Below are 72,089 nucleotides of genomic sequence, written 5' to 3'. Positions count from 1 at the left end.
TGTTACTTAGCCCATAACAGAGCTCACATACTGTCCCTTTCTTCCTCAGTCCCTTTGGGGAGTGGTGCAGCAATACATCTGTTTTCCCAAGCCTGTGAAGCATTCCCTGCTCTCTAATTTTTATTTTCTTTCTGACATTTCACTTAGACCTTTTGTCCCTTAGTTGCTCTGTGGGTAACTTGATTCTACTCACTTTGATACCCAGGTGGATGAAGCAATAAGGAAGGTTTTGAAAGAGCTTTGGGACTAATACCCAGACACCCTGAATTTTATGGGTGGTGTTGAACTCAAAGCATTTTGGAGATTTTTTTTTTTCTGATGTAGCACCTAGCTGAGACTAGGTAACTAGTAGCATATTATTATCCTACATTTCCCTAATGTCTTGTATAGGTCAAGCTTATTTAGAGTATATTTAGGATTGCAAGAGGTCTTTTAAAGTATTTAAGTACAGGATACTTATCTGATAACTGGATTATGAATAGAAGCTCCCCTCCAGGCCATTGGCAGTAGAACTTCACTTTGAAGAAGTTTTCATTCCAAACAAAACCCTGCTGGCTAAAGATATTTTTCAAATGTCCTTAGAATGAAGTTTTAGACCAGGGGTAGCAAGGCACTGTAGGAGAGGGGTTGCAAGAGGGAAAATCCATTAAGTGTAAAGTTTCTTTGACTTCCTAGTGCTGCAAGGCCCTGTTCCAGCAGTTCACACCCTGAATCAAGTATCCTGAAAACCTGGCCAGTATTTACTTCCACAGAGGGAATCTGGGTAGGGCTTGAATATTTTAAAACAGACATGTTTTTATCTTACTTCATCTTAGGGCTAGAGGTGAAAGGAGGTGGCATTCACTCATGTTTTCAGACAATGCTCATTACCCTTCAAATAGGAACAAATGGCATTTTGAAGGTATGAAGTCACTTAATGACTGTGTGGTAAAGAAAGAGAGGTATTCTTTTTTCTCCCACTCTGAAATTCAGACTTTCAGACTCTTCTTCCGAGAGACTTCCCTTAAGGCAAAGGCACCTTTTCCATCTCTCTTCTCAGTTGGAGTTTTTATAAGAAAGAAACTGACTCTTAGGGCACTTTTTTTATTAATTTTTAGGTCAACAAACATTTTAGAATAATACCTTGAGATTCAGAAGGAAATCAAGAATTGTTTGTTTTCACTTGGATAGTTGAAATGAATCCCTAAATCAGACTTCTAAATTCCTGGAATAAAGGATTAAGTTCATATAGCTGTTTAACCACTCAAATACCCTGATGTCAGTGAAAAAACAAAATAAAGCATAAAAATGTGAATGAGAATCTGTAGCAATTTCTAATAAGTGTGCAAAAAATATGTGAATTGATTGATCTTTTAAATAACTTTCTGAGATTGCATGGGAATATTATGCAAATAGTAAATAGTAGGATTCAAATAAATTAACAACAAATTTTCTGCTCTAATAATGGGTTTAAGTATACAAGGGCAGCTAGACAGCACAGTACATTGAGCACTGGCTTTGGAGTCAGGAGGATGGGAGTTTGAATCTGACCTCAGACGCTTGACTTACTAGCCATGTGACCTTGGGCAAGTCACTTAACCCCGACTGCCTCTTATCCAGGTCATCACTGGACCCAGATGGCTCTGGAAGAGAAAGTGAGGCTGGTCGCTGACTTAGCACAGCCCCCCTCACTCAAATCCAGTTCATGTACTTGTCATGGCATCACCTCCCTGATGTCACAGTCTTCTTTAAAAATGAAGAACAAAACATTGCTATTTAAGTGTACAAAATGATATATCAAAAAGTAGCTTAATATTTCATGCATTTAATACTCAAATAATATCAATAAAAGAAGTGCTTAACACTTGATTATGTTATATTACTCACAGTGAGCAAACACATTCTTATGGAATGAAAATAGCCATGTGACCACAGTAGTCAATGTTGGAACAGATGCATTCTACCTATTCTAACTCTTTTTCTTCTACTTCCATGGCTTCTGAAATGGACCATAAGAAAATCTTGAAATTATATTTCTATTGGTTCATTGTGTCCCAGCTTCCTATTGGTTTTGCCTTCAGAGAAGACCAGAGCATTAATAATATCTCCAGGGAATTTTAGGCATAGCACAAAATGGAAACAAATGACAGATTGTCATATCCTTGTTGTTGGACACTTTTTCTCTTTATGTTATAGATTTGTTTACCTAAGTAACAAAAGCAAGGAAAGTAAAATGTAGAATTTCATCAAAGGTATAATGAATTTTAAGAAATGAATGAATAAATACTATGATCATAATTCTGTCAATTTTTTTCATCTATAAATAGAATAAACATTACTACAGGTGCTTAGGAAACACTGTTGTGCACATAAATATTTTTAAAAGTAAGGAATGGGGGCGGTTAGGTGGCGTAGTAGATAAAGCACCAGCCCTGGAGTCAGGAGTACCTGGGTTCAAATCAGGTCTCAGACACTTAATAATTACCTAGCTGTGAGGCCTTGGGCAAGCCACTTAACCCCATTTGCCTTGCAAAAAACTAAAAAAAAAAGTAAGGAATGTAAATTTGTGATTTCCACATTGGGTGACTGCCCTGGTGTCCACCTTAGAGAGAATTCTGATTACAGGTTTGCTGCAATAACCAGTTTGCTGAACCCCACATAAAATTAGATATTGGTTCTGCTGAACTAGTATGAACCAGCTGAATTCCATCACTACAAATGGTCTAGAAAGGTAGATATTCCTTTATTATTCAAATTAGGATTCTTAAATGTGATTATGATATATTTAGACTAAATTTTTCTGGAGAATATATCTCTGTAATTATAATGGAAATTGGTGAGAAATATGGTTTGATATGCAAATATAAGCTTTTACAGAGCTTTGAAAGAATATATTTACTTATTGTTTTTAATTTTTACCTTTTTGTTACTCAGTATTTGACAGATTCTAACATTCATGAACACTGCAAGGAAGAACAGAAAGAGGATTGTTGATCAAACTATGAATTTCTTTTATATACAGCTTTTTTTTAATGTGCAATAAATTCAAGCAATTAATTCTAAACCTATTTTGCTTATTTATATTTCCTTTTTACCTTCCTTATGTTTTTCTCAATACATTAAAAAATTGCAATTGACTCTATTTCTTTCTATCTTTCTTTCTATGAATAAAAATAACTTTCTTCTTTTCCCTTCCCTATTCTTGCCTCTTCTCCTACTCCTTCCTCTGTTTCTCATTATTAAGACTAGTTATGAAAGTGTTTAGTGATGCAAATTTTATCATAAGAATTTGCAAAAGTTTTAAATGTACTTATTGTAATTTTTATATTTTTTTGTTTTTATCATTTATTTTTTCAACCCACAAAATCTTTATAACTAAATTTATTCTCCATTTAAATCTTGGTTCCTTTCTTCAAATATCCCTTATTGATTAGAAATTTACTCTATCAGAACCAGTAAAGGACATAATCTGCTTTTCTTCATTTATTAATGAGATTTTTATTTCCTAGCATATGATCAATTTTTGTAGAAGTGCCATAGATAGCTGAAAAATATTGTATACTCCTTTTCATTCCTCTATGGCCAATCAACAAGCATTCATTAAAGACTTACAATGTATCAAGCACTCTGTTAAGAACTGGGTAGAATATATTTTAAAGAAGATATTCTGCCTCAAAGAACCTTAGGGGGAGAGAAAAACACATCAAAGGGAGATGAAAAATGAAAGAGGGAGAATAGAAAAAGTATAAAGAGTCAGAAGTAGAGTTGGGAGAGGAGTAGAGAAGTCAACATGTCTAGGTAATTTTCTCAAAATAAAGCTTCTAGCAGGTACTCACCAGTTGAAGTAAGGGGCTTCAGGAATAGGCAACTCTGATATGCTATAAAAGTCTGAAATCAGGAATTAAGTAAGGAATGAATGTTTGATCTGGATTTTTATTCAAAATAGAGGTTCCAGATGAAATTTATAAAACAAAGAAGGAAACTACAATATGGAGGAATCTAATTTTTTCTAAAATTATCTTCTAAACTGGTTCCCTGTTTAACATTTTGCTAGATTTTTCTAGATTTGAAAGGGGCACATTTATATCCCCAACTACTATAATTTTACTATTATTTCTATCTTCAATTAACATTTTAAGTGTTTTGATCTCATGCCAATTGGCACATATATAATATGTCTCAAAACCTTTGATGTAGCTTTAAGCTTTAATAGCTTTTACTATGCTAAGTGCTACTCTTACTTCATTATCTATGATGTGTAGAAGGACAGTAAAGTTTCCCTTTTCTCTTTTTATTATGTAATTATTTTTATCGTTACCTTATCTGAGATCCTGATTGTTACCTCTGCTTTCTAGAATTTACATGCAGCATTAAAAATTCTCTTTTAATTCATTTTAAAAACTTTGGGTGATATGTCTCAAATGTGTTTCTTCTGAACAACAATTATGACATTCTACTTTCTAATCAGTTCTTACTTTATGTGAATTAATTTCATTCATATTCCTAAATATAATTGCTAATTGTATTTTTCCTTTCATCATAATTTTTTGCCATTCTCTCTTCCCCTTTTGTTGACTGTGCCCCCTTTACAAAGTAAAAGGTGGTCAAAGAGAATTAATAAGAGCGACTTCATTGATCCAGAATTGAATTGATCTTTTTTTTTATTCTACTTCCCCAGACCCTGATCAATGGTTTTTAAATTTTTATTTTTCCCAGTTTTAACACTTCCTTCATAAGATTTATACTTCAAAATCTGTTTTGCTTGTGATTGTTTCTCTCTTACTCTCACCTTCCTCTTAAAACTTCTATTTCTTAAATCTTTTTTATTTTTTCTATTGTTTCTAGTCCAATAGAGTAAGTTACATTTGATTCATTCTTCTTTTCTGGACATCTGTTTTTTGGGATAAAGTTTATCACTTGGTATTCTAAGCTATTTATTATGCTTCTAGTTCTTTCCTTCAGTTCTTTTGATTTAGAAATAATTTCATTTTTGCCTCTTATTTCATTTCCTTCAGATACTTTTGTAATCTTTCTGGTTAAACATCACCTCCCTATGTTTTCAAGTTCATAGTTGTGGAGTTATTTTGGGGTGTGCATCTCGGTTATTTATTGACCAATAACATTTTTATATCATATTTGGTGTTCTCTTCTTTTTACTGTGGGCTCTAATTTTGATTCATGCTTTGGGACTTGTACCTAAAGCCAATTTTTGGTCCTTTTGCTTCTTGGATCAGGTGTATAGGCCCTGTTTGTCTGACCTTTGATTTCTTGGACTGCTATTGTTCTCTTCCACTTTCTATAGTGTGTTTGAACACAGAACAATGACATGCTTCAGGTCTCTGTTACATCTGTGTTCAGAGTACAAGTCTCTTCAGGATCACCAGGAATATCTCTAATTAGAACAATGTGGATTTCCATGCCCCTGCTTCCTAACCTAGGACCTCCTGGTCAGAATTCACTGGGTCTCTGATCTCCCTAGAATTTTCTGTTTAGGCATTCTGAGCTTCCAGTCTCTAGGAAGAAAGGGTCATAGTCACCAGGTGTCCCTAAAACTTTGCTGCTCAGATCTATGGTTTATTTTACCTAAGTCTAGGTTGATTTCCTTGATTGCACCCCCTTCTAGTTTTCCATAGATTTCTGTTGCCTTTTTGTGTAACTCTAAATTGGATGGATGTTCCTGTTACTTATCTCTGAATTCTTTATCATTTTTTATATAATACCATTTAAAATATTTAGTGAAGTTTAAATGAGAGAGAAGGATGTCCTATATCAATTGTCACAAGGTTATCTTAACTGGAGTTTCTAAATATGTTCACTTTAAAAATAAAGTCAGTCTATAATAACAAAGCTATACAAATTCTAAAAACAAACTATCATACAAAAAACTTTAATATCAGTTGGCAGTTTAAGCCACTATGCTGGTCCCATTAAAACTGGAATGGAGTCAGTCTCATACTTACCCTAATGATAAAGATGTTCTGTCCTATTGGGAAAGTGAGTGAATAAACTTCATTTCCTAGCTTTGATTCTCTTGATTGGTCCTATGAACTGCCTTATTAGAAAAATATGGATCACTTTGAATTTATCCAATTATGATTAGTTGTTGAGGAAAACTACCTCTGGTAAACTTTCAATTTTCAGAACTTGCCTATTTCTCATCAACCTTAGGTATAATTGTATTCAGTTCTACAAATAATAGACAGGAACATAAAAACACAATAGATATATATATATATATATAATATTATAATATGCACATATTTGTATATATATGTAAAACACATATATGTGTATATATATGTGTGTGTGTGTGTGTGTGTATGTGTGTGTGTGTTGACAGAGATGAATTCATATCCCTTGTGGCTTCACACATGCAAATTAACTTTAAATTATAGAAAATGCATAATTCAGTTTTCATGGAACTCCTATTGCTTTTGTGAGCAAGAAATGGAGTGTAGCCAATATAAAATATTTCACAATTGATGTTCCACTCATGTATCCAGTAGGACCAGTCTTTTAAGAAAAAGTCTTATGTTCTCTAAGCTCAGGATCTCAGATACTTTTCAATATCATAGAGCATAGGTTAGGGATTCTTTGCTTTTCCAATTATTGTCTCATCATTGATGGGATCTCTGGTTATTTTTCTTATTAACTCATCAAACATGATTCAGAGAGAGAATAGACTTAGCAGCAGAGCCTGACAAGGTAAAATCTTCTGCATTTTTCTTACCTTTAGACTTACAGTTTTTGTAACCACTTCTGTTATTCCATCTCATCATTTTCTATTGCATGCTTCCTCTCCCATTTTCCCATAGGACCAAAGCCCTGCTGCTTTGTACAATAAGGAGATAGTATAGACAGAGTGAGAAGATTGCTACAATATACTTTTAAAACATTCTTTAAAAGTTTAAATTTTATTATCAGGAGAGCAGACTACAATGCATTTCAAACGAGGAATAATGTAGAAGTTGATCTCTTAAAAAAGCAAACAATTAAACAAATAATCCCCTCTTATGTGGCTTACAATTAAGTTTACTCTACATTATTAATATTTTTGCCATCATTTTCTTAAATCTAAAAATAAAAATAAATTATAAATTAAGTACTAATTTTGTACATTTCCAAGTTTTTAATACTTATGCTGAAAACGTATTATTTGATCTTACAAGTGACTACAGCTCACTCCTGTATGAAGTATATTGAATTTGGATATAGAAGAGAGTAGCACAAGAAAAGGAGGTACATGTGAGCTGTAATGTGTATATTAGAGAAAAATGCTATGATGAACTTATGGATATGTAGGAATTTTGATAGGAATATTGACCTTATTATTATTTATAGAGATTCCAAAAATAAAGATGCATAAATCCCAAACTTCCAGTTTCACAGACTGTATAACAGAGATATTAAAGGAATTTTCCCAGACCTCCCTGGTAACTCTGTCAGAGTGGAATGAGAATATGATCTTAATCCAAGTAAATGTCTGTTTATCTTAGTCCTTCCATTTTAAAACTATCAAGCAGTGGCACTCACTAATGTGTCAAATTAATGAATAAATGAATTAGTCTTATCTGCTCTGAGGTTGGTATATGGATATGGTAAATTATAACCTAGAAATGTTAGAACAATCTCCAAATAACCTTACTTTTGTCACTAAAAACAATGGGAACATCAAGGAAATTTCAACATTTTGACAAAGAATCTTGGAATAATTTGAAGCATTAAGTATGACAATAAAAATATGCATGTATTGCCAGTGACTAAGAAGTGCAAAAATGAAAAGTCACAAACTACAACAATGTTACAAAAATTGCACAAATTTATATTTTCTATCACATATCAATATTTATGTAGTGTTTTGTCGATAGTAGAGAAGTGCTGTGGTTGCCATGACTGACTTTAAGGTTTCTAGTTGTAGAACACATAAATACTGAGGGACTTTCACATGAATAAATTCACAAATCAGGAAAAATATATATATCTTTCTAAGACCATGTGTTCCAAACATGTGGTTGCTATATGTCTGAATTATAAAGCCCATTCAAAATCTGACTGGTAGAATGTGTTTATGCCCTGCATATTCAAATAATAGTATTTTTAAAAAGTATAAATTCATATATGCTTTTCACAGGCTATGGCATGCTATATGTGGGAAAAATAAAAATATGTCATAAAAAAATTATGTTGTTAGTAATATTGTTAGCTAAAGTCATGCACCATCTCCTATCAAGACTTTATTGCTCCCCTATCATTTTCTAGTATCATTACATTTTTTCCTCTTTCAAATCCCTGTATATTGTTTTTTAAAATGCATTATTGCTTTATGCCTACCCTTTAAAAATAATTAAAATTTTTTTTCTAATTTGTATTGCATGAAGGAACCCTTTCTGAGCTAATCTGATGAAAATATTGATGTCTCCAGTCAGCTGCTATTGCTTCATTGTATGTGGCAAGTGATAGATTGGTAAAAACTCTAGAGGAGAAACATTTGGCTGACTCTCTTCTCCAAACCATAGGCAGTAGACTAGATGGGAGTATTGCATATCAACAAGGGCTCCTGTTCAGTAAGTTCAATTAACTGAGAGGGGTAGGGCAAATGGCAGTCAAGAAACTCTGTCTTCTCCTTTAACTTTAGCGTCCCCTTCTGACATAATGGAAATGAAACTGCTGAACAGTAACCAGTATCAGAAAGCCAGAACATTTGAGCTTGGTATTCTGGAGAAAAGGTCAGGGATCAACCTTAGAAGTATATTTGAGTCTTCTGAGTCCTGTGAGGTTGAGGCTTATAATACTTTTGAATGCCTCCCCCCTTTAAAGCATGTTTTATAAGTTCTTTTCTTCATATGGATTTTTAGGAAAACCATCATAGAGTAATGGACGCAGATGTGTCCTTCAGTTTCTTCAACTATTAAAATGAAACCATTGGAATAGGCTCTTAGATCACTCCCAGCTCTAAATCTAAGATCTTGTAGTCACTTCTCTATTACTTCTTCCTCATTGCAATTCCCTCCCCTGCTCCAAGTAGTCTACCAGTTCTTAGAGGATGAATGGTGTGGCATGTCTTCCACTTCTAGGTACAGAGATGATAGGCTATAAAGACAAAAGAGTCCTAATACTTTCAGATATGATTAGTCTACTATTTTGCAGGAAGAAGAAAGAAGAACAAGAAGAAGAAGAACAAGAAGAGGAAGGAGGAGGAGGAGGAGGAAGAGGAGGGGAGGAAGAAGAAGAGCAGGGAGGAGGAGGGGAAGAGGGGAAGGAGGAGAAGGAAGAGGAGGGGAGAGGAGGAGGGGAGGGAGGGAGGAGAAGAAGGGGAGGAGGAGGAGGAGGAGGAAGGGGGAGGGAAAGGAGGAGGAGGGGAGGATGAGAAAGCTCTAAAGCTTGAAAATGAAAGAAAATAGAAATAAAATTAAGGGAATATGATTTTTAAAAATAAAAAGACCTAAATATTATGTGAGTTTTGGGGAAATGGTTCCTTGTTGACTTATTCTTCCCTTCTTTTCAGTTATATATGTGAGATCCTGGTTAGAAACCCAGGCTATAAGTTTTAGGAGGTGGTAGAATGAAATGTCTTCCTCTTGGACTGGTTGATACCACAGAATTTTTAGACCCAGGTACTTAACAACTTTTCAAGTTGTACTGTTAAGGAAAAAACAGGACAACCAAGAACTCATTGAGTTCCTGAATTCATTCCAACCCATTCCAACATCTGATGTAAATGGAACAGCACTGGCTTAGTCTTCTGTTACCTCTCTATGTGATCAAATAGGAGGAGGAAATAAATTTCAGGAGCTTTGAGGAGAAAAAGAAGGGAATGAGCATTTATGTGCTAGACCCTGTGATAAACACTACATAAATATTATTTGTTTTTGAATCATCACTACCATCCTGCAAAGTTAGACTCTTTTATTATCCTCAATTTACTGTTGAGGAAACTGATGCAAACAGATGTCTTACCCAGGGTCATTTTGCTAGTAAGTGTCTGAGGCTGCATTTGAACTCAGGTTTTCCTGATTGTAGGCTCGGCATTCTATCGACTAAATCATATAGCTGCCTAGGCCTGAGTATTCATGAGATGCCTGCATGAGGTCAATGATGTATTTTATTTCTGCATCTGTACTGATGATTTCATTTGTGTATACAACTGAGAATGAGGAAAAATCCATCAATCAATGCAGATATGAAGGTATTTTATAATTTAGAATCCTAGAAAGTTGTCTAGAGGCACTGAGAGAGATGCTAGAAAAAGAAGACTGATGACACATGAAAAATGAAAACAGGAACACAAAGGAGTTCAGTCAATAAGGCAGGACATGAGTTTCTTTTTCTTCATTGCTCTAAGAGAAAAATAATTTCTAATTCTGTACTCACCAACCCCACCCAATAAAAAGCCCAACTCATGCTCCAAATTCTTAATGATGAGTACATCTGTAAATGCAAATGAACACAACTTAAGTGTCCTTTCCCTCCCTTTCTAATGTCACTCCTGAAACTCATTGACACTGCTATGTGAATTCTGATGAAATCTATAGTTTTTTTTAAATCTGTGGACCGAGAAATAGTGGGATTGAGGAACCTTTGAAAAGCATTAATAACATAGATGCTATGGGCAGCACCTGGTCCCACTTCTCCAGGTCATCTATGTAATTGGAGTCTAAAAAGCTCTGGTCTTTGGAAGACTCAATACAGTGGTCAAGTTGACCAAGAACTTAGCTTCTCTGCTGTTCAAATAATGGTTATCTTGCCTCAGTTGATAAACCAAAGGCTATTTGTATCCAAAAGTCCCAGACAGAGGCTACAAACTGCCAGAGTTGATCCTTATGTAAGAGGTATAATATACAAATTCACTTAGAATGAAGATCTAGAGCAAGGCATCAAACAACCACAAGAAATTTATTAGACTTGCTTTTACAGAAAAACACACCAGAAGTGATCTAATATTAACTCATTATGCTGAGCCTGGGAAAACCTAAAACTTAGGGAGAAACATATTATAGAAGATTAGCCAGTGATGAGGAACTCTTAGTAGTTATGGCAATCAAAGGTGAGCATAAGTCATCTGTAGGACTTTCAAGTAAGTATTGTACTCCTGTAGGACCTGTGCTGCTAGATGCTATTTGGATATGGACAGTAAGGAGTCATTTTCCAATCAGACTTAACCACCTCTCAAGCAAAAATCAGATTTGCTTCATGCTGTCTGAATTTTCACTTGACATGACCTGAACTTCCAACAATTACAATTTCATTTTGATTAAGGCTAAATTTCTTTTAAAATGTGAATACTTCTGAGAAAATTAAGAAAAGACTTTTCACAATTTAAAAAAAATTTTCACCAATAAATTATTCCTTAACAGTGGGGGAAGGGAAAATTGGTTAGAAATAGGAGTTAGCAAAACAAATGCAAAAAACCCCCAAAAGCTTGAGAAACAGAAGAATTCACTGAGACCAGGATGGATTTTGGAGAACTTTCAAAAAGCTTTATTTGCTCAGAGGGTGCCTTATTCTGTCTGTCCCCTAAAGAGAATGAACTGGTACTTTCATTTCTTGCATTACATGAAGCCCTGCCCTTAATATCCAGAATTTAGGATTGTATCTATAATATAATACTTTGTCTACTGCATATTATTGAATAAATAGATTTCTTTGGATTGGCCTGATATTCTAAAACCAAGTATAACAGTTTTGGTTTGGTTTTTGGTTTTTGTTCTGTTTTTTGATTGATTCTTTTTTACCCAATTAAAAAATGTATTCTGAGTTCCAAACAGATGACTTGCCAATAACCTTTTGGAACATAGCCCTTTCATGGTTTGCTTTCATTCATCAGTCTAATTTGGAAGAAAATCATATTAGTGTTCCATTTGCAAGAGAATATTAAGCCTAAGTGAATACACCAAGAAAGATGTAAGTCAAAATGCTCTGATTTTAAGAAACTGAGCCATATTCATAAATATGGAGAGTCCTAAAATACCTGGACTATAAAGCACATTTTGTCAGAGACCAGCATGATCAAATGGAATTATTTTCATGGTGCTAAAATAGAAGAGTTCAGTGAAGAGTTGTCTCTTGTGTTAGAATTCTCTAGATATGTACAAAGGAAATCTTTGTTGTAGAAATGGAGAGTCATTGCTTATGCATAGTATTGAAAAAATAACCAGCTTGTTATGAAGACTTGAGAAGAATGCTCTACTCATCTTCCTCAAACTTGACTCTTTATCGCCAAGGGGCACATTATGACCAATGAGTCATATTAGGAGAAATACTTTTCAATTTACTCATTCCCTGGCATAACTCTGTGAGAACAATGTGGTTCAAATTGATATATAATTTCTAATCTTATCAAATCTTTGTTCTGTGCCTCTAGAGAAATCACTTTTCCTAATTTGTTCCCGCTTCCCCATCTGCAAAGTGATCATGATTTGAAAAGTAAGAAAATGTAAATAGTTTTGTTGTGTTCTATGAAGAATAAATTTTCTAAATAGTATAAGATTATTTTTCTGATGATAACCATTTATTCTGGGTTAAAAAAGGCCCCAATTATTTTCATTTCAAAATCTGAGAATGTCATAAACATATTTTAAATGTTTAGATGGTTTTTCTTTAGGGATGCAGTTCATTATCTTTGTCCATTTTTAGATATTCATTTCTGGAATTTGAAAAACTAAAGAAATCTATTCTACTTTAGTTCCAATTAAAAACCTCTTCTACATGAAACCTTTTCCAATTCCTCTGAATACTAGTGTCTTCCCTCTGTGAATGAACTACAATTTGTCCTGTATATCTTCTTTGTACATAGTTGTTTTTATGTAGTGTCCTGATTAGAATATAAGCTACTTGAGAACAGGGACTAATTTTTGCTTTATTTTATATCCCCAGGGCTTATTACAGTTCTCTATACAATAGGTACTTATTATCTATATACAATAAGTACTTATTAATGCTTATTGACTTGACAACTTGATGAAAGGAAATTCTTGATGTATTTATGAGAAAGGGAAAGATCTGCTCCCCAAACTCCCTTCCATCTGATTTGTAACTAGAAGATATGATTTCTTCCTCTGGCTCTGAAAGAAAAAGTAAAACAATAAAAAAACTCCTTTCTCTGGATCTCAATTCCTTTATTTAAAATAAGGGGGTTGGACTAGATGATATGGGAGATCCCTTCTAACTCCAACATACTATGATTCTATGATATATTTCAGGTTAAACCTATAACACCATTTGAGTTAATGATCTTAGGAGAAAGACTGGAGTAGATAAGGAGTTTTGGAACTCCAATGATATTATTCTGTATTTTACCCTAATAAGCTTCTGTTCTGATTTCTGAGCAGTTTAGGATAGCTTTGAATAGTTTTGCTGTTTGCCTTGAAGGTCACTGATATTTCTGCTGAGAATATTACCATCCTTCAGTAATCCAGGATCGTAACTGAAAAGTCAGTTTTGTCTTCTCTCCCTCCCTCCCCCACTATAGCCAATCAGTTGCCAGGTCTTATTACAGCATGTCTCTACAGCGTGTCTCACATGAGTCTGTTTTCTTTCTACAATCACAGTCCAGTATTTTAGTTCACATTTTAGTCATCTCTTTCCTGCATTATTTCAATAAATCTCCTGCTTCATTTTCTTTACTTTTCAATCCATTCTCCACATAGCCCCCATCAATATTTTTAAAAACCCAAACTGATCATGCCACTTCCCTGTTCAAGAAATTTCAGTAGCTGAAGTTGGAATCTATATGAAAATACAAACTTCTTGGTTTAGTATGTAATGTCACTTATAGTTTATATCTAACCTACATTCTCATATTTATTTCACATTACTATTCCTCATTCCATCCAAATTAATCGACCAGCTATACATCATATTTTTTCTCTTGCCTCTGTACCTTTACTCAGTCTATCCCCCCCCCATGCCTGAAATGCCTCCCCCTTAGGATCCCTAGATTCCTCCAAGCCTCAAAGTTTCAGGAATTTGCATCTATGACAGATCTTTCTTAGTCTCCTTAGGTGTTGGTTTCATTCCCTGCTCTTAAGTCTCCAAAGTGTTCCTTTTGTAAACAGTTTGAATTTGCTTATCTGTGTACAGATTATCTTCAGTAGTTTTTTTACAGATGGGAGCTATTTTGTACAATTTGTCTTTGTTTCTGGAATACCTAGCACAGTGCTTGAAACCAATTAGATACTTAATAAATGATGTTCTGAATGAACGAATAAAAGAACATTAAAGAACATTCACCCTAGACTTAAAAATTGCTTAACGTTTGTTTAATACATATATATCTGTATATATATATATATATATATATATATATGTATGTATGTATATATGTATTGTTTATTTAGAGTGCAGAAAGAACTATTTTAGGTACAGTTACAGGAATATAAGAAGATTACTGTCCTTATTCCAACCTTGCCATTCTTGCTAAGTGATACTTCAGGATATTATCTAAGGTCATAGAAATAGCAACCAAAGGATATGATGTGAATTGAAATGAATTTACTCATACAAGCCTATATATTGGTTTAAAATAAGGGAGTTGCTCCTGAAGGAACGAAAGAAAATTCACAAAGGTTGACTTGATCTGGGCAGGGGATGTGTGTGGAATTTTTGTTCTCTGTATTGACTATTTTTAGCTTTGGATGGGACTCATAAAAATACTGAGGGGAGAAACCCTCAGTTAAGATTTAAACATAAAAATAATTTTATGCACTCCCTCTTTGTGTTTGTGTGTATGTGTGTGTGTATGTGTATGGGTGGGTGGGGGAACTTTCTAGAAGTTGACTCAGTAAAGAACCCAATACAATGAAAAAGGAAGCCTATTTGATTATATCAAATCAAAGGACAAGCCCAGAAGATGAAATTATTTCAGGGATCAAATTAAAACTTTTTTTTGGGCCTTTAAACACTATAGTCTGGTCCCAACTTACTTTTCCAGTCTTATTGCATATTTCTTCTTTCCACACATACTATATCCCAGACAAATTAAGCTTCTTACTCTTCCTCATACAAAGCATTCTTTTGCCTGTTTTTGTGCTTTTGTTATGACTTTTCTTCACACCAGGTATGAACTTTTTCTATAGCACTCTAGGAATCCTTAGTTTCTTTTAATATTCAGCCCATCTCACTTTCTGCAATTCTTTCCATATTCTCCCAGTTACTAGTGACTTCTACCCCAAATTAACTTGTTTTTATTTTGCATATATTTTCTATATGCTCATATGTGTACATGTTGGTCTTATTTCACTTCTGTCTTTGTGTCCCCAATGCTTAACTAAATATCAGACAAATAGTAGGTACTTAATTGATGTCTTTTAAAAAAAATATTTTTAATTTGTAGAATAAACACATGAAACTGAAAATTACCGTGTACAACTTGTTATTTCTTTTAAATATGCAACAAAGTTAACAAAGTTATCATGTAAATTTCTTTTGGTTTTCCTTTTTTTCTTCTTCTCCTGCCCCAGAAGTTTTTTGATTGGTTGCTTGATGACACCAAATCTGTGGGGCAGCATATAGTTAATCTAGAAGGATAACATTCTTAAGTACATGAGTAGAAGACTGAGTTAAACATGAGCTCTCTCCTATAAGACAGTATGATCACAATGTATGGGGAGAAAATTTTCATTATTATTGGTTTAACGTTTTTGTAAAAATTTATCTAGCACCTTATGAACCTCTTTATATGTGAGGAGGTACAAGAAAATCTCTCCTGGGTTCAAGACACTCTTTAAACTAGGGAAGAAAAAAGTAATTTACTAGTTCCCACAGATGTGTTTTATTTTTACCAGAGCATAAATTCAAAATAAAAGGCACTTAATCAAATAGCATAGCAAATAAATGACAAAAAATTCCTACTCTCATACATGCATGAGGGACAATCTCTCAAATGCTACCATGCTACTAAATAAAAAGGCGTAGACAACAAAAATGCCTATCCAGAGACAAAACATGGGAGGCATTCATAGAATTGACTTATGTTGTCAGGGTATGTGGATAGAGAACACAAATATAGTTCACACCTAGTTTAAGGAAAATCAATTTGGGAATAGTATGGAATGCCTCTATGTCTGCCTTGTTATCTGCTGATTTTGTGGTTGCTAAGTTGCTCTCTGTTACTATATACTGATCTTCAGCTCATCTGAATCATAAGGGTTTTTCTGTGTCAGTGGCCAAAATTTCTCACCTTGACAAAAAAAAAAATGTTCTTATAATACATATCTAAGGTTGTGAACTTCTACCTTGCTAACAAAATTCACCAGAAATGGATCCTGGGGCCCTTGGAATATGTGTTCTGATTTCAAAGGTTATATAATAGTACAGTATGAGAAGATAAGTTGTATTCTACCATTTCTGAAATATTCTAGCCAGAACTACTACAATTGGTTAATTGACTCAATTTGTCCCTCTCCAATTCATCATCCACTCAGCTGTCAAACTGATTTTCTTAAAGGGTAGATCTGACAATATCACTCCTTTCTTCAAGGCTTTTCTCTCTTGATTCTCTCTTGACCTTGGAATTAAATATAACTTAAATTTAAAGTTAATCAATCAGTGAAAACTTATTAAATGTCCACAATGGATCAGACACTGTGTTAAGCACTGTGGATACAAAAAAAAGGCAAAAGATAGTCTTGGCTCTCAAGGAATTTATAATCTAATGGGGTAGACTATATTCAAACAATATATACAAAGTAAGCTTTCTATAGCTTGCAAATAATATATGTAATTTATAGTATTTATAAATAGCCAAATATATATATGAGATATGTTTGCTTAGTTTATTGATGTGGATTAAAAAAAGTTTGTTGATCATTGTCTAAGCATCTATATGTCAAGGTAAGAAAATTCATTTTAGCTCCCATTTAATCCCTGATTGTGAGATTGTTCTTAAAAATAAAATTGGGGCAAAAAATCTCCCCCATCAAAAAGAAATCAATAAAAACTATATGGGAGCTAGGGAGTCAAGATAAATCACAGAAAAAGATTTGATGACATTCTTTTCCATTGGATGATAGAATCCTCATTAATTGATTACTGAAACATGTATTTGGAATTAAATGGGCATTAGAAACCATTTATTTATTTTAGTCTCCTTATTTTACAGATATGGAAACTAAGGTCTAGAGAAGAAGGTAAATGATTTTCCCAGGGACAAACAACTAATAAGTATCTGAGTTAGGATTTGAATTTTACAGTTTCTGATGCCCAAGTGCTATACCCTATCCACTATGCCATAAAGCATGAAGATAATAGAAGCAAGTGGGATCTACTTTTATGTATTTATTTTGTCTAAACCTATCACTAACAGAACCTCTGGCTTTTGAGTTCTATTTTAGCCAGTAAAAATTCTCCCTAATTTCCCTACAATTAGATTTTGTTTCATTTATGCTAATGTGTCCTCTGGCTTGTTCTGGCATAAAAACCAAAACAAACAAAAACCATAATGGAAATTTGTAAACTCTGGATTTAAATGGCTGGTGACCCAAGGTTTGCCTGGAACCTATGTTTAGATTTATTGATGATATGGACAGTATGAAGTGAAGCTGATACATGATATTGAATTGAAATCTCTCCAACCTTTGACTGAAACCTGAAGATAGGACAAGTCAACCTTCTGAACCATGATGATGTCAATGGATATTATTTTAGATAAAACATCTATCACTATGGCATTTGCTAAAACAAACCTTACTCTGAACTGATACTACTATTAAAAACAACATTAAACATTTGAAAATTTCATTACAAATATTACCTTATTTGATCCTCACAACTCTGAGAGATAAGGTGCTCTAATTTTTTCCCATTTTGTAGATGATGAGACTGAATCAGACAGAATTTTCAAGTTCACAGTAAGTTTTTAATGATGGGTTTGAATTTGAGTCTTTCTTCATCCAAATCCAGTACTATAATCACTTCATCACCTAGACAATGCCTGTTCTGCCCACCTTAACCTCAGTGACTCAGGGAGAAGATTCAAGTTGAGAGAGAGAGAGAGGGAGAGAGGGGGAGAGAGAGAGAGAGAGAGAGAGAGAGAGTGAGAGAGAGAGCTGAGAATTAGCTAATTATTCACTCAATAAGTAATTATAGGACTTCCAGCCAAGGTATTTCACAAACCTTAAAGAATTTTTATCAATGCTAGCTATTATTTTTATTAAGGTATGTAATTTTTAAAAAATTGTCCATGCTTATGAAAAATAGGGAAAATATAAGAAATAAAATAATGAAAGAATTTGAGAGAGAGAGAAAGAGAAAAAAAGTTGTGGTATTTTCTGGATTTAGTGACTACCATAGCATTGAGTGGATACAAAAACCAAAACATATGTGTAATAAAGATTCTTATTGGGTACAAATTTTGCTTCATGGAACTTCCGCCTCATTATTCATTTTTGGAGCTGTCATAGTCTCCTCTTCCTTCCAGAAATAAGTTTGGTTCTATTTCTTTGGTTGATTTGAGGATTTTAGTAAATTGAAAATTTTCCCAGATGGAGCCAAGCATCCCTGCCCTTCAACATGTAGGCTTATTCCTTGTTTGAGTGCATTTCCAAATTCAGGCCAGTTTCATTTTTTAAAAAAAAAACTAATGGAGAATCTGAAACAGGTGATAAGAATTCAGAGTAAGAAGATGAACAAGCCAAAACCCTCATCATCCATGTTTCAGAAAAAATAATTACTGGACCATTGAGGATGCTTTATATTCTACATCATTTGAAATTTTCTAACTTCAAACCCAAACAATGCTTCTTGGTTTGTGATCCTGCAAGATTCAGGTTTCATGTAACAAGCATTGCTTATATCTTTGCCTATGAATCTTTTTTTAAAGAAGGAATAGGATTATAGAGATGAAGTTGAAAGGGACCTTAATGTCTAATACCTTGGTTTTCAGAAGTGGAAAGTAAGACCTAGAGAGATTGTGACTTGTGAGGTTGGGTATCAACCAAAGTTTTCTTGTCTCTTCTAAGTTTTTTATGTTATCTTTTATGAGATAATGTCTCTTACCTGGAGTGTTATATCAAAGAATAATTCGAGATAATAGTTCTTTTTCTTATTTCTTCATGATCTAACTAGTTATGTAATCTGGGAAGCTACTTAATGCCTTTGACATTATTTCTTCTCTGAAAAATGAGAAGCCTAGAGAAGGTTTTTTTAAGAGTTCCAAAGTTCTATGGGTCCTGGTATGTTGCTTATACTTCTCTGTTTGTGAAAAATATACTTAGATTCTCATTTTTTTCCCCTGGATTTTTTTCATTTCTTAAGGAAAGTCTGACCAAAATTGCCTGTTCATGTGATTGTTGAAGAAATTTTTTTTGACTCTTTTAGATATTAAGTAGTTAAATCCAGAAAGCTCTTGATAAAAGCAGTGTACCTGACTCTTCAAGTCCTCCAGATACTTAACAATTACCTAGCCGTGTGACCTTGGACAAGTCACTTAACCTCATGGCCTTACAAAAAAACAAAAAACAAACAAAAAAGAGCAATGTATCAGAAATATCTGAGCACTTGAGCAAAGAGAATGTATGCCAGCAAGACTAGCACTGTTGTTAGAAATGATTGTTTATAGTATTAATTCTTCAAGTCTATTGATAGTACAGTCTTTTGTCAGTAGGAATAAGACTTTGGGGGGGAGGGAAATTGCATAATTGATATACCTGTTTGGTGACAGGTGACAAACATGTATGTGTGTATGTAAATATATTTAATGACATATGTGTGTGCACACAGAGCAATTTAATCCACATTTAAACAATGCTTACTATTGGCAAAATGCAGTGCCAAACACTAGGGATACAAACAAAAAAAGAAAAAGTCATTGTCCTCAGAGATCTTACAGTCTATTAGGTGAAGATAACACAAAGGGAAGTTGAAAAGTAAGAGATGAGAAGATACTTGGTGAAAGTGAAAGAGAAAGAAGTTCAAAGGTGTGCAGACTGGTGACAAATACAAACACACGCAGATTTACACACACACACACAGACATAGACTTATACACATACACACATATATGAAAGTGTATATGATGTATAAATGTGGATGTGTATAAGGCATGAATTTGGTTATACTGTGCATGCATCTATATGTGTGTGCATATGTATATGAATGGATGCATTGCCCACATTAGTTATGCATGTATATATTGTTTGCAAGCACATGAGCACACATACATGTACATTTTCATCAACATTTTTACTCCATAATAGATATTGATAGGACTCTAAGAGGTGATGGGCCTGATGCATTCTCTTAAATTCAGGTTAATTTTGTGACAAAATTAGTTACTTATAAGTCATCAACCTGTTAGCATAAAGGAGGTTGACTTTACCCTAATGCACAAAGGGTACTGAAGTAGGACTAAGTGGCACTTACATTCATGGCAAATAGATTTGCTCTCCTTTTCTTTCAAATGGAAATGCATTTGGTCATCAGGTCATCTGGTGGAGGGTTTAGTGGTATACAGTACTCAGGAAACTGCCAGGTCTGAGGTATTTAGCCAAAATTGAGTTGGTCTTTTTAATTCCCACAGGTGACCAAGAGACTGCCAATAAAGTAAGAGTCTCAAACACTACTTTTTCACTTTAGAGAAAAATAATTCCTGTTTCAGGCGATGAATAGAAGGTATGAACCTAACCCATGTTGCTAGGGACAGGGGAGTTACAGATCTAACATATTGTGGGGAAAATATTGGTAGTCCTATTACAAAGTTACTCTTCATCAAAGACATGTCAAACATGCACATAACATTTAGAAGTGAATATTCCATTTATTAGTATTGGGAAACAATTTCCAGCCCCCTTTTAGAAAAAATAAAAATGTGTCTCCATATGCTAAAAAGTCCTCATCTTATTTTACTAACCAGAAGTTAAATACAGGTTAGTGGAAAATGGGAATATTAAAAACTAATAAAAATGTTGTTTGTTTAATGGCTTTAGAATTTGTAATACATCTAGGAAGCACATTACATAGTGCTGCAGTCAGAACTGTGTTTTTGACTACTTTTTATGCCTAATTTAGACCAGTTCACTATAAGCTCATAATAAATTCATCTTCCTGAGTTCAAATCTAATCTCAGACACTTGGGCAAGTCATTTAACCCTGTTTGCCTCAGTCTCCCTATCTGTAAAATGAACTGAAGAAGGAATTGGCAAACTGATCCAATAGCTTTACCAAGAAAATTCCAAATGTAGTCATGGAGAATGAGACATAACTAAAAAAAAATAACTGAACAGCAACAAAATTAGAGTTTGTATATTGCTTTACCTTTATTATCTCATTTGAGTCTACCTTGTTTAAGCTTCTTCAGTTTGAGTTATTACAGATGCAATTAGCTCCATTTTACAGAAGAGACGACTAAGGCAAAGTGGGGCTAAATGACCTGCCCATTGACTCCTAGATAATAAGGGTCAGAGGTAAAACTGAAATATAGTATATCATGGCCTTAGGTCTAGTACTAAATCTATTATGCTGATTTAGGAATTAGATGTTTAAATTTGGTTTTGGTGACCCCTCAGCATCAAATAAATTTCCATCTCTGTAGGCTTCAACTCACTTCTAAAGTAAAATAGGTGATTATGTCCAAATAGTTTTGGAATACTAGGAATTCTAGTATGATTTGAATAGATTATGAAAATATGCAAATGACAATACAATTTAAAATTTTGAATTCAGATCCATTTAAATGTCATCTTTCAATGAAAGAATTATTTCAACTTCCTTATGGAATTTCAAGATGAAAGACCTAGAAAAAGCTGTGTTATCTCTTTTGTCAACTCCCAGATTTTAGATTTGTACTTATTTGTCCTTATCCTAAGTCTTTTAAAGACAGCTAGCTCCTTGGTATAGTAGATGTAACACTAAGTGTGGAATTAGTAAGATTTGAATTCGATTCTCTTTTCATGTAATTAATACTGTGCAATTCTGGGCAAGTCAGTTGACATCTGCTTCCCTTAGTTTCCTCCTCCCCCTCTTCCTCTTCACCCTCCACTCTCTTCCTCTCCCTCTCCCTTCTTATGCTGTCTTCAGAATCTGAACAAAGATTCTCCCAATTCCAAATCCAGTTCTGTCATTGGTCATCTATCAAAACCATGAATCAAATCTACAGTAACCCTAAACCGTGAAGACAAGAATTTTTTGAACTTACAGTGAACTGGTCTAAAAGGAAACATAAGCATAAAAAGGAAACAAAAACACCCTCCTACTCAGTAACACACTTTCCATAAAATATCTGTCATTTGAATTTTGGCATTAAGTGGCCACCTTAACACCAACTCAGCCTGGATTTCCCTCAGAACTCCTGAACCAGCTTCTTTGCCCCATTTTGGAATTGTCTTTTCTTTTACCTATGCTTTTGTCAAGGTTAATTTTGGCTATTCAACCTTCATTTAATTGCAGAACACTAAAAACAGGGAATGGTGGACTTGAATTAAAAGGGCAGGGTGGGTAGCTAGGTGGAGCAATAGATAGAGCGCCAGCCCTGTCAGGAGGATCTGAGTTCAAATCCAGCCTTGGGTACTTAATAATTGCCTAGCTGTGTGACCTTGGACAAGTCACTTAACCCCATTGCCTTAAATAAATAAAAAAAAATTTTAAAGGTCAGCATTCAAATGTCATTTGTTTCTCCTACTTGGACATATTGCTTCAAATCTCTTGATCTCAGTTTCTCTAATCTGTAAAAAAGGGGAAGGTTGGGTTTGATGGCCTCTGAACTTCCTTCTACCCCTAATCTATGGTCTATTTTCCTATGACCTATAATCTTGACTCCTCTGAGGATATAGTCAGATAATATCAGAACTGCAATTTTTAAACTATAATATTCAACTTAATAAATACTTGAAAACAGATTATATATTACTGAAGTTTCATGCTTAATCTTTTTCTTTTTATATTGACTATATATTACTGAAGTTTCAAACTCAGTCTTTTTCTTTTTATATTGAAGTGTTTATGCTTGCATTAAAAATAAAAAATAAAAATATTATCTTTGATATCTTTGAAGCTATCTCAAGGCCTTAATCATGCAGATGGTTAAGAAAAGCTAGTGACAGTGCAGCTAGGTGGTACAGTGGATAAAGCACTGATCCTGGAGTCAGGAGGACCTGAGTTTAAATCTGGCCTCAGACTTAATAATTACCTAATAGTGTGACCTTGGGCAAGTCACTTAACCACAATATCTTACCAAAAAAAAGGATATTGACTTTCTAGGTCACAAAGCTGATTTTTGACTGAATTGGAAGTTGAGTCTAGCTCAAAGAGAGTTTTCCATTATATCAATAATCCTACAATTTTTGTCCAGTTATAATTTGTATTTCTTTTTATTTTCTGTACTGATTCCTACATATAAATCTATAACACTTTATTATTAAAACATAAATTAGCTTCATTTCTTATACTTATGAGTGTATCAATTTATTAATGTGGGTGTCTTTATCAACATGTTAATATAGTATAAATTAAACTCCATTGCTTATGGTGAAATTGGCTTTTGTAATTTGGTGAAGTGGAAAAAGTGTTGGATCTGGAGTCACAAGACTTGTGCTACTAATTATCATCTGACCTTGGGAAAGTCATTGAATCTTTCTGACCCTCATTTTTCTCTTTTCTAAAACGAGAGGTTTGGGTTGGATGACTCCCATAGTCCCTTCCATGTCTATGATTCTAAGATCGGCCTGTCTATAAACTGTTATCAAGATTATTATTGACAGGAGGAGAAATAGAAGAAAGAAGAAGAGGAAGAAAAAGAAAACTGTTATGTGCTCTTTAGTTTTTTTATAGAAGGCAGGGATCCTTCTGATTGTAAAATTTCAGATTTATACTGGATATTGGGGGAAATGGGCAAATTCTCTTCATGCTCAGGGAAACATGTTGCTTTCTGAAAACAGAAGGGAGGACTGTATCCCATGCTTCTATTATTATTTTACTTTTTCAATGAGTGTGTAACTTTGTCAAAAGAAAAACTGACACCAGAAATTAAGAGATATAATATTTTGAGGGTAATTTGTTTTGCTTTTCCAAAAAAGGATGAAAGTTAAATGCTGGGTCTCTGTAAACATTTTATAAGGAAGTAAATAAACAATTTGTGGCTTTAACTTGTAACTATTTTTTAAGCTGAAAGCTGTTTTGGAAGGAAAATGTCCCAATTACAGCAGACCAGTACAAAAATAAAAATTCTCTGTTGGACTTGTTCATAAAACTGTATGGTTAATAAGCTCTTGAGCTTTTAAGTACTGTCTAGTTTTAAAAAAATGTTTCATTTTGATTACAGGGTGTCTGTTGAGCTAATGAAAAAGTCAAATCAAATTTTGCCAAACTGTTGCATTTTCAAATATTTTATTGGACTACTCATAATGGGGGGGGCAGGAAAGAGAGAGACAGAGTCACAGAGAGAGAGAGAGAGAGAGAGAGAGAGAGAGAGAGAGAGAGACAGAGAGAGAGAGAGACAGAGAGAGAGAGAGACAGAGACAGAGACAGAGACAGAGACAAAGACAGAAACACACACAAAAATACACAGATACAGAAACAAAGATACAGACAGACAGACAGAGATAGACAGAGACAGAGAAAGTAAGAGAAAATGGTGAGAAGCATCTATCTTCAGTTCAACAAACAGTCATGGTTTACAAAGAAAATTACATTTCAAAGCTTTTATTTGTAATAAACAAGATTTGATATAATCTTAGAAGGCAAGGAACAAATCATCACAGACACACAGACACAGATACACACACACACACACACATACAACTTATTTAGGTCAAATATCATGTTTCCCCACTTACTAGAAATACATATTGTATGAAATTAGAAACTAACTTCAAATTGTCATGCTATTACTATAAGCCAAAAGGATGAAATAAAAAGTACTTATGTTGGGGTTATGAAGCTCTATTTGGAATATTTTTTGAAAATGAATTCCTTGCTGAGGTGAAAAGTAGGATAGTAATTAGAGTGAGAGCGACCCAAGGACCCTGCCTATGTATTGTATCATATCCCATTTGATGTTTTCTCAGAGAGGAAAATCTTTTCTCTTCTTCCCAACTGTAGTTGCTTTTCAAATGAATATTTGACTCATGAAGTAAATTTCGATGAGGTGAGTTGTCACTATAACTTTAGTGCCACTGGATTAGCTCTGTTCTGGATTAGCAACCAGCTGCTGCTGATTTTTAGCTTGAGAATTTGATGTTAAATTTCTAATTTGATGACTTAAGGAATTTTTAACATGTTTATCCACTACTTCCTCCTCTATTGTACATCATGTTTTATCAATGCTGCACAAGGTGACATGTAGGCTTCCAACAGAACTCAGACCCATCCTGCTCCTCCAAGCATTGCTATAGAAAACCAAAATGTAGAGGCTCCCTCTGGGACTGCATCCTTGTGTGCTATAATTATGCTCATTTAGAGAACTGAAGAACAGAAGGAAGCCAGAGTGCATATGGATCCACCAAGTCTGCCTAAAGCAGTGGACATCTTGGACTAGTTCTTTCCATTTAGGAGACATTTGGGGTAGAGATTGAGGCAGGTGAAAATGTGAGAAGTCACTGAGATAGTTTTGATATCCAACCTTCAGGGAAACTATAATCAATGGAGTAAGAAAGGAAGAAATGGGGGTCAGCAAAGGGAAAAATTGTGAAAATACCAAAAGTCTGAAGACTTTGAGCATAACCATGTAAACCAATAGGAAAGGTAATAGCAGAAGAGAATATGACTTTTATATCAATGTCCAGGAATCCATGTGTAAATGTAGCATAGAGGAAAATGAATCAATACTATATAAGGCAGAGGACCCAGTAGGTTCCTAAATGAGAAGGTAACCCCACTGGAATATTCTTAATTGGTCTAAAAGGGAAATAAGAATTGTGAAAGCAGATTTTTTTTTGGTCTGTAAAGTAGAAATAATTGGTAAAATAGAAAAAACATGAATCCATGGAGGCAAATCTCACTAAAGAAACAGAAGAAAGAAAAACTGATTGGAAATGCAAATATATAGAAAATAAAGACAATTTGCTTTATGAGTAAAGCATTGATCCCAAAGCAAGGTTGCATGAGAAAACTTAAAGAGGTCTCCCAGAAAAGTATAAGTTAAATAACTCAAAAAACATGATGCAAAAAATACCAAAAGACTACTTACTGCACAGAATTTTTGAACATAGAAAATAAAAAGTGCCAATCAAAAGAATCTATAGATGGCTTCTAGAGGAGAAGGAAATAATAACAAGAAAAGCAACAAAGCAATAAGAATAAAAACAAATTTATGCCACAAATTTTAAGACACATAGTGATTACTTTTTAACAATTCTGATGATAGCTGATGGATAATATAATGATTTTAGACAAGGTTAGTATGGTTTCTGTTGTAGAATCTGATTCATTCTAGTTAGCATTTATTAAGTGATTATTATATACAAGGTACATTATCCTACATGGTGTGGAAACAAGATAAAAATAATACTCCTTCTTGAGGATATTATTTTCTGCAGATTGGCTTACAATAAAAACAGATTTGTACCTATATGGTCATTTAAGGGAAGGAGAGAGAACACTAACAATTGAGAAGCAGAGAGGTCAAACAAGGCTTCTAGTAGAAGGTGGCACATGAGTTGAACCTTGAAGGAAGCTAGGAATTCAAAGTAAAAGAGGAAAGAAGAGAGTTAATTCCACCAAGAAGAAATTAAAAATTAGAAACATACAATCTCAGGATTGTTACTTCAGACATCAGACCTCATCTAGTTCAATCTGTACTTGAATAGCTATCTTCTCTATAACATTCCTGAAAACTGGTCTTCCAACTTTTTGCTGGATGACTTAAAGTAATAGGCAATTCATTATATTTCAAGGGAGTGCATACTATTTTTGGATATCTCTAATTATTGTGAAGTTTTTTTTAATCATGCCAAAATGTAAGTTCCTTAAGATCGATCTTTTCCTTTCTTTATCTTTGTATCTCAAGTGCCTGGCTTGAAAGAAAAAAAGATCAAGTTCTTTGTACATTTTAAAATGTCTGCTGAAATTACATCTATCTTATTACAACTCCTTGAATTTGTTCCTTATTTTCCCCCCCTCAGACCAAGCAAAAGAAAAAAAAAGGATTTCTTGTCAGCTTTTCAAATACTTGAAGGTTGAGTAGATAATAACCTCTGATCTATATAGTTTAGTCAAGAACTTTGAGCTGGAAAACTGTACTGCCAAAATTTTCTGACAAACTCTCAAATATGCTGACTTTTTTTTTACTTAATTGCTTTTGTTTTTATTACTCAGTCCACTGGTTGATGTTTGGTGATGGCTGCATTGAACACCTTGAATTTGCAACCAAATTTTCCTTCTGCAGATTGGTCCTTTCTGGGCCATCACAAAGTGCTGATAGCAAAGTTGCCCATCTTCTGCCTATTGACTTGGTTTTGTACTTCTGAAGCAATCAATGAGATGCTAAAGTTCTTACATGAGTGTCAGGAGCATATTATAGTGTTACTGAGCAGATGGCCATTGCAGTCATATAAAGTATTGTGCCAGATGGCCAGATGATGTGAATTAAGTATGATGTTTCAAACTCAGAGAAAGTAACACGTACAGACCTGGTAAACTTCAGCTATATCTGTTCTACTGCAGAGTATTGTGTCTCAGTCTTGTTGGAAGATATTTGAAAAAATTTTGAAAACACCTCTTTGACTTCTTGTCTTAACATGAATATACTGTATTTACAGCTGCCTATGAAACACCTCCTAAAGGTTACCTTTATGTAATCTCAAATTAGAACATGTCCCAAACTTAATTAGGTATTTTCCCAAACAGCCTACCTCTCTTCCAACTTCTTTATTCTTTCAATAGCTCTTTATATAGGTTTAATAAATTCAGATACTCCTTTATTTCACTCAGTATATACGTTGAAGTATTAATTTTTTGCAAATAATTCCTATATAAACACCCTTTGAATAATAGTTTCCGCTCCATTTCCAATATCAAATTGAATCAAGGACCTCATCATTTGAAAGAGATCCTTAGGCTCTGAATTAATTTCCATATCTTTTTGTCATTTCCCTAGTTTTTCATTCTTCATTTTACTGCCACATTGACTGTTCTAAAATGCTGTCAAATTTTGAATATGAAGTCCTCTTTCAATGTCTACCTCTGGCACTTGGGGAAGTAGACTTGGACTTGGGCAAGAACTTATTGATCCCTCTCTTAACTTTTGACCCCATTGATTACCTGTTCCTTCAGGCTACTCTCTCCTCTATAGGTTTTCACAACACTGCTCCTTCTTAATTGTCACCTTATCAATCTGATTCCTTCTTCTCAGAATTCATTCTGCAGCCATGTCATGCCCCTTAATAGTTAGTATGCTTCAAGTATTGGTTCAGGTTTCCTCTCCTTTTCCCTCTTATATTATATGACTTAGTAGTTTCATTATCTTCTATAAATTCATTTTTATCTCTATGCAAATAATTTTCAGATCTATATATCTAGCCCCAGATTCTTTCTTGACCTTTGGTAACACATTGCAAATTTCCTTTTGTACCTTTTGAACTGTCCTATAGGCAGCTCAAATTTAACATGTCCAATAGAGGGTTTATTCCCTCTGCCCCAGTGCTCCACTTTGTCCAACTTTTGCATTAATTTCGTAGCATGACTATCCTCCCAATAATCAATGCCCATAATTTTATGTTATCTTCAATTCCTCATTCTCATTCATTTGACACATCCAGTCTTTTGACTATTTTTGTTGTTTCCAGCTTCACATCTCATATATCTTATCTTCTTCCCATTCACATAGGCCCCATTTCATTTTTGATATTCATAATCTTCAACCTGGATTATTGCAATAACTTTTTAATTGGTCTTTCTGTCTCAAGTCTCTATACTGTAATATATCTTCTCCTTAGATACCAAAATAATCTTCCAAAAAATCAACTCTAACTATGTTACCCTCAGACACATTAATGAATTCCATTTTCTCTTTTTTACCTCCTGGGTCATATATAAACTCCTCTGACATTTAAAGCTCTCCACAGATTGTCCTTTTCCTACTCCTCTAGTTTTCTTACTTGTAACCATGCACCCTGTACTGGCCTCTTTGTTGTGCTCAAACACTGCACTCTATTGGCATTCCTTTTCATTTTTACATCTTATTTTCCTGAATTCCTTTAAGATTCAGTTCAGATGCTGTATTGTTCAGGTGTACTTTCTTAGTGTCTCACTTCTCCATTTCACCAGCTGTTAGTGTCTTTCCCTCTGAATTTGCCTTTCATAAACTCTGAATAGATCTTGTACATATCTAGTTATTTACATGTTTTCTTCCCCTCAGAATGTGAACTCCTTGAGATCAGAGGCTGTTTTTGTCTTTTCTTGTATCCTCAGCACTTAGCAAAATGCCTAGCACATATTAAATCTTTAATAATGATTATTAATAGAATAACATCTTTGGGTCTCAGTTTCCTCAATTAAAAATGAGATTATTGATGATCCTATGACCTATTGTCAACTAGTCTCATTTTATCCATCCTTTTCCTTTTGCTTCTGCCCAAGAAAAGCCAACTTGCCCCTCTCCTTATTTCCCTTCATATACATCACACACACTGCTATCTACATTTTTATTCTATTTTATCTCTTTGGATTAACCTTTACCTTAGTTCCTACATAGCTCTACCAGGTCAGCAGAAAACATCTCTTTCTTGAAACAAACTCCATTCTATAATTATCTTTTCATTTTTATTCAAAATTTTAATGGATCTGCTGTTTTATTAATGGGGCCTTATTTCCAGTAATAAAAATATAAAAATATTAACACAGACACAGCTTGTACTATGTGGTGAATCTTATCCATGTCTTCCTAAACTTCTTCCAATTATCATCATTGCAACATTTTAGAAGATTTTTTTCTAGGCTTTTTAACATTATGCGACATGATTTAGTTAACTACTTAACTCTTAATCCTCACTCTTGCTAGATGATTGACCTATATTCTTTCCCATGGATTTCCTTTGCTTTATTTTTTGCATCAAATTGTTGTTGGCATGATGTCATCTACTTTAGTCCACCATATATTTTTCTAGTCACTCTTAATTCCAGTTCTTCATAAACTATGATATTCTATGACTCCCAGTTATTTAGCATCATCTGAGACTACTGACACAAGAAGGTAGAATTTTGTTACAAGGAATGATTTGGTATTGTTGAAAGAGCAGCACTATTTCCCCAATGCAAGTAGTATTGTATTTTGGAAATTGTACAGTTCTGTCCATTATTCCAAATTATTTTAGCATTCAGATACATACTTTATACAATAATGTCTTCTACTTCTGATGTTTTCCCTTTTCTTCAAATGGCTGATAAGCTACTTGGAAGTAGGAAATATTCTTTTATACCTTTCATAATTATACTGTGTCTAGTTTGAAAGGGGACATGCAATATATGTATAATAAATGCTAGTTACATGTAATGAATGAATAATAATTAGTGAGGTTTCCCAACTTGAGGATATATGCTGTAGAATAAAGTCTAAGACAAATAAATGCATAAATAAATAAACAAATAAATATAAATGTATGCTGTCTTTAGGATTTCTAATCTTTAATAAAATAGCTAACTAGTGGAGCAGCCAGGTGGCGCAGTGGATAGAGCACTGGCCCTGGAGTCAGGAGGACCTGAGTTCAAATTTGACCTCAGACACTTAATAATTACCTGGCTGTGTGGCCTTGGGCAAGTTATTTAGCCCCATTGCCTTATCAAAAAAAAATAAAGTAGCTAACTATAAAGTACTAGAACATTTTTAATCATTATATAAATATTTTACTTGTTTTCCAATTATATACAATAATAATTTCTTCCAGTTATTTTTTTAAGGTTTTGAATTTTACAATTTTTCTCCCTTTCTTCCTTCCCTTCCCCCCCCTGCCCCTAACAGAAGGCATTCTGATATAGGCTTTACATTTGCATCCATAATAAGCATAGATTGGAATTAAATATTCTGTGAGAGAAGAATTGGATTCCCACAGGAAGAAAGAAAACATTAGAGGTAGCAAAATTACATAATACAATGGATAACTTTAAAAAATTGAAGATAATAAGCTTTAGTCTTTGATTAAACTCCACAGTTCCTTCTCTGGATATAGATGGTATTCTCCATCACAAATCTCCTAAAATTGTCCCTGATTCTTGCACTGATGGAATGAATGAATCCATCAAGGTTGCTCATCACTCTAAGTAGTTGTTAGAACTTTTTCTTCTGCTGTTGCTCATCTTACTCAGCATCAATTCTTGCGAGTCTTTCCAGGCTTTTCTGAAATCCTGTCCCTCATGATTTCTTATAGAACAAAAATGTTTCATTACATACATATACCATAATTTGTTCAACCATTCTCTAATTTGGGCTTTCCCTTAATTTCCAATTCTTTGCCACTACAAACAGCTGCTATGAATATTTTTTGTATTAAATATGAATAAAATGTGAATTTTTACCCTTTTTCACAATCTCTTCGGGTTACAGACCCCAGTAGTAGTATTGTTGGATCAAAGGGTATGCATATTTTATTGCTCTTTGGGCATAATTCCAAATTGCTCTCCAGAAAGGTCGGATCAATTGACAACTCAACCAACAATGCATTAGTGTCTCAGATTTCCCATATCCCCTCCAAAATTGAACATTATCCTTTCTGGTTATATTGGTCAATCAATAATGATTTAGAGCAATTTTTCATATGACTATAGATATCTTTGATTTCTTCATCTGAAAATTGCCTTTGCATATACTTTGGCCATTTGTCAATTGGGAAAATACTTTTTAAAGGCCTTATTTTTGTATGTAAATCATGAGACAATTTGTAATCATTCAGAAGTGAGCAGAGACTATAATACAGTGTACAGATAAAGAACTGTCTTCGTAGCCAGGAAGTCCTGAATCACACACTGACTGTGTGACTCTGAGTAAGGCACCTCAACTCTCAGGATCCCCAGACAAATATCTAAAATCAAAAGTTGTAGAAAAGATGCCATCCTGAATTGGTAGAGTGAATTTTCACACCTGGGCATTCCTTTTCCTAATGAAAACATAATCCCTCTATTCTGAAGAGGTGGGCATTTTTTCTTAAAGTCTTTTTTTTAGGGTTTTTTTTTTTATTTTTGCAAGGCAATGGGGTTAAGTGGCTTGCCTGAGGCCACATAGCTAGGTAATTATTATGTGTCTGAAGCTGGATTTGAACCCAGGTACTCAGTGCTCTATCTACTTTGCCACCTAGCCACCCCCCTTAAAGTCTTTTTCTTCAGTGTTTAAACCTAGACAATTCAGTCATACTTATAATTACAAAAAAATACATCTTTTATTTATAGTTCATTAAAAGCTAAGAAGAGGCAGTTAGATGGTACAGCAGACGTAGTACTAGACCATGAATCAGGGAGATATGAGTTCAAAATTGACCTCAGACACTAATTATGTAACTTTGGGTAAGATAACTGGACATTTGTCTACCTCAAATTTCTCATGTATAAATTAGGAATAAATATCCCAAGGTTATGAAATATCCCAATATCCCAAAATATTCCAAAGTTTTGTGAAGATTAAATTAGATAGTATTTGCAAAGTTCTTTACAAATGGGGCGGCTAGGTGGCATAGTGGATAGAGCACTGGCCCTGGAGTCAGGAGTACCTGAGTTTATATCTGGTTTCAGATGCTTAATAATGACCTAGCTGTGTGGCCTCGGGCAAGCCATTTAACCCCGTTTGCCTTGCACAAAACTTTAAAAAGTTCTTTACAAACCTTAAAGCATTATTGAAATGCTAGCTCTTAAAATGTTAGCTAGAAAAGGAGTAAAGAAATACATATCATAAGGATTTTACTTAGGGATGAGGGTCCTTGAGTAATGTAGGCCCAAATACCACAATTGCTTTAGTAAAGAAAGATGTCATTGCTTTCCAGCTGTGAAATGGCTAATAGAACCTGAGGAGTCATACAGTATTTCCACATTTTCCCTGTCTATTGTATAACTGATGAAATGAAAAGAATTATTTTAATAGCTGTTAATGTTTCCAAGCAAAAGTAAAATATACCTGCCTCAGGGAGATGGCCAAGGACTACTGACTTACTTTGCCAGTCAGAGTGTGAAGGAAATGAAATTTACCTTGGTAATTTCTGCAATCTCACATAGATATAGAAAGAAAACACAGTTTCATTTTATTATATGCATATAAAATATATATATGTCTATTTAAAACATAAATCAGTGAGTAACCTGCAGATATTCTGGTAAAATTGTTGTACTCTCAGAGAATTGTATATTTCATTGCTTTATTATTTCTGGCCAACTATCAATTATTCCACATTATCTAATATACTCCAAAGAAAACCTTCATTCTCCTTCAGCTAGAGTGGTTTCCTCACTTTCCCATGAATATACTTTGCTTTTTTCTTATGCTAGTTCTTTTCTCCTGGGGTGTTCTTTCCACTTTTTCACTATGATTATTCATATCCTACAAAATTTTTCCTTCAGATGTTGGAACAAATTATTCTCATCTGCCCATTCTACCAGTGGGTCTTCACATATTTGGGGTAGTCATTCCCCTTGTTCACTAATGGGCACAATGAGGACTGTTGCTTACCCTCAACTTGGTTTAGCTGGTCTGCTGAGGTTTATTAAGGTGTGACCGCACTACAGCTTCTTGTAAGCACAGGTGAGTGAAAAGTGGGCTCCCCAAGTAGATGAGTAGCCCTAAAAAGGACTTACCCTGAAGGTATTACTCCTCATAGAATATCCTATATAATATCTTATATATCTTTGATATCAGACTAGTGTCAGTGATATTTAAAACGAAGATCTTTTTTTCAAGTTGAACATTTTACTTCTTTTCAAATACATTTGATTTGCTTGTGCAAAAACTTTTTAGTTTTATGGAAGTGATATCTATTTTATCTTCTGTGATTAAATACTTTCTGTTGTTAAAGCTGTTTTATCTAGCCACAATCATGAAAAATAACTCCTTACAATCTCTTTTTTGAAAAAAAAGATGTGATATTTTTATTTAGATTATATCCATTTGAAACTAAATGTGACATGTGGCATAGAATGTCAATTTAATCCAGCATTCTGCTAAAAGGCATTCCAGTTTTCTTAGCAATTCTTGTTATTCTTTCTCCTTGAAATTTATTTTTTTGGAGGGGTTATGGAATAATTGACTTGTGCTTGTTTCTGATGCTGAATAAAGAAATTTATTGCATTGATTAACTTTTATATTTGATTTAATCTATATGAAGTAGAACTTATTGTTTTTGCAACACAATTTTCAGTAACACTTCTGCAGCAATAGAATATTTTTTTATAATTAAAAGTGTTAATCAAAACAAAAACCATAACATACAGCATAATCTATACTCCATCTCTTGTCTACCATCTATTGAAAAAACACTCAGTTCTCTGGAAACAAGATTATTCATTCCATTTTATTAAAGGCTGACATCATTAAATAATTTAATTAATATTATTTTAGTAATATATATGTGAATATGTATATATATAATGCACATATATAGTTCTAACTCCATTCTCTTTTTTGTTTCATATCATACATATTTCCCCATATGTCTCTGAATTCTTCATATTTGTTAATTTTTACATCACAATAATATTTCATTATTCTAATTACCATGATTTCTTCAACTATTCCTCAATCACTGAATACATTTTTAGTTCCTTTTTTTTTCTTAACACAAAATAAAAATGTTGCATTGAATATTTTGGCACAGAAATGAACTTGTTTTTGAGTTCATTGACCTCATTGGGATATATACAGCTCCCCCCCTCTTTTTTTTTTTTGCAAGGCAATGGGATTAAGTGACTTAATCATGTTCATACAGCTAGGTAATTATTAAATATCTGAGTCCAGATTTGAACTCAGGACCTCCTGACTCCTGGATGGGTGCTCTCTCCACTGCCCCACCTAGCTGCCCAAGTTTCTTATTTTTTAAGGATGATCTCTTATTTGAATTCTCTTAGAATTGACAATAAGTATCATTTTTGGTACCCATATATTATTTTAGATTTTTAGATTTTATCTAGATTCTACTGGCTAATTTTGAAGTCTTCTGGTTTTAACTAAAGATAAAGATTTAAGTAAGTTTTTTCAGTGTTTTTCAATTTATTTTTTCACATCTGAAAAAATTAGAGTTGTATTAACTGATATAGAATGTCCTTTTGTGTTCTAATATTCTGTAAATCTATGAACTGTAGTCACCAAATCTTCAGAGAATGATAAGTGACAATATCTTAAAGTCTTTTAGATGCATTTGATGCATATCATATGAGTGAATATATAATAGATACACATGACAGTCTAAATTGAATTCTAATATGAACCATATCTCCCTCTTCTTGACCAAGGGTTTGAGAATTTCAGAATTTTGCAGACCATATTAGATCCACTAACTTTAATGGGTTTTTTCCTGTTTTTTTTTTTTTTTACTATGAAGGATTTGTGGTACTGTGATTAAGTGTGTATAACTAAGAACTTTAGTGTAAAACAAAAAGCACAAATAAAGTTTTAAAATAAACTTCACTGTAATGATTTGGAAAATAGTGTAAATGTGAGAAATTCATATGTATTCAAAAGGGGGTGGAGCAAATTTGTTCTAAAATTCCAGTTATCTTGCCTACCAAACCTTTGAACAGAGCTATTGAGAAGCAGTAAAATAGACTTATTTGAGTTTTCCCTGTTTTCTTTGGCCTTTCATAAAGAATAAAGAGGTTCTAAAAATGAATAAAATCTCCAGAAAGCATCAACCTGGGAGAATCATAGAATTTCAGAGTTGGAAGAGACCTCATAGATCATGTATCCAATCTATATCTGAACAAGAATTCCTTCTATAAGATGCTCACATGATCAAATGAGGCAATATTTGTTAAGTACTTAGTGACTCTGGCATTTAATAGGAGCTATATAAATTTTTATTCGTGTTTTTTCTCTATGTTCTATTCAGTAATCTTCAGGGATGGGGAAACAAACTCTCAAGATTGCTCAGTTTGGGTTTTAAATACAATGTGTCTTGCATGATTGCCTAATTGAATAAATTCATCTACTGCATCATAGGATTAAAAGGGTGTCTATTCACAGATAGAAAAGATCTTAGATGTCATCAAGTAGAATTCCTTCATTTTAAAGATAAGGAAACTGAAGCACAGAGCAGTGAGGTGACTTGTACAAGTTCACACACAGGTCATAATTGTTGGAAACAGGGTTTAAAACTAGGTCTTTCTAACTCCACATTCAATGCTCTCTAATGTCTCTAATGGAAAGAAAATAGAATTTATATTAATTCTAAACTAGCTTTGAGTTCTGACATTTATGACCAAGTAGAACATGTCTTAATTTCTTTTCCACAGGACAGTGCTCTTTTGTCCTGCTAAGAAAGATCATCAGTCCATGATTGAACTGAAATCCTGAGCTATAGTGATGCAAGTGAGTATAAAGGAAAAAAGGGGATGGAACACATATATCTTTAACTCCCATTTTAACATCCATCTCCATCTTTATCTATTTTATAGTCGATCAATAAATATATTTTTTTAGCACTTGCTATGTTCTAGGTTAAATTCTGGGGATAGAAAAGCAAAAAACAATTCCTGCTCTCAAGGATTTCAAAGTCAAATGGAAGAGACAACTTGTCAATAATGATGTACAAACTCAATGTGTGTGTGTGTGTATGTGTCAATGTATCTGAGTGTGTGTGTGTGTGTGTGTCTATGTGTGTGTCTCTGTAATCCATTGAAAATAATCACTAAGGGGAGGGCAGTACAATTAAAAGAGATCAAGAAAGGTTTCTCATCAAGACAATTTTAGCTGGAATTTCAGGAAACAGAGATATTAGAATTCCAGTCATGGTGAATATTGCCTGAAAATGTTCAAAGTATGTTGATGGAGTATCTTATATAAAAAAGAATACAGAGACTAGCACCACTGGATTTCAGTATACATTGGTGGGGAATAAGGCGTAAATTAAAAAATTTAAAATGTAGAGAAGGTCAGGTTATAAAGAGTTTGGATGTCAAACAGGATTTTCTATTTTATTTATTTTGAATAGGGAAGTGATATAGTCAGATTTATGCTTTAGGAAGATTAATTTGACAAGTGAATAGAGAATGTATTGTAGTATGGAAAGAAGTGAATCAGGAGACCAACCAGTAGGCACTGTCTAAGGATGAGGTGATGAAAACCTTCTCCAGGTTAGCAACATTATTAGAAGAGAGAAGGGATGTGTGCATATAAGAAATTTTAAAATGTAAAATTAACAGAACTCAATAACTTATTGTATATGGAGGATGAGAGAGACTGAAGAGTCAACAATGAGCCTGGATCACTTGGAAGATGGTGGTTAAAAGGGAAGTTCAGAAGGGAAGGGTATTTTACAGGAAAGATTAATTTAATGTTGAATTTAAGATATCTATGGCACATCTAGTTTGAGCTGTCTAGAGCTTATGAGAGATCTTAGGACTGAATAAGTAGATTTGAGACTCATTAGGAAAAGATTGTAATTGAATCCATGAGAGCTAATTAGATTACCAAGTAGAATGGACCCTGAGGGAGACCTAATTTTAGACAATATGACTTGGATGAAGATACACAAAAAGATTGAGGAGAGATCAGACAGACAGGAGGAGAGCCAAGATAGCATTATGAAAGCCTAGAGTGAAGAGATACAGAAAAGAGAATGGTTGGTAATGTCTAAGGTTGCAGAGAAGTTAAGAAGAATGAAGGCTAAATTAAAAAAAAAAGCCTTTGGATTTAGCCATTATGATAAAGTTTTGCCTTTACCTACATTTAAATATCTAGATGCACAACTATTAACATAGATATGTGTGTACACCTATATTGCTATATCTAATTTTTTTCCAAATCTATAATTTTATTAGTTTGGTTTAAGAAAGAGTTTTCAAATATTTGACCCTCAGGTCTCCCTCAGCACTACCAAGTGCTGGCTAAATGAGATAAAAATTAATTTGGGAAATATTTAATAAAATAAATAAAAATAAAATAGAACATAAATATTATTCACATCATATGTGGCTTGCTAAGATTCTTAGATATACTTTCATGGTTCTAATTTTTTTTGAATACTGGTTTCTATTCTATGTTTTGTGTTTATTATTTATCCTTCATACTTGCAGAGGACCACGACGATAGAAATGTGATGATATGACATGTATGTGAATTGGATTTAAATGAGGGAGGACTGTGCAGTGACTAGTTTTGCGTTCTTTTTTCTAGTCATTTGGGTCCATTGGCATGATAAAGATCAGGACCAACTGGAGATGGCCCTGGAGGTCTTGACCTTTAAAAGCTAAGGTCTTTAACAGGTCTCAGTTTGACTGAGACAATGCTTGCCCACCTCTTCTTATTTTTTATTCTATCCTGGTTTAGGGAAGCTCAAAGAGAGAAACCTCTCCTACTTAAGTTCAAAAATTATCATGCAACTTAGAGTTTCAGAGGCTTGTTTTGGGCACTGAAAGATTGTGACAAATTCTGGATGACACAACCAATATGTGTCAGAGGTGGAGCTTGAATGCAGGATTTCCTAATTCCAAAATTAGCTATTATCTGAAACTTCAAGCAGCTTCCCACATAGATATTGTGGATTCAGAAATGTCAAGTTTCAACAACTATTAGGATGTGATGGTATGGAAGATGGAAGAGGCAAAGATGATTTATAAGTTTTAAGCCTAGAGGACTGATGATGCTAGTATTTGAAGAAACATATTTATATAGCTTACAAAATCAATTTATAGAGTTTTCAAAATCAATCCTGCTTATAATCAGAACTTTCATAAACTATTATCTTCAGTTTTTTAGCTTTAATTAAAATTGCAAAAAGTACACAGATTATAATTTGGTCATCATATGCAACTATGATCAACTGGTAAAAGTTTCAGAGAAAAGTTAATTTACTTAGGGGAAATGTTTGCCAAAATTTAGAGGTAACAGAAGTCAAATGGACTGTCTTGGAAGTAGTGGACTTCCCAATCTTTGGATATTTTCCAGTGGAAACTGTATTACCATTAGTTAGAGTTGTTATAGAAGGCATTCCTATCACATATAAAGTTGACTACATGACTTGAGTTCCTTTCCATCTTTGAGATTCTATGATCCAATGGAATGCAATGAAGGATAAAGTAAATTTGAAATTTCTCACATTTTAAAAATAGAGTTAAAGACTCAAGGGACCTTGATTAATAGGTGCATCTTTGTTATGGAATATGATTTTATATATTCCAGAAAGTCAATTTCTAGTTTCACCTTTTCTTCTCTTCCTGAATTGTCTATATAATATACTTTATTTTTTTTTCCATCCCTGAGAATACTTGGCATAGTTGCCACAGAACCTTTTCTACTTACTATATAATATTCATATTAGGGTCATAGAAAAAGTAGATAATGCATCAGCAGTTATGGATTTAGCAGTCCATTTCCAACTGTAGGCCTACTATTTCTCAAGTCAAATCTCCAAACCTGTCTATGCAGTTTGATAAATATTGTGACTTAAAAAGATTCATTTTACCTAGGAACTGAAAAGGAAGAAGGAGATTTTTGATTTACATGTATGAAGCCAAGGAGGATGCTTTCCTACAAGTTTATGACTCGCACTGGAAAGAAGAATTGAACATATAAATTCATATTTCAGGAAGGCAAAGTTATTTTTGCTTCACATTGAAGATGCTAAATACATGAAGAACATAAATGACCTCAAGTCAGAGTATTAACTGGAAAGGAGATTGAAATTAGCAAAAAAGGTGAGACCAAATAATAGAATCATTTTGGATGATTAAGTAAAAGTTACCCCTAAGTAAGAGACACAAATAAAGTTTTCATAACTCTAGTTGCTGGACTGAACCATTTACAACTTTTCAAAAACTTTCACAACACCAGTTGCTGAACTCAACAATTTTAGTATTCATAAATTAGAAAATGTTAGCTTTTTACATTAAGATTATTGTGACACATTAGTATGACATTGAGTTAAAGCCATTCAGAAGTCTCCCCCCCACCCCTGCCAGTAGTTATCTACTAAATATCCGAGGCACAATGATATCTTTTTTGTTAAGAAGAAGTAGAGGAAAAGGTGTTATCTTCAAAAGATGTATCCATCCCTTTTTATTTGTTTCCTAGAGATTCTGCAAGCAAAGGAAAGAACCAGAGTGGGAAGACTCTCCTAACTCTGAATCCACTCAACTTCTTTGCAGTGAAACCTGTGGCCTGATTTGAATGGATCTTAGAGTAGTGACTCACTGATAGTATAAGAATTTTAAAGAATATCAGATGAATTCAGATAATGATTTAGAGAGATCTTGAAGAGCAAAAAAAGAAAAAGAAAATAATTATTTAAATGATAGACTTAGGCCTTTACTATTTACTTAACAGGATATAACTAGCCTAGGTTTAAATGACAAAAGAAAGCCCTACAGTTATATTTTGGTATATTATTCAAATACTTTTCTTTTACTTTAATGTAATTTCTTCTGGGTAGCCCAATGCAAATAAAAATAAAATGAGGGTAGGCAGGGTGAGAGGGTAAAACTTTTAAAAGGTTTTAAGTGTTGTTTATCTTACAGAGGTGGATGCATGTCACATAAAGAATAAAAATAACAAAGATGCATTTTAGCTCATAGAAAATAGCATCCCAAAAGACACACAACAAGATTCAAATGTCTATTCATAGATATGAGGAGTATGACATTAAAAAAGTGAATGTAAAACATAGATAAAAATTTAGCACAATAGATATCACTGAAATTTGCTGAGATGAGACAAGAACTTCAGATAGAAAAGCAGAAGTATTGGAAAAATCAATTGAGATAACTTTAAAAAGTAGAAGTAAACATAAAGATCATATATATATATATATACATATATATATATATATATATGTATACACACACATCTTGTATACAAGCAATTAAAAAGTGATAGGGGGCTTGAGGGAACTTATTGAGGAAATCAGTAACCAATGTTTTCCATTCTAGAAATGATAAAGAGCCACCAAAGTATTTGCATGAAAATAAATTCATGAATCCATGAATCAGAAACAAATGCTGAATGATGGAAAGTATCTGAGTAAGGGTCACTGGAAGAAGAAACATGGTGCTATGGTATAAATATGATACATACAACCAAATTAGAAGAAAAGATTAATGATGAATTCCGAAATCTAATAACAAAGCTGGTACAGAAACATAATATAATAGTGTTAGATGATCTAAGCTTATCCAGATGTTGTTCCGTGGATCTGCTAAAAGTAATGCAGCTGGAAAATTTTGTTTTATTTCAATGATCTTCAATCCTTTAACAAGAAAAGAAAATTATGAGGAGAGATATTTTTATAGACTCATTGCAATAAATAGAAATTTATTGCTAAAGTAGAAGTGATGAGATCAATTAAAGGAAATGTCCATGTCATCTTAATGTTAGTGATAGGTAAGGAGTAAAAGGGAGACAGAAGGTAATTTACATCTTAAATTTGGGAAAGTGGATTTAAAATATTTCAGAGAAAGAACATGCCCTAAAAGTCTAAAGGAAATTGTATGCATTAGGGAAGACTGTTTATTAAGAATAAAACTCTGATGAAAAAACTCATATACTTGCCTGTGAAAAGAAAATGGAAGGAAAAGATCATAAAAAAGGGAAAAATCCACATGTACAAAAATATTCATAGCAGTTCCTTTTCCAAAGAATTGGAAATTGAGGGGATACCTATTAATTAGGGAGTGACTGAATAAGCTATGCAATATGAATATAAAGGAATATTATTGTTCTCTAAGAAATAATGAACAGGCTGAGTTCAAGAAAACCTGGAAAGACTTATGCGAACTGATGCTGAGTGAAATGAGCAGAGCCAGGAGGAACCTTTACAGCAACATTGTGAGACGATCAACTATTATTGGACTGAGCTCCCCTTAGTAATATAGCAGTCAATTCTAAAAGATCTTTGATGGGAAATGTCAATCAAATCCAGAGAAAGTACTATGGAATTGGGTTACAGGTCAAAACATACTATTTTCACCCTGTAAAATTTCTTTATTACTTTCTTTCTTTTTCAAAGTTTTTGTCCCTTTATTCTGATTCTTTACAAAAAATGAATGTTGAAATCTATTTTTAGAAAGAATTGAAAAACAAATAAAAATTAAGATTAATAAAATGGGAAGCATTCTTTTTTTAAAAAAAATTTATGAACTTCCAGCCAAGATGGTGGAGAGAAGACAGGCACAGTTCTAAAGTCTCCTGATCTTTCCCCATCTATGATGTGAAACATCCCTCTTAACAGAAATCTGATCCACAAAACCCAGAAAGAAAAGCCAGGAGAAAGAACATCTACTTGAGGATTTGTCTTCCACCATGGGTGAGTCTGGGAGCAGAGGGTGGATCAGCCTGATTAGATGCTCAATTGGAGCCCTGGGAGCCTGAGGGCTGGAGTGCTGGACCTGCTTGATCAGCCAGGGCTAGACCGAGGGGGCTTGGGTCTACTAGGGAGCAGAGGCATTGGCTTTGGCACTGATCCTCTGGAGCTTGCCAACAGGGCTGGGGGGAGAGTTCCTGTGCAGGAGAGCTGCATACACAATTCCTGGGCTCTTCAGGTCTGAGGATCTCTGAGTCCATGCCTCCATTAGGACTGAGGCCTCTTCCTAAAACAAACACAATTACAGACAACTTCTGCCCCAGGCACAGGTATGTGAGCAGAAGAACCAGCCCAACTGACAATAGGGAGAGGGTTGACCTCACCCAAGGATAGAGCCCACCATTGATTGAAGGCAAAAGTATTTAACAGCTTCAATTGCTCCCTTCAGGCTAAGGGAGAAGGCCTCAATCAAGGTCACAGACACTCCAGAGAATGCAACCAGAACCTCCTACTGGCCATTGGAGAAATTGCACTCAGTGAGCAAATGTTCTAGCACCTCCTACTGGCCATCTGGAGATATTGCACTCAGTGAGTAAAGCTTTTATGGATCCCAACACCAAACCGCTGTGAACCAGCCACTCCCCAACTCAAGGTTTTAGCAAATTGAAGAAAGGTCAGCAGAAAGATGGTTCCATAAAAAAAATTCTTGGAAGGAAAAGACCCTAACTCAGAGAGAGCTAGAAACTCTGAGGAGAATATGATCTGGTCTCCAGCTCAGAAAGACTTCCTTGATGAAATAAAGACGGAGTTTAAAAATCAATTGGAAAATTTGGGAGAGTCAGCTAACACCTTGCAACAAGAAAACAAATCACTGGAAAATACAACTGGACAAATAAAAAAATGAGAATAAATCTCTCAGATCCTCAACTGGACAAATATAAAATGAGAGTAATTCTCTGAGATCATCAATTGGGAGAATGCAAAAGGAAAATAATTCTCTCAAAACCTCAACTGGTCAAATGGAAAACTTTTTCAAAAGTAGAATTGACCAATTGGAAAAGGACTTGCTAAAGGTAAATGAAGAAAACAACTTTCTTAAAAAAAAAGAATAGAATCTGAGGAAACAAATGACTTCATGAGATAGCAAGAGCCAGTTAAACAAAATTAAAAAATAGAAAAAATAAAAGAAAATGTAAAATGCCTCATCCGTAAAACCACTGACCTTGAGAATAGGTCGAGGAGGAGCAACCTGAGAATTATTGGACTACCTGAAAACATTGAAGAGAAAAAAAACCTGGACATAATATTACAGGATCTAGTGATGGAAAATTGCCCTTATATCATGGAACCAGAGAACAAAGTAGTTATTGAAATAATACATAGATCCCCTCCAGAAAGAGATCCTAAAATGAAAACACCAAGGAATTTTGTGGCCAAATTCCAGAACTATCATATAAAAGAGAAAATCCTGCAAGAAGTCAGAAAGAAACAATTTAAATATCAAGGAGCCACAGTAAGGATTATACAGGACTGTGGCTACATCAACATTAAGGGATCAAAGGGCCTGGAATGAGTTATTCCGAAGAGCAAGGGAGATTGGAATGCAGACAAGAATCCACTATCCCACAAAGCTGAGCCTTCTTTTTCAGGGGAAAAGCTGGACATTTAAAGAAATGGAAGAATTACAAAAATTGCTGATGAAAAACCAGTGCTAAATAGAAAATTTGGACATCAAACAGGAGGTTCAAGAGACACATGAAAAGGGAAAAAAACCAAAACTACTATGCAATAAGTTGAAACTGGTTATATCCCAGCATGGGGAAAAAGATCCTCATAACTCTTGAGAATTGTAACTCTAACAGAGAGAGAATATACCTAGCCAGAAGTGATGGACACTCATGACTTATTCACAAGACTGCTATACAAAGGTATGAACTGGCTATAACCTACTTGAGAGAAAGACTCTAATAACTCTCAAGAATTGTAACTGTAGTAGATAGAATGTACTTAGAAGTGATGGATACTCAGAATTCTCTATGACTCAGATAGGAGGATTTTTTTAGGTTTTTTTGCAAGACAAATGGGGTTAAGTGACTTGCCCAAGGCCACACAGCTAGGTAATTATTAAGTGTCTGAGACCAGATTTGAACCCAGGTACTCCTGCCTCCAGGGCTGGTGCTTTATCCATTACGTCACCTAGTCACCCCAGATAGAAGGATTTTAAAAGCATGACCTCCTTAAAAGGGGGACAGGAAGGAGACAGGAGGAGGGAGGGTATTGAATGGGGTAAATCTCATTACACAAAGAGGTACCAAATACCTATGGCAATAGAGGGGAAGAAGGGAGGAGATGAGAAACACCTGAATCTTCTCATTAGACTTGGCTTAAAGTAAACTTACACACATACTTAGTTAACTTAAAAAATGTCTAACCTTTCCGGTATGAAAAGGGGGAAAAGGGGAAGGGGGATGGAGAAAGAGAGGGTGAGAAAAAAAGGGGGAACTAAAAAAGGAATAGAAGGGAAAAGAGAAAAAGGGAAAAGGGAAAGAAAGGGGAGGGGGATGGATATAGGAGGGCAAACAAACTGAAGGGGGTAGTATTCAGAAACAAAATACTGGGGAATATGGATAAAGGGGGGGAAGGGGAAAAGTACAAACAGAGGGAAGATAGCATGAAGGGCAATAAAGAATTAATAATTTTAACTTTGAATATGAATGGGATGAACTCTCCCTTAAAAGTAAGCAAATAGCAAAGTGGATTAAAAACCAGAATCCTACAATATGCTGCTTGCAAGAAACTCATTTGAAGCAGAGAGATACATATAGAGTAAAGGTAAAAGGTTGGGGCAAAGTATATTTTGCTTCCATTGAAGTGAAAAATGTAGGGGTAGCAATCCTTACCTCAGACAAAGCAGCTGCAAAAACAGATAACATTAAAAGAGATAAGGAATGAAACTATATTCTCCTAAAAGGTACTATAAAGAACAAAGTGATTTCAATACTGAATATATATGCACCCAATGGGATAGCATCCAAATTCTTAGAGGAGAAGCTGAAAGAACTACAGGAAGATAAAGACAGCAAAACACTACTAGTGGGAGACCTCAACCTCCTCTCAGATCTAGATAAATCAAATTTAAAATAAACAAGACAGAAGTTAAGGAGGTAAATACATTGTTAGAAAAACTAAATATGGCAGACTTATGGAGGAAATTTAATGGGGATAGAAAGGAATATACCTTTTTCTCTGTAGTACATGGTACTTGTACAAAAATTGACCATGTACTAGGACATAAAAACCTAATGATCAACTGCAGAAAGGCAGAAATACTGAATACATCTTTCTCAGATCACAATGCAATAAAGTCACATGCAATATTGGGCCAGGGAGATATAGACCCAGAACCAATTGGAAATTGAATAACCTCATTTTAAAGAATGAGTGGATCAAAAAACAAATTATAGAAAAAATTTAATCATTTTATCTGAGATAATGACAATAATGAAACAATGTACCAAAACCTATGGGATTCATTCAAATCAGCTGTCTTTAAATCTTTAAATGTTTACATGAATAAATTAGAGAAAGAGGAAATAAATGAACTAAATAGGCAACTAAAAAATTACAGAAGGAAAAAATTAAAAATCCCCAGTTAAATACCAAATTAGAAATTCTAAAAATGAATGAAGAAATTAATAAAATAGAAAGCAAAAAAACTATTGAATTAATAAATAAAACCAAAAGTTGGTTTTATGAAAAAACCAATAAAACTGATAAACCACTCGTTAATTTGATTTAAAAAAAGAAAGAAGAAAACCAAATTGCTAGTATCATAAACAAAAAAAAGGTGAACTCACCACCAATGAGGAGGAAATTGAAGTAATAATTTGAAATTATTTTGCCCAACTCTATGCCAATAAATTTGACAAGCTAAGTGAAATTGATGAATATTTACAAAAATATAAGTTGCCCAGGTTAAATGAAGAGGAGATTACCTAAACAACCATATCTCAGAAGAAGAAATTCAAGAAGCCATCATTGAACTCCCTAAGAAAAATCTCCATGGTCTGATGGATTCACAAGTGAATTCTACCTAACATTTAAGGAACAATCAGTTCCAATTCTATATAAATTCTTTGGAAAAATAGGAGAAGACGGAACTCTGCCTAACTCATTCTATGAAACTAATATGGTGCTGGTGCCTAAACCAGGATGAGTTAAAACAGAGAAAGAAAATTATAGACCTATCTCCCTGATGAATATAGATGCAAAAATTTTAAATAAAATCTTAGCAAAATGATTACAACAAGCTATCACTGGTATAATACATTATGATCAAGTGTGATTTATCCCAGGAATTCAAGGTTGGTTCAATATTAAGAAAACCCTTAGTATAATCAATTATATCAACAACAAACTTATCAGAAATTATATGATCATATCAATAGATGCTGAAAAAACTTTTGACAAAATATAGCACCCATTCCTACTAAAATTACTAGAGAGTGTAGGAATAAATGGACTGTTCCTTAGAATAATTAGCAGTATTTATCTGAAACCATCAACAAGCATTATATTCAATGGGGAGAGGCTAGAGACATTCCCAATAAGATCAGGGGTGAAACAAGGATGGCCATTCTCACCAACACTACTATTCAATATAGAATTACAAACATTAGCTCCAGCAATTAGAGGAGAAAATTAAATTGAAAGAATTAGAATTGGGAAGGAAGAGACAAAACTCTCACTCTTTGCAAATGACATATTTGTATATCTAGAGAATCCCAAGAAATCATCCAAAAACCTCCTGGAAATAATTAGCAAATTTGCAGGATATAAAATAAATCCTCATAAATCCTCAACTTTTCTATATATGACTAGCAAGATACAGCAGGAGGAGCTAGAAAGAGAAATTTCATTCAAAGTAACCTCAGACAATATAAAATACCTGGGAGTCTATTTGCCAAGGCAGACTCAAAACCTTTTTGATAACAATTATAAAACACTTCTCACACAAATTAAATCAGATTTAAATAACTGGGCAACCATCAACTGCTCATGGATAGGTAGAGCTAATATATTAAAAAAGGACAATTCTACCAAAACTAAACTACCTGTTTAGTACCCTACCAATCAAAATTCCAAAAAATGACTTTAATGAGTTAGAAAAAGTTGTAAGTAAATTCATATGGAGAAATAAAAACTCAAGAATTTCCAGGGATTTAGTGAAAAAAAGTGCAAAAGAAGGTGGCTTAGCCCTACCCAATCTAAAATTATATTATAAAGTATCAGTCATCAAAACTGTCTGGTATTGGCTAAGAAATAGATTGGTGGACCAGTGTAATAGACTAGGTGCAATAGCACGAAATGATTATAGTAATCTGCTGTTTGATAAACACAAAGAGTCCAGCTATTGGCATAAAAACTCTCTCTTTGCTATAAACTGCTGGGAAAATTGGTAGTTAGCATGGAAGAAACTTAGATTAAACCAACACCTCACACCCTTTACCAAGATAAGATCCAAATGGATACAGGATTTAGACATAAAAACAATACTATAAGCAAATTAGAAGAGCAGGGACTAGTTTAACTGTGAGATCTATGGAAAAGGAAGCAGTTTATGACTAAGGAAGAGATAGAGAACATCACTAAAAACAAACTAGATGATTTCAATTACATTAAATTAAAAAAAAACTTTTACACAGATAAAACCATGCAACCAAGATCAAAAAGAAATGAGTAAACTGGGAAACAACCTTTACAACTGATGTTTCTGACAAAGGACTCATTTCTAAAATATACAGAGAACCGAGTCATATCTTTTTTAAAAAAGCCATTCCCCAGTTGACAAATGGTCAAAGGATATGCAAAGGCAATTTATAGATGAGGAAATCAAAGCAATCCATAGTCACATGAAAAATTGCTCTAAATCATTACTTATTAGAGAAATGCAAATTAAAGCTTCTCTGAGGTACCACCTCACACCTCTCAGACTGGCCAATATGACCAGAAAGGGTAATGATCATTGTTGGAAGGATTGTGGAAAATCTGGGACACTATTGCATTGTTGGTGGAGCTGTGAACTCATCCAACCTTTCTGGAGAGAAATTTGGAACTATGCCCAAAGGGCAACAAAAATGTGCATACCCTTTGATCCAGCAATACCACTACTGGGTCTATACCCTGAAGAGATGATGATAAAGAGTAAAAACATCACTTGTACAAAAATATTTATACCAGCCGTGTTTGTAGTGGCAAAGAATTGGAAATCAAGTAAATGTCCTTCAACTGGGGAATGGCTTAGAAAACTGTGGTATGCCATGGAACACTATTGTTCTGTTAGAAACTAGGAGGGATGGGAATTCAGGGAAGCCTGGAGGGATTTGCATGAACTGAAGCTGAGTGAGATGATCAGAATCAGAAGAACATTGTGCACCCTAACAGCAACATGGGGGTGATGATTAATTTTGATGGACATGCTTATTTCATCAGTGCAACAAGCAGTGACAATTTGGGGCTGTTTGCAATGGAGAATACCATCTGTATCCAGATAAAGAACTGTGGAGTTTGAATAAAGTTCAAGGATTATTCCCTTTAATTTAGGGGGAAAAACCTGATATCTTATTGTCTGATCTTGTTATCTCTTATACTTTATGTTTCTTCTTTAAGGATATGATTTCTCTCTCATCACACTCAATTTGCATCAGTGTACAAGATGGAAACAATGTGAAGACTGACAAATTGCTTTCTGTGGGGGGGTGGGAAGTAAGATTGGGGGAAAAATTGTAAAACTTAAAATAAATAAAATCTTTAATTTAAAAAAATATTTTTTTTACCTTTTTTAAAACCCAGCTTCATGTAAAAGCAAATTTCAGCATTTACTTCCAAAACCTTGAGTTGCAAATTCTTTCATTTACTCCCACCTCACTTCCCTCACTGAATGACTCAGTTGCTTAGTGTAGGTTAAAAATGTGAAGCTATGAAATACATTACTATAGTAGTCATTTTGTAAAAGTATATATAATCCCCCTCCCCCCAAAGAAAATGAAACCTTTCTTTAGGGTGGATAGCATTCTTTATTATGTCTATCAGAGAAATTGCTTCAATTTTTTCCCCACAGTTGCTGTTCCTAACTGTACTTTCCTCCATTCTATTTCTCCTACTCCCATTTATTCTAGTCTCTCATTTTTCACCCTGTCCCTCCTCAAAAGTGTGTTGTATCTGACCACCCTCTCCTATGGTCTTCCCTTTTTTCTATCACCTACATTCCCTTTCCTTCCCCTGACCCCTTTCTCCTATCTCTTTCCCATCCTATTTTCCCCCTAAGGTAAGAAAGATTTCTATATCCAATTCCATGTCTCTCTGAGCTACCTCAGATGAGAGTAAAAGCTTACTCACTGCCCCTCATATTCTCCCTCTTCCCCTCTATTACAAAAGCTTTTTCTTGTCTCTTTTATGTGAAATAACTTACCCCATTCTACTTCTCCTTTCCTTGTCTCCCAGTACATTCCTTTCTTACACAGTACCTCTCTTTTTAATATATTATATCTTCAAATTCAATTCTCTCCTGTGCCTTATCTATATACACTCATTCAAACTGTGCTAATAAATGAGAAGGCTCATATGAGTTATTAGTAGCATTCTCCCATGCAGTAATGCAAGTAGTTTAACATTATTAAGTCCCTCATAATTTGCCCTTCCCATCTGCCTTCTCTATGCTTCACCTGAGACCTGTACTTAGAGATCAACCTTTCTGTTCAGCTCTGATCATTTCAACAGGAAAGTTTGAAAGTCCTCTATTTTATGAAATATCTATCTTTTTCCCTGAAAGAGAACATTCACTTTTGCTGATTCTTAGTTGCAATCCAAGCTCTTTTGCCTACCTGAAATATCATGTAGATGCTGCTAAATATTGTGTAATCCTGACTATAGCTTCCTCATATTTGAATTGCTTTTCTATGGCAGGTTGTAATATTTTCTCTTTGACTTGAGAGTTCTGGAATCTGGCTATAATATTCCTGGGAGTTTTTACTTTCAGATCTCTTTCAGGAGGTGATCTGTGGATTTTCTCAGTTCCTGTTTTCAGATCAGTTGTTTTTCCAATGAAATATTTCACATTTTCTTTTAGTTTTTCATTAGTTTGGTTTTCTTTTATTGTTCCTTGATTTCTCACAAAAGCCAGCCATCAGCTTTCCTTAGCTACATTCTACATATGAAAAAATTATTTTCTTCAGAGAGTTTTTTAATCTCCTTTTGCAACCATCCAAATCTGCTTTTTAAGCAATCTTCTCCTTGTTTGCCTTTTGGATTGCTTTTTTCCATTTGACCTAAACTGGTTTTTAACATGTTATTTTCTTCAGTTCTTTTTTATATCTCCCTCACTAAGCTTCTGAATTGGTTTTCATGAGTTTCCCATGTTGCTCTCATTTCTCTTCCCAATTTTTCCTCTCCCTCCCTTAATTGATTTTCAAAATCATTTTTTGAGCTCATTGTCATAGACTGGGACCATATCTTGGGATCATAGTTTTCTTGGAGGCTTCGAATACAGAAGATTTGACTTTATTATCTTCAAAGTGCATATGTTGATCCTCCATAGGACCAGAGTAATTATCTGGGATTAGGTATTTTTTCTTCTGCTGTTTGCTCATTCCCCAGCCTCTAACTAGATTTTAGCTTTTTTTTTTTTTTGGTTAAGCTCTGCCCTCTGGGTGGGGAGGATACACTATTCCAAACTTTTGAGGGTCTTTGTAGTTGTTTTCAAGGACCCCCCCCCAGGGGCCTCAATTCCTCCAAGGTCTTATGAGAGGCTCTAACCATTCTCCTGCCTGTACTCTGGTCTGTGGATGACCGCAAGCACACCCCTTTGTCTTAGAGCTGTTAGGACGGTCCCAACTATGTCAATAAACTCCTTTTCCTGAGACTGGGGTCCCAGACTACAGCCTGGATCTGTGAAAGTAACAGAGTCCTTCTTCAAGGATAGCAGAGAGACCTCTGAGATCTACCCTGACCCCCTTTTACCTTCTGTATGCTGAATGCTCTGGAATTAGCTGCTGGGTGGCTCCCTGAAAGCTGGCTCCCCGGGCCTGCTTCTTGTTCCTGGGACCAGGTCTGCCCTGAAGCCTGCACTGACCTGGGCTCCACTCTTACTCTGGTGTGGCAGAGTTTTCTTGCTGAGCTTCCCAATTGTCCTTGAAAATCCTTGGGCTGAGAGGTCTGGAAGCCATCCCCACTGTCATGGACCTGGAGCCCCCTAGGGACCAAGGTGTCCTGTGGGCTATTCCTGGATGGCTGGGGTCAGTTTTCTCTGGTACCATCAAGGTTGATCTGCAAGTCCTTTCTAACACTTGTGTAATGGACCTTTTCCATGGATCTTCCAAGTTATCTTGGGCTGGAAAATTGTTTCATTCAAGTCTTCTTGTGGGATCTGCCACTCTGGAATTTGGTTAGAGACATTATTTGAAGGTGTTTGGAGTAGTTGGGGGACAACTCCTGGGAGTTCCTACCTCCACTCTGCCATCTTGACTCTACCCCTCCAGAAGTTTTCTTTAAATATAAGAGAGTATATAAAAATTATTATGAAAGACTGGCATGGTCTCTCTAAGGTAATATCAATAATACTAAATAGCAAAAGCAGTCCATGTTGACAAATAATAATAGACACAACAAAAAGGAACTAGAAAAGGAAAATAAGAGCTGGGACAATACTTTTGCTTAGTTGAATGATTATGTACAATAACATAAATGTAGACTCATATAGCTCTTATATTTTTCCTGTTTTCTGTACCAGGGTAAAAGACCTTTAGACTGATGACAAAAAAGAAAAGGAGAGAGAGTAAGGAAAAAAATGAGTAGACAATAAGATAATATCTACAGTAACCATACTTAATTGACCAGTTCTGGCCAACCTACATCCCAAAGAAATGAAACAACTGGTGAGTATGGGTGATGAACTTATAGTTATTGAGGTAGAGAGGTGATGCAGCGGATGGAGGACTGTTTAAGAAGACTTGCATTCAAATTTAGCCTCATTCTGACTAAATATTTGACTCTTTGTAAGTCATTTAACATTTATCTCCCTCAGGTTTTCTTAACTGTAAAATGGGTATAATAATATCACCTACCTCATAGATTTGTGAAGATCAAATGAAATATTTGTAAAAGAACAACACAGAATGTAGCAGTAGATTGTTATTAAATAACTTTTCCCTTTCTCCTTTCTGGCACTGATCATTGAAAAATTATGGAAAATGGAAGTGTAGACTTAAAACTAGATATAGAAAATTGTTCATAAAAGTCTTATGTTATCTTTGTAGACAAGTTGGAAAAAGAACATCTAATTGAAAGATAACATAATTGTGACTATTCAATGTTGACTGAACTATGAAACCTAAAGAATGAAGATGAAAGAATCAATATCAATGTGAAGGTGGGGCTGGGGCTGCAGGGAGGGAATATATAGTAAATATGTGACTCTGTTATTTGGCTTCTGTTAAACATTTTAATCAAAAACTTGGATAAAGAGATGGATAATATAATCAAATTTATATAATTCTTGAAGAAATACTTAATATTGATGACAGTATGTGGATCCAATTGAATACAATGAAATTCAATTAAGAGTGAACGTAAAGTTATATACACTAAACAAAAGCAGAAGCAACAAAACAAAAAGCACAAGTATAGAATGATGAGTGTTGCTAGATAGTCATTATAACATGACATACAAATAATCACTTTAATAAATGGTTATAGTGGCTATTGAATCCAAGTCTCTTTTTTTATTGTGGATAGTAAGGCTGAGAGAGGTTAAGTGACTTGTCCAAGAGCTAGTAAGGATCAGAAGCATAATTTGAACTGAAGTCTTTTTGACTCTAATCTTAGAGGTCTGCTCATTATTCCACTTTATTACAATTAATAATTCCTGTAAAGAGCTCTGAGGGTTTTAGTGAACTACAAGGCAGAAGCCAAGAAGGTCATTTAGTCTTAGCCCATGTTAAAATAGCCCAGACAGGGGAGGCAATAATGCTGCTTTATCTTGCTCTTGGCAGATGATATGTGCAGAATAATATTTATTTCTGGACATCATATTTTAGGAGAGATATTGACAAATTAAAATGCTTCCAAATGAGAGCAAGAAGTGTAGTTTGGGAACTAGAAACCATTCCATATAAGCATAAGTCAAAGGAACTGGATATGTTTAGTCTAGTGATGATATCTAGGTGGAGGCATAAAAAGCTATTTTCAAATAGTTGATGGGCTGTAAGAGGAATCAGCCTTTTTTTGACTTGTTCCCTGAGGGAGAGACCTAGGAATAATAGATGAAGGTTTGCAGAGACAGCAATTTCAGCTACAAAGAAAGAAATAAAAAACCTTCTTAAAAATTGGAGCTGTCCAAATGTAGAATGGGCTGAACCATGAAGTAGTTAGTTCTCCATCACTGGAGATCTCCCAGTAGAGGCTTGATGACCACTTGTCAAAGATGTTGGAGGGAAGATTGTTGCTCAGGAATGAGAGGGACTGAATGTCCACTGAGATTCCTTCCAGTGCTATGATTCTATGATTTTATAGCTATAATTTAACCTTTCCTTGATGGTTTAGAATCATCGTAATGGATCTCACTTATAGTGTGTAGTAATAAGGCCATGCCCTAGAATTATTGAAATGAAGGATTTAGCTTGTCCCTTCCCTGAATGCCAATCACTTCCCACTCATCCACAATACTAAGGTTCCAAGTCCTCTGAGACAAGATGAACTACAGTTCTGAATACACTTAAAAGTTTCTATGTATACTTATTAACTGTGAAATGTCCATAAAGTGCTTTGCTTTGAACCGAGGTTAGAAATTAAATAGTCCTTGATCTCAAGCACCTTATATTCAGCTAGGGGAAACTAATATAAAAGCATAAACAAATACAAAATGAACAGAATAGTAAACTGTTTAGAGACCCAATTTATACATATTGGTTATGGGACTGGACCATGTACAGGTCACTGACCTCAGTTGTCCTATAAAACCATCTAAAATTCTGATCTGTATTTGTGGAAGGAGCTCCCTATATTAGTGAAATCACAGGGTTAGCTCCTATCTCTAAATATAAAACATAAATATAAAAATTCAAAGAAAGAGAGAGCACTAACATGGTGATAGGCCATGGATATTTGTGAAGGTTTCCCCTAGGAGATAGTACCAGAGCTGAAACTTTAAGTGATAAAGATTCTGAAAGGAGTACATTCTAATACAAGGAAAGTCTACCCCAAAAAAGCACAGTTAGGAGATGGAATGATGAGTTTGGAGAAGACCTAAAAACTGACGCAATTGGGCTCAAACAAAACAAGTCATTGAACTGGAGCAAATTCCTTCTGAATTTTAAACTCAAAGTGTATTTAGACATAATCTGTATGCAATTATAACATTTTCAAATGGTTAAACTGAGACTCACAGAGATTAAGTGATTTACACTATACCTAGAAAAAGGTAAAACCTAAATTCAAGTCATTTGATTTCAAATCCAGTTTTCCTCCTCTCAGAGGTTCTTAAAATAAGACACAGAAGCAAACAATATAGCTCTGTATTCACATTCTTTTGAATTAGACGAGATACTAGAAGTCTAATTCTATATTGGTAAATTGCTGCTAATTGTTCTAGTTGTATGATGCAAGAGTGTTATATTTGGCAAAAGGGAAGTGAAGAGGATTTGCATTATCTAAGATCACAAATAAATGTCAGTACCCAGAAGATCTTACTTCTAAAGAGAAGCTCCTTCTAGGAACCTCTTTCTTCTAGTTTCAGTCCTTCTCTTTTGATATCATATACTTTGAGATATTTAAATTTTTTTCTTTTAAAATTTGAGAACATGGTTCTTGGTAGATTAGAAAGGCATGTTGTAGCAATAGATTGGAAAGAATATCTATATCTATTTAGATATAAATATATTATATAGATATAGGTATAGATAGATTATAGATCTAGATCTAGATCTAGATAAATATAGATGATAGATCTAGATCTAGATCTAGATATAGATGTAGATATAGATGTAGATATAGATATAGCTATAGATATAGATGATATAGAGATAGAGAGAGATAGAGATAGAGATAGAGATGATAGATAGATATAGATATAGATATAGATATAGATATAGATATAGATATAGATATAGATATAGATATAGATATAGATATAGATATAGATGGTATAGATATAGAAAGATATAGAAAGATAGATATATCTCCTGGTGGACACAATGAAAATGCCCCTTCTAGAGTTACAGGAAAGTTTAGTATGTTTTTCTGGAAGACCTTTAAATGAGACTCTCCAGGATCCCTTATTTTCATTAGATGTCAATGACTGGTGTGCTTTATGTTATTATTTAGCTTTGGTTTGGTTTGGGAGATGGTTAGTTAGGACCGGAACAGGCAACAAATGGGTCACCTTTGAAAAAAAAGGCATTAAAATACTCATTAAATACTCAACATTATTGAGAACTGATTCCCAATTAACTTTTTCCCAAAGCCTAGAGCAAATAAAATAGTTGAATATTGTGAGAATTGCAAAGAACTTCATCTTATAATTGATCAGGTAGGATCTATACAACTCATTCAGGGCAAAATCTTTCTTTGCTTTTCTTTCCCTTTTAGTTCTCCTTCCTTTCCTTTCATTTCTCTTTCTATCATCTTGCCTTCTTTTCCCCCAATCTTTTCTTTTCTCCTTCCTTCCACTTCAACTCCAGTCTGTATTTCCTGTCTTCTTTCCTTCTTTCATTTTTCTAGACAGCCCAAAATATTATTGTGGATGTTAACAATAGTGTGGTGATCTCACAATACGTAACTGTAAACGAAATGGAACTGTTGCCCTTTTCAGCAGGCATACTCATTTAGACTTCAGGACTGAATTATAACATCAGGACCTTCATGGAAACAAAGTTTCTGTCTCTTTGTACTTGATGGACTAAATTTCTAGGGAAATGAAAACAGAAGTAGCCATTTGACCAAAGGCAGCTGTGTCCTGATGGAAATATTAATATTCAGCTCTTTGTTACATTTCAACAGGTTTTTCATAAGTATTGGGAATTTTGTGCATTTCTTATTGGATTTAAAACCCCATATTTCTAATTGCCTTGAAATAGCAGAGAAATATAACTTAAAGATGCCCTTTCCACCCTCTCCTCCCCAGTCACTCTCTTCCTCTTGGCTGTAGGGTAATAAGATAAATAGATAAAAATCTATAATCTCCATTTTCTCTAAATCTTTTATTTCTTAGCTCTGAAGTATGTAGGTGGGGAAGGAGAGAAAGAAAATAGGTAGCAGTGTATTAGTGAAAGGAGGATGAGAAAAATTGAGGTTCCTGAAATGTTTAAGGAAGATGAAAATCAGCTACTTTTGGGAACTGCCTGATCGAATTTAGCTAGAGCATTAGTTATCCAAATCACCTCTTGCTTTTATCTCACAGACAATATACTGTCGAATTGTTAAATGATGTGCACTTTTTTTTTTCTCTGAGAGCAGGATTGGACACTTAATCAGGTCAATAATTATTCACGCATTAGCACAGTCTTCTTCTTAAAGTGTAACGGTGACTCATTGAGTATATAGTCATTATTACTGATTAGCAGGAAATTATTTTTGCGCATCAGTGGTTCATGTGAAAACAGCTAAATTTATTATGCTGAGATATTTAACAGTTGGACCATGTGAGAGCTCTCTCTGGCATTACTGCTGTGGTTAGATCTTCCCATATGCTGGTCAATTGCTATTTAAAAACTAGACAGATACTTTTGTAGTTGAATTTTGTTCACTATATGCCCAACTTTTTGATACTTAATTATTATCATAACACCAGGGAAATTCATAAATTATTCATTATATTTTATGGCATCAAAAATAAACTTCTTTTAGAGGCAAACATCTAAGTGAGTGTTTCTGAGCAATGATTGCTCTATTGTTTGAGTTATTGAATCAATGATATTTTGATCATAGAGTCAAATATAAGATTTCCCTTGCAGATTGAATTTTTTTAATTTTAGAAGAATAAAGCTTATTATTTTTTATTTAAAGAAAACCTCTTTGAAAAATATTCCAGGGGAGAAACTTGAAGATAAATGGTTTGGTGCTTAAGGGTATTGTGTAGAAATATGTTTTAAGAATCATCCATTAATTTATGAATATATTCATACTTTATATGCATGCTTGTACTTCCATTAATGCCATTAATTTCAATGGGACTTCATGTGTCCCTACAGGATTCTAGTTCCCATAGATTATGTGATAAACATTGTAAATCCTGAGAAATTCACAGTTACAACAAAATTCCATAGTTTCACCCTGTGATGTGTGTATATAAGCCTCATTAATAGTCTCTGAAAGAATAAATCCTGTTCTCTACTACAGATGTTATAGTTTTAAAGCTGAGTAACAAAATAGGTTTATTTTGCATCCTCCATGAACTGCTTTTAGAAAGTAGAATTTAGTTTAGTTACTTTAGTTTTTTTTTTAATTGAAGACTCTTGAAAGATGCTTTCATCAATTGATCATTGCACTATACTCTACTGGGAATAGGTTATAGATTTAGAGCAGGAAGAGACTTTGGAGACAATCAAGTTCAACCTCCTCAAATTTTGTAATCTAAGATTTCTGTCTGCATTGTTTCTATGTCATATATGTTGCAGAGACCAACAACTCTAGTATTGTGTTTCTATATGTTGTCGTCATCTTGTTTCATTAACAATACCTATTTCCCTAAATTCATCATTATTACTTGTCCCTATTAAAAAATCTAAAATCAAATAATTTCTAAACTTAAATCCTAATATTCTCTTTTCCAGCTCAATCAGGCTATGAATTAGATCCATGATCCTGAATCTTTTTCTATGATGATCTTAATCCAACTACCTTTGTTTCCTAGCTTCCTTTTGTTACTCTTCCACATTGAAATTTTAGCTTCTTTTTAAATAATATGATTTTCCTGGCAGGTGATAAACTAGAGGAGTATTTTTATGTAGCTGTTGTACATTATTGGGTGTACACAAAACAATTCTAAGCAGGCAATAAATTATGAATATTTTAAAGTTTTTAATATAATAAAAAAGGAAAACATGACTGTGGAAAAAAAATATGGGGAATTATAACATTCCATACACTGAAGGACGAGAAGCAAAGAAAAATAGAAGGAAATGAGTGAATGAAACCCTAGAATTTAGAGATAATTTAGTCTAATGACTTTAATTTATTGAACAGGAAACTAAAGCTAAAAGATCTAAACTGATTTGGACAAGATCACACAACCATCAGGATTCAGATTACAGTATTCTTCCTTATTTTCCAAGAAACTGGATCTGGATCCTATGCTATTCTAAAGGAAGTTTCCTCCATCTGTTTTTCAAATAGGCTTATCAATCTATTTTTCTCTTTTAAAATAATCTTATAGAAAATTATTTCCAAATAGATGTAAACACTTTAAAATAGTGTCATATCATATCTTGAATGTCATATAGTGGTCTGGATTTGACTCAAAAGAACTTACCTTGTGTTCCCACTTTCTTTCTCTCTCCAGATCATGTCCATTTATTATATAGTGTGTTCCCAAACTTTTAGTGCAAGTTTTAGCTTTAATATCTTAAACCCATACTCTAAGACTTTTGGAACATTTTGAATGAGTTGAATATATTGTAAAGAATTATCAAAAGGAGTTCTGATTAGAGGATATTTTTCTTTTACATGTCTTTAAAACCAGGTTCTAATTAACTTTTTGCTTAAAATAGATTTAGATGAAAATAGAGATAATAACGTGGTCACTCAAAATACATGGTCACTTCTAGGTTGGCATATTTCTGGTTAATTGATTTTCATTGACTAACTTCTTTTTGAATAACAAGCCAAATGTCCATCTGTTCTCATATATCTATATATCTATATGTGTGTGTATGTAATATGTAGATATACTATATAAATTTACTATATATATACACACACAATATACTATAGTATATGTAAATACAATATACAAGTATGAAATAGATATGCTATGTATGTGTACATATGAATTGTGTGTCTGTGTATGTATGTGTGTATTTATATGCATATGTGATGATGTGATGTTTGTTCTTCATTGTCAAAGAAGACCATGACATCAGGGAGGTTGATACCATGACAAGCATATGAACTGGATCTGAGTGAGGGAGTGTTATGTGAAGTCACCAAACTTACTGTCTCTTCCGGAATCATCTGGATCCAGGGGCTAGATATGGATCAGGACAATTGGAGATGACTCTGGATGTGAGGCAAATCAAGGTTAAGTGACTTGACCAAGGCCACATAGCTAGTAAATGTATATACTAAATACATGGTTTTATTGATATAGAGAACTTCCAGAAGAGGAATGAATCTTAGTCTCTTTTCTTCAACTTAATATTTTAGAGAACTGCATAGATCCCTGAGAGGTTAAGTACTTTGATCAGGATTACACAGCAATCATATATCAGAGGTGAAACTTCATGCCAGCTCTCCCTGGCTCCTGACCGGCTCTTGATCCAATATGCAGGGACAACCTTAATGTTTCAAATATATAAATTATTTAAACAAATTCAAAAGAGAAAATTATATATATATATATATATATATATATATATATATATATATATATATATATATATATGAATTCTTCACCTCTCTCACCACACCCCCCCACCAAGACTCCATCATTAAACACAGAGAAAACAAGGATTTTTTTTTCATGAAGAGATAGCTTATTAAAAGTATTTTCTTTTTGCTATTCATGCTGGGTTATCAACAGACTTCTGTTTCAGTCATCAGATTAGAGAATGTTTCCTTTCATAGATAAGATGCGTTAGTGAAGCTTTAAGGCTGCCATTTACGAATGTCCAAATTTAGAAGCTGTTACTATGGTTTTATATACTTTCTTATGTTCAAACTGGCAGTTTATTCTTCCTCCATACATTTTTGAAAGTGAGATCTAAGTTGTCTAGAATTTAAAGAGGAATAGGTGGGTAAGCACATCTGGACTGGAACTTGTTTGTTTTTGCTGATTTCTATTTTCTGTAAAAAAATCCTTACTTTAAAAAAGCACTTCTACTGCTATACTCAGTCTGCTACCTTTTATTCCATTGGTCTTTGGTCACTGAATTGTATTTACTTTGTATTTGATTTTTTTCTTTTTATGCATATAAATTTTCATAATAGGTACTCAACATTTATATCTTTCTCATTCAGCTTTCAGCAGGGCTTCATTTTTTGTTCCTTCTTTTCTCTCTTACTCTTTCTCTTTGCCTTTCCCTTCTTTTCCTTTCCCTTATTTTCTCTTTCCTTCCTTCTCTTCTTTTCTTTCTTTTTGATTCCCTCCCTTTCTTTTTCTTTCTCTTCTTTTCCCTTCCCTTTCCTGTTTTTCTTTCTCTTTCTTCCTTCCTTCCTCCCTTCTTTTCTTCCTTCTTGTTATTCCTCCTACTCTTTCATCTCCTTTCTGCTTTTTTCTTCTCCCCTGACCTTGTCTTCCTTCCTTCTTTTGGAAGCAAAAAATCTTGTGTTCAAGTGCTGCTTCACATAATCTATATGGCCATTGACAAATCAATTAAGTTCTTAGTGACAGGTATCATACTAATAAGTTAACTTATAGACAACTCAATAAATGTACTAGGGACCAAAGAATTACTTAGCAGTAGATTACTAAAACTAAAAAAATTCACAGAAGTTTTAACAGGTCATTGTCTCTTCTCTCAAAGAGTTCATTATCTAGTAGCAAAAACTTTTTTAAAGTCCTCTGTGTAAGCTGAGAGCATTATAAAACTTATAATTTTGATTGTTTTAAGCTAAACTTTTCTCAATTAATAAAACCAATATAGCCAGGATTAGATAAAAATGCAGAAAATTGAGAAAATCTCTTAGGATGTTATAATGTGGAATATTGCTGTTGTGTAGGAAAATGATGAGTTTGTTGATTTTTGAAAAACATGGGAAGACTTGGATCTATGAAGGAAGATGCCATCCACTTTCAGATAAAGAGATCACAAGTGGAAATATGTACAGTTTATGTGTACGAGTGTATATTTGTATATATATTAATATTTATAGATATTTGTGTATATGTATATACATATCCATGTTTAATTGTAGCCTTCTTTAGAGTAGGATGGAGGGGTTGGGGGAAGGAAGGGAAAAAAATCAAAAGAGCATAGCAGAGAGGTGGAAATAAGATGGGGGGAGTAAAGGTAGGGACTCCCCTAAGTTCTGCCCCAAACCATTCTAAACATTTTAAAATAATGACTCTAAACAAATTCTAGAGTTGCAGAACTCACAAAAAGGCTGAGTGAAACAGTTTTCCAGTCAAAAACAACTTGGAATATCCAGGGGAAGAGTGAAAGAGGAGCATAGAGCAGCATGAGCTCCAGCAATCCAGGAACAGACAGTGGGACAACTGGGTGGAGGTTTCCAGACCTCTCAGTTCAGAAATGCTAAGGACAACTTGGAAAATCAGCAGGAAAAAGTCTGCTTCACCAAAGTGAGAGTGGAGCACAGTACAGTAGAGACCTCAGCAGACCAGGAGCAGGCTTCACGAGCTTGATTAGCAACAGTAGCTGCTTCTGGAGCTCTCAGCCCACTGGTCACAAGGAGATTATAGGGGTCTCTTTGCTGTCACTGAGGCAGGACTTTGCTGCTTTGCCCATACTCAGATTTGAGTCAGCCTTGGGTCCAAGTCTCAGGAAAATCAGAAGGATAATATAGTTTACTGTCACAGTTCCAGGGGAGAGCACAGACCAGGAAAAATGTACAATCCTCTCCTTAGATCATAAGATCTTGGAATAATTGAAAACTTTCATATCCCTAGATGTACCTCTGAAAACAGCTGCAAAACCCCAAAAGCTTGGCACAGAGTACTCTCTACCCTGAAAAAAAGCCCTACATTAACAAAAAAAAAATTAAATTAAGTCATATTCTGGAGAAATGAATAAAAAAAGAAGGAAAAAATGACCATAGACAGTTACTATGGTCATAAAGAAGATCAAACACTCAGAAGAAGATAACAAAGTCATAGTTTCTATATCCAAAGCCTCTAAAGAAATAATATGAAGTGAACTGGACTGAGTCAAATGAAAAAAGAGGTCTAAAAAAGGCAATGTGGAGAAAAATAGTTTAAAAAGTAGAATTTGGAAACTGGCAAAGGATATACAAAATCTCATTGAAGAAAATAATTTATTAACATATAGAATAGGGAAAAGGTGATATCCTTGTGAGAAATCAGGAAACAATAAAACAAAATGAAAATAATGAAAAACTAGAAGGAAATGTGAAATATCTCATTGGAAAAACAACTGACCTGAAACATTGATCCAGAAGAAATAATTTAAAAATTGTTAGACTACCAGAAAGTCATGATTTTTTTAAAAAGGTAAGAAAAAAAACCCAGATATCATTTTCCAAGAAATTATCAAGCAAAATTGAACTGATATTCTAGAAATACAGGGTAAAGTAGAAATGGAAAGAATCTACCGATCACCTCCTGAAAGAGATCCTAAAATGAAAATTGTCACGAATATTAGAACCGAATTTCACTGCTACCAGGTCAAAGAAAAAGAATTTGAAAGCAGCCAGAAAATTATTGTGGGGCCACAGTCAGCCGAACACATGATTTAGCAGTTATATTAAGTGATCATAAGGTTTGGAATATAGATATTTCAGAAGGCAAAAGATTTTGGAGTTTAACCAAGAATCAACTATTTAGAAAAATTGAACATGCTCTTTCAGGGGAAAATATTGACATTTGGTGAAATCAGGGACATTCAAACTTTCATGATGAAAACACCAGAGCTGAACAGATAATTTGATATTCAAATTTGAGACCCAAGTGAAGCATTTAAAAGATAAACGGAAAAGACAAATTATAAGAGAGTTAATGATGTTGAACTGCTTATTATATTCCTACATGGGAAAATGATACTGATAACTCATGTGAACTTTCTCATTTATTAAGGCAGTTAGAAGAAGCACATATAGAAAACATATAGGTTGAAGTTGAATACAAAGGAATAATATATTAAAAAGATGGACTTAAGGACTGAGAAAATAATGTACTTGGCAAAAGGGAAAGGAGGAAATTATTTCACATAAAAGAGGTAAGAAAAAGCTTTTGTTGTGGAGTGGGAATGGGGGTGGGGTTGAGAGGAAATGAATGAGCCTTATTCCAATCTAATTGGCTGAGAGGAAATAACATACACACTCAATTGGGTATAGAAGTCCATCTTATTTTAGAGTAAAATATAAGAGAGAAAGGGGAAAGGAGAAAGACAGGGAGATGATAGAAGGAAAGGAAGATTATGGGAGGCTTAGTCAGATGTTGAACACTTTTGAGGAGGGACAGAAGATAAGGAGAGAGAATAGAATAAATGGGGGTTGGGGGGGATAGGATGGAAGGAAATACTGTTAGCAATTATAACTGTAGGAAAAACTATTGAAACAACGTTTCTATGATAAAAAGATTTCATTTTTCAAACAAAGAGAGCAGAATTAAATTTATAAAAAATAAGAGCCATTCCCCAATTGATAAATGATCAAAAGATATACCAGTTTTTAGATGAAACTACCAAAGCTGTTTATGACTGTATTAAAAACAAATGTCCTAACTCACTATGGATTGAAGAAAGTGAATTAAAATAATTCTGAGTAACTGCCTTATTGGATTGGTTGATAGGATAGAAAGAGAAAATGACAAATGTTGGAGGGGATGCAGGAAAGGTGATACATTAATGCATTGTTGAAGGAGTTGTGAGAGGATTCAACAGTTCTGTAGAACATTTGGAGCTATGCCCAAAAGACTATAAAACCACGACTGCCCTAACAATGCCAGGTCTGTATTCCAGAAAAGATGAAAAACAGGTAGGAGAAAGACCTCAATGTAAAAGAATATTTATATTCACGCTTCTTTTGTCAAGGAACTGGAAATTGAGGGGATGCCCATCAGTTGGGGAATGATGGAATCAATTGTGATATGTGATTATGATGGAGTACTATTCTACTTTAAGAAATGATGAATAGGATGCTCTCAACAAAAACCTGGAAAGAATTACATGAACAGATGCATTGGGAAATATACTAGATATAAAGTAATAGCAATATTGCATCATGATCAGTTGTGAATGATTTACTTTTTCTCAGCAATTTTGTGACCTAAAGGAACTCTGAAGGTCTCATGATAAAAATACTAACCAAACCCAAAGACAGAACTAATGGTGTCTGAATACAGATTGAAATATGCTTTTTTTTTAAATTTGTCTTGAAATTTCTCTTTTTTTTATGGGGGGAGGGACTATGTTTACATGACTACACTTTTTTTTGGTTGTTTTTACAAGGCAGTAGGGTTAAATGACTTGCCCAAGGTCACACAGCTAAGTAAGTATTAAGTGCCTGGGGCTGGATTTGAATTCAGATATTTCTGACTCCAAGGGTCAGTGCTCTATCCACTGCATCACTTCACTCCCCAACACATTTTAATCTACATCAAATAATTTGCTTTCTTACTGATGGGAAGGGGTTAGGAAGAAGGGGGAGAATGCAGAACTCAAAGTTTAAAAAATGAATGTTAAAATGTGTTTTTACATGTAACTGGCAGAAATAAAATAATGCATAAAAGTTACACAGCAGAGAACAAAAGAATAAAACAGGAAAGGAAACAAAGAAAAGCTGGGTAACTTGGAAAACAATATGTAGTATTTATTATGCAGGTTTTCTTGAAAAGGAAATTTATTGTTTTATATTGAATCCTCTCATGTTCTTCTGTGTACATAACAATGTTGTTTTTCTTTTCATGTTTATATTTAAATTAAAACTGAATAAAATATTTACCAAGAAAGCCTTTTTTGATGGAATTAGAAATCTTGAGTGAAGACAGTTTCAAATTCTGACAGTCACTTATTATGAAGGTAACCTTGAGTGATTAATTTTATTTCTCTAGACCTTAGAGATGTCAGACAGAAAGGGGTACAATAGATAAAGTACTGGAACTAGAGGCAGAAATTGAATTTGGTTTTAGAAACCTATTAGCTATGTGATCTAGGGTAAGTCACTTAACTTCTGTCTGCCCCAGTTTCTTCACCTGAAAATAGAACCCACTTGATAGTGCCATCTAGAAGTAATTTTTCTGTCAATGATATTTGAGTTGGATTTTGAAAGACAGTTAGGGATTCAGCAAGGGGAGATTATAGGATCATAGAGCTAGCAGGAATCTTAAAAACCATCTAGTCCAAAAGTCTTATTTTACAGATGTTTAGGGAGATTAAGTGATTTACCTGAAGACATGTAGGCACTAAATCTTTGAGGTTGTTAGATTCTGGAGCCAATTCATTTTTCAGTACAGCATGTAGCCTCCTTCAATAGTATCATGGCATCATACCATTTAAGATTCTGTTAAAAAGGTTGTGGCATCTTAGATTCAGAGAGATGAAGTACAGAGAAAGTGATTTTCCAGGTTCACACACAACTGAGGTCTGAGGTGAGATTTAAATATAGGTCAGCCTAATTCGAGTTTAGAGCTCTATTTGCTAAACTATGCTGCCCATGCCTCTCTCTCTCTCTCTCTCTCTCTCTCTCTCTCTCTCTCTCTCTCTCTCTCTCTCTCAAACTAATGAAGATACTGAGATTCAGCTCTGTAAAATGACTTTCCTAAGATTATAACTGAGTACCTAGAGTCCATGTCCCTTGAGACTCAAGCTAATATTCCTATTACCTCCTCACCATTCTCTAACCCTTGAATTTTTCTCTCTTATTTAAAAAGATCTGAACTTAATAAATATCAATGAAATAATTACTTTTGCATGCTAAATGATAGAAATTTATTAGGTACTTACTATGTGCCGGACACTATGTAAGAAACAGGAAATTAAAATATAATTTTAAAAATTGGGGAAAATAGCATATAAAAGAGAACTGGAAAAATTTTGGCAGGAGTGGAAAGAGTCAGGGAATGGAGCTGAGAGTATATACACAATAAAACTGAAAAAAGTATCACACAAAAATTTGAATTTTAATTGTATGTAACTTTTCTTTTAAGTATGTAATATATTAAACATATTAGTTCTTTTCTTTTGGGGGAAGGTTTGAAAGACAATGGGTTCAGTGACTTGTCCAAGATCACACAGCTAGGTAATTATTAAGTGTCTGAGACTGGATTTGAACACAGGGCTTTCTGACTCCAGGGTTGGTGCCCTATCCACTGTACCACCTAGCTTCCCCAAACATGTCGCTTTCAAAACATTACTGCTGCTTTATGATTTTTTTTCTAGTCTTTTGGCTCTCTTCTAAGAATTTAAAAAATGCACATCAAAATCCCTTCCTTCCTTCTTTTTTCTCTTTCAACTTCCCATTAGATGAATCAAAAGAAAGATGTAATCTTTGAAATAAATACATAGTCCAATAAATTTTCATATTGTCTGATCCAAAAATATATGCTTCATTCTATAAACTGAGTTCATATATCATATCTATAAGGAAATTAGTTGCATGTTTCATCTTTAGTCCCCTTTGCCTGGAATTCTCTCCCTCCCTCACTTCTGCCTCCAAGCTGTCCTGACTTACTTCAAGTCTCATCTAAAATTCTACCTTCTACAAGAAGACTCTCTCAATCTTTATTTTGGCACTTTTCCTCTATGGATTTACCTCCATTTATCCTTGTTCAGTTTATTGTACAATTATTTGCATGTTGTCTCCCCCATTAGATTGTGAGCTATTTCAGGACAGTAATTCTTTTACCTTTATATCCCCAGGGCTTTGCAGAGTACCTGCCCCATGGCAGTTGCTTAATAAATGTTTATTGATTGCCCAAATGGCTCTGGAATTATGGATATCTTTTGCATTGATCAGAATTCTCAAATCCTTCAAAGATTTCAAAGTTGTTTTTATTATATATAGATTATTTTCCTGCTTCTATTCATTCTGGGTCAGTTACATAGTAACATTTCCAGTTTCTCTGAAAACAATTCTTTGCCATTTCTTACAGTGCAATATTTTTTCTAATTATATACCATTATTTGTTTAGCTATTCCATAATGGAGCAGTTAGGTGGTGCAGTGGATAGAGCACCAGCCCTGGAGTCAGAAGGACTTGAGTTCAAATTTGGACTCGACACTTAATAATTACCCAAACTAACTTTCTTAAGTTCCAGTCTTTTGCTGTAACAGAGAGTGCTTCTATAAATATTTTTGTACATTTTGAATGCTTTTCTTCTTACTTTGATTTCTGTAAAATATGAGTGTGTACCTCTTTAAGGGGTAGGCACAGTTTAGTGATTTCGGGGGCAAAATTCAAAATCATTTACAAAAATGGTCTTGTTCCAATGTTTCATGTGTGTGACTTTTTTTCTACAGCTCTTCCAACAGTATTAATTTGATTTTCTGTCATCTTTTCCAGTCTGATGATTATAAACCATTAATTCAGAGTTTTAATGTGCATTTCTCTAGTCAACTCAGTTAATAAGCACTTGATGAGCACCTACTATGTTCATGGGAGATAGAAAGAAAGATAAAAGACAACCTTTGTTCTCAAGAAGATTACAGTCTAATGGGAGAGACAAAATCCAAAGGACAATATAGAAACAAAATATTTGCAGGATGAATTAGAGATTATCAACAGCAGGAAGGCACCAGTATTAAACAGATTTGGCAAAGGATTCTTGTAGAAGGTGGGATATTGGCTGATATGTGAAGGAATACAGGGCAAACAGAAAGTAGATAGTGTCAGGGAGAATCTAGGCAAACAATTTTAAATATAAATAATGCCAGTGAAAACTCAAGAGTGGGAGATCGAATGCCATGTGAGGTGATTGGCATGGAAATGTGTCATTAGGTGGAAGAATACATGGGGAAAAGTTAGAAGACTAGAAAAGGAATGTGTTATAAATGGCTTTGAATGTTGAGTAGAAGATCTTAAATTTGATCCCAGAGGTGAAAGGAATCCAATGGACTTCACTGAATAGGAGAGTGTAGTGACATTGTCAGATCTTTTCATTAAAAACATCAATTTTGTGACTCTGTGAAAAATGAATTGAAATAGGGAAACACTTGGGCAGACCAATCAGCAGAATATTACAATAGTTTAGGCATGAGGTGATAAAAGACCATACTAAGTTGGGTTGCAGTGTTAGAGGAGAGGAGGCATATACGAAAAATATTATGAAGTTAAACTTCAGGGGACTTGGGAAGATATCGGATTTGGGTATGAAACAATGAGAAGTCAAGGATAACACAGGTTTCAAGACAAAGTGAAAAGGAGCATGGCCTTACTTTAGATAAAAGTGGTAGAAATTATGATGATGGGAGGGTTTTGGAGAATGATAATCAGTTGTCTTTTGGACATGCTGAGTTTATGATTTCTACACAACATCCATTTCAAAACAAACAATAAGTACTTGGAAATATGAAATGATATCAGGAGAAATTAAGGCTACAGAATAGATCTGAGAATCATCAGGACGTGAAGGGCTAAAAAAAATGTGAAATCATATAGTAGGAGAAAAGATGAGAGTCCAGGAGAGAACCTATGGTAAAATCCAAAATTAGGAGATGATATCTGGATGAAAAATTAGCCAAGGTGAGTGAGAAGGAATTGTCAGGTAGTAAGGAGGGAGAGAGGCAACTAGGTAGCACAGTGGATAGAGCATAATTCGACTTCAGATACTGAATAATTACCTAGTTGTGTGACTTTGGGCAAGTCACTTAACCCCATTGCCATGCCCCACCCCCCCAAAAAAAAACCCAAAACCAAAAAAAAATGGTAGTAAGGAGGGAGACCAGGATAATGATTAGCTATTTAGAATATATTTTTATAAAACTGTGTGTAATTTGGATTTCTTCTTTTGAAACCTGTCTTTTTATATTATTTGTACATTTATTTATTAGAGAAAGGCTCATGAATATTATACATATAAACCAGTTCCCATTACATCTTAGAGATGAAATCTTTATCAGAGAAAATATTTGCAGAGATTTTTCCCCCTCTTTGTCTTTTTCTCTTCTATTTAACTCCACTGATTTTTCTTTTACTAAAACTTAAAATTTATATGATCAAACTATTCATTTTATCTCTGTGGTCTGATATATTCCTTATTTTGTCATAAATTCTTCACCTCAAACATCTCCTTTTATAGATGAGACAACATAAGCCAGAAGAGAGGTTGAAGGTTGGTGACCTTGCCCAAAAGTGGGCAAATACTTAATAGGCAAGCAAGGAATAGAATCAGTATCTCCTGATTACCAGTGCAAAGCAATTTTCACTATAGCATCCTACTTCTACCCCAGAAAACAATTTCTTTATAAACCTCTACTCCTTGACTGTTACTTCTTCATTTCTGATGAGAGAGTGGCATGGGGGGGGGCAGGGGCACTCATTTCTTTAAGAACTTCAAAAACCTTGCCAAGAGTAATTGAAGTGTTATTGATTTCAAAAAGGTTGTTGAGAAAAATAAAATAAAAATAACAACCTTACAATAGAACATTTTTATACCTATAAAACCTGCTTAGAAAAAGAGGCTAATTGTGAGACTTGTTTAGCTATTGGATATGCAATTATGGAGGGTTCTGCCTTCATTGCTTTAGCTGTAAAGAAGATAAGTGGATTTTACTTGCTGATGCTAAACATATTTGCTAATTTAATTTTATTTAATTCACCTATCTCTTCCCATCATGATCCAATATGGTAACTGGTAGATCAGGCTTGCAGCTTAATTAATAGACCTGTGACCTCAATTGTCTTTGTTTCCTCATCTATAAAATGTAGGCACATATGTATAGGTAAATGTATATTTATATATGTGCAAATATGAATATAAGAAAGGGGGAGGGATCTTTTCCAGATATTTATGCTTGTCTGGTTAATTTTTTTCAATTGCTTGTCTCATATCCTTCATCACCACCAAAGAATGGAAGTACAAAATTCTGAGATTGCTACATGTGGGAGCCAAGGCTGAAATATCAGTAAATAGCAGTTTTAATAATATGAGTGGCAATTCATGCTGTAGTAGTAACACACTCATGGTAGTAACAAGTAGTCTGGTAGCTTTATTTAAAGGAAACAGAATGGTATTAAGGTAAAGGAAACAACCGATAGAGGTTCATCTGACCTCAGTGTTAAGTTTTTATTTAAAAACATTTTTTAAGTGGAATGGACTCAATTCAATTCAAAGAACATTTCTAAAATCTATCTGCAATGTGCTGAACACAGTATTATATGGTAAGTATACAAAATGTTCCTCAATCTCAATGTACAATCTTACATTCTATTGCACACACACACACACACACACACACACACACACACATATCCACAGTAAATGAAAAATTATTTTTGAGGGTATGGAGAGGTAGGGCATTTAATATTGAAATGATAAAGAAAGGTGGTGCCTAAGCTATACTAAAAGGAAATTAGGGCTTCAATGAGGTGAAACTAAGACAGGAACTTTCCAGTACTGAAGGAATAAATAGCCTGTGGAAAGGCAGATATTTTAGTGTGACTGTAACATATATAACATGTAGCAGAATTACGTGAAGGAAGAATTTGTAACCAAATTATGCAGGGCTTAAATTGTCACACAAAGAATTTGTATCTTATTACAGGAAGAGTAGAGAATGTTGAAGTCTCTTGAGAGGTATTGGTGTGATAAGATTTGTGTTTTAGTTATGTCAATTGAGAAACTGAATGAAGGATAAATTGGAGAGGGAGGAGGAAATAAGGGGAGACCAATTAAGAGACTATCAAAATAGTCCATATGAAAAATGATATAAGTGTGGAGTAAGGGTAGAAGCTGTATATGAAGAGAAGAAAACATAAGCAAAATTATAGAATCCACAGAATTTTATGACTGGATACGAAGGGTGAGGATTAGAGTGAAGGTTCAAGGATTATTAAACTTCCCCCCCCAAAAAATATTGGATTGCCCTTTATGGTAATTGAGAAGTAAAAAGGGGGCAAGGATTTTGGAGAGAAGATAATAAGCTTTGTTTTGGTAATGTTAGATTTTAAATTCCATTGGGACATCATATAGATTAAAATATCCAGCAGGCAATGAACCATGTAGAACTGGAACTCAAGAGAGTGGTGAGGAATAGATCCATCCATTTGGGAGATATTCAGTTAAGAGATGATGATTGAATCCGTGAAAGATGATTAGATGAAAGAGACAGAGATAGTGAGACACAGAAAGAGAAACATAGACACAATGACACATTGAGAGACTGACAAATAAATAGAATGAGGAAAAGTCACAGAGAGACAGAAACTTAAAAAGAGCTAAAGGGAGACCAAAAGAGAGACAGAGAGAATAGTTATATGGTACAGAGGAAGCTAGGTAAGCTAGGTGGATCAAACCCCTGACATGGAGTTAGGAAGGTGGGAATTCAAATGTGGCCTGTGTGACCCTGGGTAAGTAATTTGACCTCTGTTTGCCTCAGTTTTCTCATCTGTAAAAATAATAGTAGCTTGTACTTCTCAGCAGTTTATTGAGAATTAAATGAAATAATAATAATTATACAACACTTAATAGTGTTTTGACACATAGTAAGCACTATATATTATCTAATTTCTTTTTAGGTTTTTGCAAGGCAAACAGGGTTAAGTGGCTTGCCCAAGGCCACACAGCTAGGTAATTACTAAGTGTGTGAGACTGGATTTGAACCCAGGTACTCCTGACTCCAGGGCCAGTGCTTTATCCACTATGCCACCTAGAAGCCCCTTATATTAGCTATTATTAACAATAGAGCAGAACAGAGATAT

This window comes from Macrotis lagotis, chromosome 1, assembly GCF_037893015.1.
Source record: "Macrotis lagotis isolate mMagLag1 chromosome 1, bilby.v1.9.chrom.fasta, whole genome shotgun sequence".
NCBI lineage: Eukaryota > Metazoa > Chordata > Mammalia > Peramelemorphia > Peramelidae > Macrotis > Macrotis lagotis.
This window is presented reverse-complemented; position numbering follows the sequence as displayed.